This window comes from Brachionichthys hirsutus, chromosome 7, assembly GCF_040956055.1.
Source record: "Brachionichthys hirsutus isolate HB-005 chromosome 7, CSIRO-AGI_Bhir_v1, whole genome shotgun sequence".
NCBI lineage: Eukaryota > Metazoa > Chordata > Actinopteri > Lophiiformes > Brachionichthyidae > Brachionichthys > Brachionichthys hirsutus.
In genome coordinates this window covers 11,997,045-12,048,444 of record NC_090903.1, presented here as the reverse complement: position 1 = coordinate 12,048,444, position 51,400 = coordinate 11,997,045, and the positions used below count along the sequence as shown (strand labels likewise).

General features: G+C 42.5%; 5 protein-coding genes across 5 annotated transcripts; 3 read left to right on the top strand and 2 right to left on the bottom strand.

Moving 5' to 3' along the window:
• The first annotated feature begins 3,933 nt into the window (after nucleotides 1–3,933).
• Nucleotides 3,934–11,492, top strand: pnpt1 (polyribonucleotide nucleotidyltransferase 1, mitochondrial). The gene is made up of 28 exons (XM_068741138.1): nucleotides 3,934–4,052; nucleotides 4,180–4,240; nucleotides 4,342–4,416; nucleotides 4,579–4,684; nucleotides 4,775–4,824; nucleotides 4,958–5,021; nucleotides 5,105–5,152; nucleotides 5,269–5,382; nucleotides 5,953–6,139; nucleotides 6,561–6,612; nucleotides 6,772–6,829; nucleotides 6,985–7,081; nucleotides 7,178–7,280; nucleotides 7,503–7,573; nucleotides 7,688–7,724; nucleotides 7,806–7,872; nucleotides 7,984–8,073; nucleotides 8,154–8,207; nucleotides 8,737–8,846; nucleotides 9,382–9,453; nucleotides 9,536–9,599; nucleotides 9,715–9,798; nucleotides 9,923–10,006; nucleotides 10,113–10,219; nucleotides 10,336–10,391; nucleotides 10,521–10,599; nucleotides 10,688–10,735; nucleotides 10,812–11,492. The coding sequence occupies exons 1-28, from the start codon at nucleotides 3,934–3,936 to the stop codon at nucleotides 10,965–10,967; spliced, it is 2,313 nt and encodes a 770-aa protein (XP_068597239.1). The 3' UTR covers nucleotides 10,968–11,492.
• Nucleotides 11,493–12,262: 770 nt separating this feature from the next.
• ppp4r3b (protein phosphatase 4, regulatory subunit 3B) lies at nucleotides 12,263–20,703 on the top strand. Its single transcript, XM_068741755.1, has 15 exons — nucleotides 12,263–12,404; nucleotides 12,974–13,029; nucleotides 13,551–13,649; nucleotides 13,853–14,476; nucleotides 15,409–15,486; nucleotides 16,108–16,224; nucleotides 16,310–16,426; nucleotides 16,708–16,839; nucleotides 17,101–17,203; nucleotides 17,727–17,885; nucleotides 17,986–18,155; nucleotides 18,247–18,386; nucleotides 18,482–18,630; nucleotides 18,702–18,841; nucleotides 19,076–20,703. The coding sequence occupies exons 1-15, from the start codon at nucleotides 12,263–12,265 to the stop codon at nucleotides 19,175–19,177; spliced, it is 2,328 nt and encodes a 775-aa protein (XP_068597856.1). The 3' UTR covers nucleotides 19,178–20,703.
• Nucleotides 20,704–20,849: 146 nt separating this feature from the next.
• cfap36 (cilia and flagella associated protein 36) lies at nucleotides 20,850–27,095 on the bottom strand. Its single transcript, XM_068741756.1, has 12 exons — nucleotides 26,990–27,095; nucleotides 26,299–26,363; nucleotides 26,106–26,207; nucleotides 25,057–25,171; nucleotides 24,887–24,974; nucleotides 23,424–23,583; nucleotides 23,198–23,287; nucleotides 22,947–23,052; nucleotides 22,668–22,825; nucleotides 22,345–22,500; nucleotides 22,049–22,180; nucleotides 20,850–21,849 (listed from the first exon to the last, which is right to left on the bottom strand). The coding sequence occupies exons 1-12, from the start codon at nucleotides 27,093–27,095 to the stop codon at nucleotides 21,766–21,768; spliced, it is 1,362 nt and encodes a 453-aa protein (XP_068597857.1). The 3' UTR covers nucleotides 20,850–21,765.
• Nucleotides 27,096–29,691: 2,596 nt separating this feature from the next.
• Nucleotides 29,692–46,278, bottom strand: LOC137896114 (inactive phospholipase D5-like). Its single transcript, XM_068741642.1, has 10 exons — nucleotides 46,135–46,278; nucleotides 34,551–34,687; nucleotides 32,735–32,921; nucleotides 32,478–32,586; nucleotides 32,258–32,385; nucleotides 31,672–31,869; nucleotides 31,279–31,415; nucleotides 30,998–31,163; nucleotides 30,823–30,913; nucleotides 29,692–30,194 (listed from the first exon to the last, which is right to left on the bottom strand). Exons 1-10 carry the CDS (start codon nucleotides 46,276–46,278, stop codon nucleotides 29,692–29,694), a joined length of 1,800 nt encoding a protein of 599 aa, XP_068597743.1.
• A 2,399-nt stretch (nucleotides 46,279–48,677) lies between these two features.
• Nucleotides 48,678–49,730, top strand: LOC137896184 (SLC35A4 upstream open reading frame protein-like). Its single transcript, XM_068741714.1, has 3 exons — nucleotides 48,678–48,692; nucleotides 49,212–49,310; nucleotides 49,402–49,730. The coding sequence occupies exons 1-3, from the start codon at nucleotides 48,678–48,680 to the stop codon at nucleotides 49,597–49,599; spliced, it is 312 nt and encodes a 103-aa protein (XP_068597815.1). The 3' UTR covers nucleotides 49,600–49,730.
• Nucleotides 49,731–51,400: the final 1,670 nt, after the last annotated feature.

The following is a 51,400-nucleotide window of genomic DNA, read 5'->3' as shown; positions in this document are numbered from 1 at the left end:
ACCTGGTGGGAAATGTACAAAGACACTTCTGTGTGTCTGAATATAAACTAAAAGACATTGTTGTCATCAAACTCGCATTATTTATTTCCCTCATCACACATGTCATAGTATAGAGTAGCACCATGCGTGATCCATAGGAAATATGCCACCAGGATATTGATTTCCAATCATTTATAGGATATGTTGTGATACAAAATGTGGAGAGCAGCCAAATGAAACAGAACATTTCTGCACATTTTCTGCTGTTCTTGACCTTTAATTTGAAATAAATAGGTTTGGACATTTGGAGTCGACAAAAAAAGGCATTTAAACACCATGAAATTGCATTAGTACATTTTAATAAAAGTATTTTTCCATATTTGGCTTTAAAGAAAATATTATAGACTCCAAACCACCCTTCTATCTGACAATCTGTAAATCTGTTAACACACAGCAAATATTTGGTTTCTTGGTGTATTTGTAGACTTCAGCACAAGTAACAAAAAAAAATCACATTTTCATATCTTGGTTGTTTTTGGCGGGCTGTTTTGTGTCACACATTGTAATGTCCTCATTGAGCACACATCCCTGCAGACAGGTCTAGTGAAGAACTCATTCTGTACTGCCTGAAGCTGAAGTATCAACCAGAGCAGCTATTACTCTAAATGCAAAGGAGAACCGTCGCTTATCCAACAAAGCTCCTGCTGAAATGGGAAAAACAATCTCGTACTTTAATCCATTCATTTGGGGCCGGTCTTTCTTTACAAATCAGGGATTGTGTTTAATTTGCTGCTTGTCGACGCTTTCACACACACTGAGCCGTTCATCATCACTGATTAGGCGTCTCCCACTTTGAAGTAATGATTGCAGGTTTTGACTTGCCTTTCAGTCCTTATCATGCTGCTGATAATGATTGAAAGGGGCTGCATGTTTGAATTCACCAGTATAAAGATTTCTCCTTCTATTTTTCATCTGGAACTTGTGGCCAATACACATTAATCAGTGTAATCAGTCTGCAGCAGACATTTTAAATTCTGTAAATCTGAACTAAGCTTTTATTATATCCCATGTCTTTTAGATCGTGGTATAGTTGTGGATTAATGGGTCAGATAGTGAAAGCAAGGTTAGTTGGTAGTTGTATTTAACTATCTTTAAGTAGTTCGTCAAGCAAACATGTCAGACATTTGCTGCCTCCAGCTTCCGAAACATAAATATTTGATGCTTCTCCTTTTCTTCTCCCTGAATTTATGATTGTAATTAAAGGGTTTGGGGCTTTTGGTCTGTTGGCGGGACAAAAGGAGCAAAATGAACATCTTCCTTCGGCCTTTTGGAAATCGTGATGATCAATGCTGATGTTATGGTTGTGACGTTTTAAAACAACTACATGAAAAAGCAATACATTCTGAAAACGATACTTAGATTAACTAACTGTTAAATTCATCATTGCCAAATGTATTTTTAGGGCTTTTAATATCTTTTGCACTTTTAACCCCTCTGGTCAATACTCCCACAGCAATTTATTTTAATCCTGAAATCAATGAAGTTGATCAAACCTTAATGGGAGAATTTGCTTAAGAATGTCCTGAAGTCAAATTCATTCTTTTTTTGGGCAGCCCACGTGCATTTCTGCTCACCCTATCAACCCCAGCAGATGATTGAACACTGATACACATCATTAAAACATTTATTGACTTGTGTACTGCCTGCAGCCTGAACACAACCGTGTTTTACTCAATTTCTGTGAAGGCGTTAGACAGATATTTTGTATCGCTGGGTGGTTGTGTGTGTGTGTGTTTGTGTGTTGGCATTTGTTTGCGTTAGTATCGGACTCGTTAACCTCGGATTGAACGGGGAGCTCGTGTCTGTCTCATCAACATCTATTATTCATGATGCTTTTAACTAGTTTTGCATGAAAGCAGAATCCACCCCTACCTAATGATGACTCACTGTAAGACTCGAGAATCATTCCTGTAACACACAATCACACACACACACACACACACACGCACGCACGCACACAATTTCTACACAGCAGTATTTTCTATCTGGCTTTAGTCCAGCCCTGGGATATAAAAATAATCCACAGACTGTCTGTGCTGCTCCGAAATCCACAACAGAAAAAATAAATTCTCTCTCAAAAACACACACGGCCTTGGGGCACCTCACAGACATTCTCTGGCTGTCTTCTTGAGGTGGCTCCAGGTTCCTGTTAGCTATTCCGCAGGAATTTACAAGTTTGCTGTCTCATGCTGGCTTGGATGCAAGGTGGGCTGACTAATCCTGGAAAGAATCATTTGAGTGTTTATTATTTCCACTTTGTTCACCATACTAAGCCAAGATGACTGACATGTAAAAGGAACAATGCATTTCTTTAACGAGGTGAGTTCAGAATTAAAAGTGAGCAACAAGGTGTGTCTGAATAACTGTCTGTGTGGCCCTGCGATGAACTGGCGGCTTGTTCAGGGTGTACCCGGCCTCTCGCCCGTTGACTGCTGGGATAGACTCCAGAGCGTGTCTTTGTGTCTCTTTATTAATTATTAAATCTTACTTAGCTTTTTTTTTTTTAATCCAAAATGCTAACCTCCTTTAAACTATATGTGTATGGAATGCAAATAATATCAGACATGGTACCTGATGTACCAGAACGGACATGCATTACCTTTGCCATCTGCCTTTACAGAAATATTTTAGTGGCATTTTCACCATAAGGGAAAAGGGTTAATTCTGTTTAAAGACCATTACAGTAAAAATAACTGAAATTATAAAAACTGTCATGCAAAAGTTGCTGTACTTTAAAGTAGCATTGACCTGAGCAGCAGACGAAATGTTCCATGAGCTACAATTCTACTTCACTTTATGGAATATGGAACCATATTCTGTCCTTCTTCTGACATGTGCTGTAATCTAATTACCACACATGACAGAGGAGATTGTGCCTTGCCAACTCAAGTCACTATGAGCTGTCTGAACAACTTATTCATGCCAATTCTAGTCTGAGGAAAGCGAAGCCAATTTCTGGAATTCATCGGTGACCATAATCAGAATCCCATTAACACCAATCTATTTCATTAACACCCCTCTATTTGTAGCATTTGATTTGATAATACAGTCCAATCAGATCTACATCTTCTTAAGATTGTGTGATTTCTATCAAATTTGGTGAAATGGTGGAGGTGGATGGTCAATTTACTGCAGATTATTCTCGTCATTTCTTAAGAAATCCTCACACCTAGTGGTGAGAATTAAAAATGACATGTACGAGACATAACCGAACAAGCTACTTTCAAAACAGACATATTATTTTAATTAGTGATTAAGTTATATTACCTATACTATAATTACCGCATGAACAAAACCTCGATGCTTAAGAAATTACAAAAATCTAATTTAATTTTAATATTACTTCCATAGTTAAAAGGAGCATTCGATTAGAGAAGGACGACTATTAGCAGGTGCGATAACGTGGACGTTAATATAAAGAATTACATTCTTATATTATTTTAACGCTTATTAATAAGGAACACGGACACCCAACGTGGATATTACCCCGGCGCGTTTATTACAACGTAATATCCGTAAACAACGTGCATAAGGTGCGTAACATGCGCACTTACGTCAACACGCAACGCACATAACATTACTCCTTACAGTATAATGAACGGCAGAATACACAGAACAGAGTATATATATATATATATACATATATTACACTTTATTTAGCTTTAATGTTTCCTCTCGGCACGCTATTCTTTTCACAGCGGAACCATTGCGTTTCTCATGGTACGGGCCCGGGCACTTGATGGTGTTACGCACGCCCTTCTGGCGGTCCAATCAGAAGACGCCGCTCACCAACGCGCTTCCCTACATGTGACTATCAGACATGGAGCCTCCAAGTACATCTCCATTGTAAAGGCGCTGATGATAATGTCTTCTGGGTCTTTTAGGGCGGGTATTATGAGGTATTTGCTTCGCCGCGGGGTTTCTTTTGCCCGTCTTCGAGTCCGTTCACATCACAGCAGCGTCTACAGTCAACATGCTAAATCCAGCAGGGCGGCAGTGGACCTTGGGGAGAAGTAAGCTGGCGTTGTCGTTTTCTGGTCACTGTCGAGGCTATGTGAAACACACAAGTAGCTCAGTGCTTGTAAATGTCGTCACAATTCATATCGCCCGACATTTTAAAGTGTTGTGTCGCTCTTGCAGGAGACTTGAGATCTCCTCGGGGAAGTTTGCTAAATTTGCTGACGGATCTGCTGTAGTGCAGGTACAGATAAATGGCAACACATCCTCTGTTATCCATATCAGTGGGACAGACCATCTTCATGATATATCTCACCCACCAGTAACCTGATTCCTTGTTTTAAGATGGGAGAAACCTCTGTGATGGTGACTGCTGTGAGCAAAACCAGGCCTACTTCCTCTCAGTTCATGCCTCTTGTGGTATGTCCTTTTTTTTTACATTACTGTACACCAAAATGACTGGCCTGCCTTTGTTGCGTTAATCAATGCGAATTCATATAGATTTTTTCCTCCGTAGCCTTGCTACATCTGGGTATGATGTCACTAGCATTTGTTTTGTGAGTGAACATTTTTCATTAACAGGTGGACTACAGACAGAAAGCAGCGGCCGCTGGTCGCATCCCCACCAACCACTTGAGGCGAGAGCTGGGCACCACCGACAATGAGATCCTTACAAGCAGGCTCATCGGTGATAAGAATGCTTCCTGTTATGCGTGGATTGGTTGCAGCAGGTATGTGTGCTAATTTTGACCTGAGTTTCTTTGTTTCTGCCTCCCAGACAGATCGATTAGACCGCTGTTCCCTCCAGGATACTTTTATGATACGCAGGTCGGTTCAGTTTGAAATAGTTTTCACCATTATTTGCCATTGGTTAAACCCTCTTTTGCTTTTTGAACACAGATTAAAGATATGAAATGTATTTCTCTCTCGCGTGTCCCGTGTGTGTTCCTGTCTGCTGAAGATCCTTTGTAACCTGCTGGCAGTTGATGGCGTCAACAATCCGGATGTGCTGGCTATTAATGCAGGTGCATTAAATCTCATGAATCCATGTTTCCATAGAGCGTATGTCTTTGGATCATAGATGAAACAATATTTTCTTTCACGAAAGCGTCTGCTGCGCTGGCCCTGTCTGACATCCCCTGGCATGGACCCATCGGTGAGAAATACTACAGACAGAACTATTATACGTAGCTCATAGGTAGATTTCTGGCCTTGAATCCTGGATTATTTTCCGTGAAGCCGGGGATTGCTGATGTGTATGTGTTCTTGCAGGTGCTGTGCGCGTGGGCATTGTAGACGGAGTGTTTCTGATCAACCCCACCAGGGCAGAGATGCTTTCCAGCAGTCTTAACTTGATTGTGGCTGGAGCTCCTAGCAGTCAAGTGGGTGAGTTGTGAACATTATGAAATTCTAAAGGGGCTCTCGAGTACCGGTTGGGTAGAAACAGACTCGGCATGAGCATCTGTGCATGAAAATGTCAAAAATAATTTACGGTATGTAGAAGTAGCCAGATCTTTGAATGATTGTGAATTAGTTGGGGAAACAAGGTGATATGAAGTAGATATAAATGGATTGGGGTCATAGAAAGTACTTGAATTTTGTGTGAAATCAAAGGTATTTTACATACTAATCATGAATAAATTAGATGTTTTATTGTTGTTTACCTACTTATCTATGTCATATGTGGTACACCTGGAAAATATTTTATGTTTGAGAAAGTGAAAGAACCCTCTAATTAATGTGATGATACTAATTATCCATACTTTGCTACATATTTTTAACTTATCGTGACATGTTATTACTGGGCTCAGGTACAGCTCTCATCCCCACAAACATAGTCATCTGCAATTTTGCCATTATGTCACGGGGTATAAATTAGGATCTTGGCCCCCTGTTTGATGATGAAGGCATCATATAATCACTGAAGTCTATTTTCCGTCACTCTCTGTCTGCCAGTGATGATCGAAGCTTCAGCTGAGAACGTACTGCAGCAGGATTTCTGCCATGCAGTGAAGGTGGGAATCAAACACACCCAGCAGATCATACATACCATCCAGCAGATGGAGCGTGAGCAGAAGGTCACCAAACGCACCCCAGTCAAGATCTTCTCGCCTCCCACCAACCTGGTGGAACATATTAGGCAGTAAGACCACTGAGATAATTCTGTTTAGAATGATGATGGTGACAGATGCACATGCATCACTAGCACTATTCTTTTTAATCTATTTTCTTCCAACAGCGAATGCGATATAAAAGTATATGGCAAGGAATGTGTTCAGATGTCATTTCCAAAATGTGTTTTGCAGAATCAGTTACCTGTAATATTCAATAATGGGTTTAGCTATAGTACCGTACTTGGAACTATGATGAAACAAGTCTCTGAATTTAATCTCTTATAATTGAGTGGGAAAAAACAACACTGGCATTGCTGTAGGTTTTAATCCTGGCATTAATATGCGCTATATATTCCTTGATATACACATTTAATTACAGAAAACTTTGCTTCACAGTGAGGAAGAAAGCATGCTTGTATTTTTTATATTAAAATGTATTTATTTTTGCAGCTCAACTTCTGAGATGATCTCTGCGGTCTTCAACGATCCCACTCATGATAAGGTGAATTTAACCTCCTATTCCCGCCACATTCTGGAAACTATTTTATTATTCCCTTTTCTGTTCCGATATTTTAATCCAAAATTTTGGTTTGCTTTTCAGAAGATTCCAATTATTAAAAAATAAATACATAATCTTTTTTGTTTTGCAATCAATTTCTAGATTTCAAGAGATGAGGCGATCAACAAAGTTCGACTAGAAACTGAAGAGAGTATAAAAGGTAGCTCATCCGATGTTTGAGGAAAAATATTAGTTCAACCTTCACACAAGCATGTTTTTTTTTGCATTTGATACTTTTCAAATCAACTGGGTCTGAGGTTTTTGTTTTTGTCTCTTCCCATCAGCTGGGTATAAACTGATATCTCCTGTGTGCAGGAAAATTCCCTGAGGCCGAGCCTTTTGAAGTCATTGAATCCTTCAACACTGTGTGCAAAGACATCTTTCGCAATTTGGTGCTTAATGAATATAAGCGGTAAACCTGGGCTACAATGAATATATATTTCCAGAAAGCGTGGTGTTTTCTTCCAAATCCTTTGTAAACTGGACTCTTCTCTCTCCCCCCCCCCAGATGTGATGGGAGGGAATTGACTGCCTTAAGAGACATCTCGTGTGAAATCGATCTCTTTAAACCGCTTCATGGCTCAGCTCTGTTCCAGAGAGGACAAACACAGGTGGGTTCAGAGCAGGAAGGCCGTAGGACTGTAATAGGAAATGCGCATTGTGGGCCTAAATATGATGAAAGCAACAGAAGGCGGATGTTTTAAATGTATGCAATTATGCAATTTGACAAGTGAATACACAAGCAGGAGGAGGATTAGCGTTGAGGTTTTTGTTCTGAAACGCCTGAGCATTTAGCATTTAGTCTTGCTCACTCCTCATCCTCTGTCTTTCAGGTGTTGAGCAGTGTCACGTTTGATTCCCTGGAATCCAGTGTCAAAGCAGATGTCATCACTACAGCTTTAAGGTAGCACGCTTGGCACATGACTCTTCACAATTCATATTTGTGGCCGCCGACGCAAGTCAACACAAACCATTAAAACCTTTCAGAACACGTTTTAACAAAGGCTTCTTTCTGCAGTGGCATTAAAGACAAGAACTTCATGCTTCACTATGAAGTGAGTCAAATCCTGATAACGTCACCTCCTAGATTATTAGATGGAATATGCTATATACTAATTGATTTCTTTCATTTTCAGTTCCCTCCATATGCGACCAATGAGACTGGGAAGGTGGGCGGAAGCAAAAGAAGAGAGCTTGGACATGGTTTGTGTTAAACTTTACATCTGCTTGTATTTGGTTTGTTCCCATCAGTAATGTTATGGGGGGCAAAGACGGTGCGTATTTGTAGTAGTGGGTGATTTTGTGTATCTGAAGGGGCCCTGGCTGAGAAAGCGCTGAGACCAGTCATTCCCAAAGACTTCCCCTTCACCATCAGAGTCACTGCTGAGGTCCTTGAGTCAAATGGTGAGGGTTCTGACACAGTATTTAAAGTTCTGTTACAATCACATTGGCTCAATTGTTTTTCTTAATTTGTCTCCTGTCAGGATCCTCCTCAATGGCTTCAGCTTGTGGAGGCAGCCTTGCTCTAATGGATGCAGGTACAGTACTGTAGTTAGAATGCTTGACTAATTTATTATAAAGTATCTATTTTACTGTTAATGATTTACCTAGTAAATTTGGTATCTGTGTAATATTGATATTTATTATCTTAGTAGCTACAGTTTGTTTTCAGATAACATCAATTTTTATTTATTTAAAAAAGGAGACTATAATTTATGTGAATAAAAAGTAAATGGCTGTATGATGTATTATTCGTATGACCCATTAGAACATTAGAATGTTTTATTGAATGTGATTGTGTGTAGCTGCCTAAACCAAATATATTATAGACTCTTAAAACCTTTATCGTTGCATCTAAATCATTTACTATAAAAATTAAGCTCACAATGCATTTATACCCAGCTGTGCAAACAATATTTACGTGATCTGATTTATTGCTTATGCTACTAAAAACATTATTTTAAATATGGATGAACAGGATAGGGTCACTAGATTTGCCCTCAGTGAATGTATTTGCATTTACAAATGTGTAATGATGCTATAATAATAGCTTCTGTTACCTTGCAGGTGTGCCCATCTCTTCTCCTGTGGCAGGTGTAGCGATTGGCCTCATCTCCAAAGCCAACCCAGAGAATCCTGCTGACATCCAAGACTACAGATTACTGACAGATATTCTGGTACAGTAGCAATAAATATGAATGCAAATCTAAAATCAACGATGGAAAAGCACTCAGAGAGTACAGACCTCCGCCGAGCAGCTCATTCCCCTCCAAATTGGATTTACACCGTCCACATGGTGATCTGGATCATCATCAAGAGGTTCTAAACTGTTCTTGGTATCTTTATACACCAACCATGAAAAGCAACAGAGGTAACAGATTTTTGAATCCATAAATGGGGGTTTCAATGTTAAAATGTAATCGTTTTTTACTGAATCCATTCTGGATCCGATCCAAATTCCATAAATATCGGTCAATAATCAACCGAGATATTGAGAAACAACTTTTGAAGCTCAATTGACTGCAATGTTAACGACAATATCACGACATTTCCTGAAAATTTCATCAAGATCTGTCCAGAACCTTTTGAGTTATCTTGCTGACAGACGGACGGACGGACGTCGGCGATTACGTAACCGCCGCCTCGCCTCAGCGGAGGTAATAATTAATGTCTAGAGATGTTCAATGTGGGCTTATTGTGTTTTGCAAACAGGGAATAGAGGATTACCTGGGAGACATGGACTTTAAATTAGCAGGAACAAGCAAAGGCATCACTGCTTTGCAGGTACTGACATCATTAATAAAATGTATAAAACAAACATCTGGCTTATTTGGTAGCTGAAACTTTTGTTTGCTTTCACCTCCAGGCCGATGTGAAGATCCCAGGTTTGCCTCTGAGGGTGGTCATGGAGGCTATTCAGCAAGGAACCGGTACATTTAAATCAAACTTATTATTTCGTTATTTATTATCATAAGTGTTTTTTACACTGACGGAAAATGGTCCACGCCATTTAAGGATCTTTGTTTCACTGTTATTGTATTCCAGTGGCAAAGAGGGAAATCCTGGCCATCATGAATAAATGCATAGCAAAGCCCCGAGCCAGCAGGAAGGAGAACGGGCCTGTCGTTGGTGCGTTTTTAGTTTATCATGTAATAGTTTTGTTTTTAAAAGTTCAGATGATATTCTGTTAAAAACGAATACTGTGTTCTCTTTAATCATTACTTTACGTGCGTGAGTTTCATTCTGTCCTCAGAAAGCATCAAGGTGCCCGTTTCCAAGCGGGCTCGCTTCGTAGGCCCGGGGGGCTACAACCTTCGCAGACTGCAAGTGGAGACAGGTAATGTGGAGGCTAGAAGGCACGGCCTGACGGAATAAAATACAGGCTTGCTGCTTTGTAGTCTACAACACTGTATAATCTTTATTATTTCTTTATTTTTTTTAAGGCGTTACAATAAATCAGATGGACGAGGAGACGTTCTCTGTGTTTGCTCCAACACCAGGAGCCATGAATGAAGCCCGAGACTTCATCCGCGAAATCTGCAAAGATGATGTGAGGTTTTTTTTTTTGTTTGTTTTTTGAAACTGTTTATTTGTGATGTTTCCCACAAAAAAATGCATTGAAGAGGTTGTTTCCATACATGTACATGATTCTGTTTTCTGCTGCAGCAAGAATACAAGCTAGAATTTGGTGCCATCTACACTGCAACCATCACTGAGATGAAGTAAGCAGTTACACTGCGATGTTTACTGCAGCACAGCATTTGAAGGAAATCATTAGCGATTGTAAATCAGGACAAAAGGTTACCGTACTGTTCGAACAACTTCTGGAGGGCTTCTCTGCTCTTCCTCAGGGACGCTGGTGTGATGGTGAAGCTTTACCCCAACATGACCGCTGTTCTGCTGCATAATTCACAACTGGACCACAGACGGGTCAGAAAGTTTACCTCTGCACTCGGTTTGCTGTGAGAGATTGAAATGACTATTAAAGGCAATTTCTTTTCCGTCTTCCTTTTATTAGATCCAACATCCAAGTGCCTTGGGCTTAGATGTGGGACAGCAAATACAGGTGAGGGGTCAACAACAACACTGTTTTGTGAGAAGTAGCTTCGTGTGTTCATTATCGCTCACTGGACTTCCAACAGGTGAAGTATTTTGGACGTGACCCGACAGATGGCAGAATGAGACTTTCAAGGAAGGTCCTCCAGTCTCCCACGGCAACCCTTGTAAAGACGCTCAGTGACAAACAGAGCATCTCTGTGGGTTCCAACGACGTCGAAATGAACAGCACCAATTTGTGATGGAAGCAACAGAGGCTTCTGGCTTTTTTCACCATAGTGGGTTTTAACAGTAGATTTTTCAATGAGGGGAAGTAAAAGCTTCAGATCCTGTCACAGACAATACTTGTATTGTTGTGGGTATTAACATGCTGTAACTGCACTGGGGTGAACTGTTGCTCATCAGATAGTGTCCTGTTCTTGTTTTGTTTCATTGGATGCCAAAAAAACTGTGGATGTTAAAAAAGACAGTTTTCCCCCCATAAATTATGTATTTGTCTTGTTTTTAGTTTGTTTTTTTCCAATTTACCCCCCCCCCCCCCCCAATACTGTAATCTAGCAGTTTTTCCCAAACATGCATAGAGCAGTCTAAAGCTGCTTCTCCTCTTCATATGTCCATTGCAGCAGCTCGTACTTCTCCAAGTCAAGACTACAAAGACTATGTGGGTTCATATGTTGTTGTTTTTTGTTATGTGATATTTTCCTTTAAGTTGTATTGCGTTTAGAATTCATACGAGACATCTGTAAATAAAAGTCACTATTTCCTCTTAGAGCAATAAAATTCTCCATCGTTTCTATGAAAAAAAACAAAGTGGACATGAGGAGTCAATTTTAACCCAACTTCCAGATGAAATATATGCTACAGAAAACAGAATTAACAGAAGTGCTACAAATTGTACTTGTAAGGGAAAAAGGCAATTTATTTTACATGATTAAATGTGTGTGTGTGTATATATATATACACACACAAGTACTGGTACTCAAATTGAATAATACTTTAAAAACTTGTCATGTGTTGCAAACGCCTAGGGGGTCTAGAGGCTCTTCCACCAGGCAGTAATTATTACTGCCGTATTTGTTACAGCGCTTTAAAAAACAATTGCATATTGTTCGGCTTGATCAGTCCGTCTACGTTTAGTGCTGTTGCTATTTCTTTTCTGGCCTGTACGTGGCGCAATGAGCTTCTCCATTGGAGGTTGTCGCTCGGAGGAGGAGACCCCGCGGCGGTTGGCATTTGATTGACGTCGAAGAAGAAAAAGAACACAAGATCGAATTACAAGATGGCGGTCTATGGACGCTAGCAAAGAGGCTATTGGAGTTGTTTTGTGCTCTGTGAATTTTACCGATTGATATAGATCTCTTTTTTGAGTTGTTTAACATCGTAAACGTAATATGTTTATGAAATAATTTCTTATAAATTTTACTTGATAATCGCGAACTTTGTTTACACGCGCATGTTTAAGAACATGCCGTGGAAACAAAGTTAACAGTGAGGTGGTAGCTTGTTAGCAACCAACTAGCTCCGACTCTTGTTAACCATGTCGGATACTCGGCGACGAGTGAAAGTGTATATGCTGAATGAAGATAGGCAGTGGGACGATCGGGGCACCGGACACGTTTCGTCAACCTTCGTCGAACGACTGAAAGGAATATCATTATTAGTTCGGGCCGAATCAGACGGTAAGTTCCCAGTTAGCATAGTCGCATTGACGTTTCCCATGCTACCAGTAGCATGCTAACGCTTGCTTGCTTGCTTGTTTGTTAAGAATGGTTCTGTTTGACACGTTCCGTTTGATACTTGGTTAACATATTACTGGGTCTTTGAATTTGCGGTTGCAACTGGAGCCAGAGTTTCACATTGTTTGATCAACCAATATCAGCAATGTTGTAAGAAAAGATAATTTATTGAATGCTAGGTACTAGCAGGCTACTTGGTTTAGAGCCAACGACGTGATCCGAGTCGCGTGAGGGCCTTTAAAGTTACTCTTAAAAACGTAGAAACTTTTTATTCCGATGGTTATTAAACCTTTATATATTAATACACAATCTGTGTAAACGTAAATGACACTGAAAAAAGGCTATTTGTGATAAATGAGCGTTTTGTGAGTTTTAACTTTATCTATTGCGTTTTTTTTACGTTTCACGTTGTCTACGCAGCGTAAATGCTCATTGCCAGTATCTTGGTAGTTTTTCACCTTGAAGAACGAGTCAACATTTAATTTTGCTGTGATCATTCCCGTTTGTTTTAGGATCACTCCTATTGGAGTCGAAGATAAGTCCAAATACTGCATATCAGAAACAACAGGTAAGAATTGGTCCTCCGTCTCTTGACCTGCTTCGATATCTGATTATACCCGTTATATTGAGATACCTCTATAATAAAACTGATACAGTTCAATTATTTCAACATTGAAACTTTTTCTCGGACAACTGCGGCTACGACGATCTAGGGCTACAGTGGATATTTACTCTCTGATCTGATTGTGAACTTTGTGACACTTTATAATTAAGAAGATGACATCATTAGTAATACAATATCAGAAAAAAAATCTGACAATTAAAATAAACTTCAAGTACTTTGTCAGAAAATTTAGGACAGAAATTGCCGGCATGGGTTTGAAATAATTCCCTTGTATATTTTATATAAATAAAAAAAGGGCTAATTTGGTCTTTTATGCTATTACAGTAACGTCTATGTATGTGTTTAACTGATGGTGTGCTCTGTCCACATTTTCATGTGAGCATGAAAACCCATGTTGGAGCAGGTGTATTGAGTAGGATGAAGCTTTTTGTGTACAGCCTGGTGCTTCTTTCTCCCCTTCACAGGACACACTGATTGTCTGGTCTGAAGCAGATAATTATGACCTTGCCCTCAGTTTCCAGGAGAAGGCTGGCTGCGATGAGATTTGGGAGAAGATTTGTCAGGTAACGACAAGCCTTTTCGGGTCCAGGTTTTGTGGATTTCTGAAAGCATTTGTTTTCGGGCGATTACACAAGCTGGAGTGGTGAAGGTTTGACGTTTTTGTTGTTGTTGTTTTTTTTACATCAGGAAATGTGGCAAGATGCGTTACATTGACACTGTTGACGATCATTTATTATTTCATATCTACCGATGATTTCTTGCTCAGGTTCAAGGCAAAGACCCTGCCCTGGACATCACCCAGGACCCCATAGATGAGTCGGAAGAGGAGCGCTTTGAAGAAATCCCAGAGACAAGCCACCTGGTGGAGCTTCCTCCTTGCGAGCTAAGCCGGCTGGAGGAGATTGCTGACCTGGTCACCTCCGTCCTGTCTTCGCCCATCCGGAGGGAAAAACTTGCTATTGCTCTTGTGAGTGAGGGCTACATCAAGAAACTCCTGGGTCTCTTCAGAGTATGCGAGGACCTTGACAACAGGGAAGGTCTGCATCATCTCTATGAAATTGTCCGAGGCGTCTTGTTCCTTAACAAAGCGGCCCTCTTCGAAGTGATGTTCTCCGACGACTGTATGATGGATGTTGTCGGCTGCCTCGAGTACGACCCTGCGCTCGTCCAGCCGAAACGTCACCGGGAATTCTTGACCAAGACGGCAAAGTTTAAAGAGGTCATACCCATCACAGACTCGGAGCTACGGCAGAAGATCCACCAAACGTACCGCGTGCAGTACATCCAGGACATCATCCTTCCCACGCCCTCCGTCTTTGAGGAGAACTTCCTGTCCACGCTCACCTCCTTCATCTTCTTCAACAAGGTGGAGATTGTCAGTATGTTGCAGGTAAGTGTCCAAACATGGACAGTTGATATTTTCCTTAAGCCGCAGGTTGTCCGTCGCTTTCTAATCTGATGGGGATTGCAGCATTAAATTCCAATTCCGTGTCAAACAGGTAACCGTATGATTTTGTACAGCAATATAACAGAGTAGTAGTAATACATCAGTTGTACAGCGTGTACAGCCGTTTCCTGAATCTACAGAGTAGCTTGACCAGTGCCTCGTTTCGCACTTCATTGCTACTTCCTGAATTTTTCGTTGACAAATGATGAAGAGCCTGTCCTCCCTGTTATTCCAGATAATAGACTGATCCTACGTATCTGATAAGTGAATCACTGGATTTCTGTTATGAAATGTATCGACTTCTAATAGGAACTGTGAAATCACATGGGAATAAAGCTGAGGTTTCATCTCTGTCTTATTTGCAATAATTTAAGTCTTCATGGATGGATAATGGATCAGGGTTATGATATTATACCTGTATGTATAATAAGGACAATTAACAATTTTGTTAATTCTTTTCCACTTTTGGAGGATGTGTCAATATATATAAAATTCTGTAATGTGGCATTCAAAGATATAAAATAAAATTGTTTTTTTGGAAGGTCATTTGTTTACCAAATGAATGCGTATGATAACGCTTGTATTTTCATTACAGTGTTATGTTTATATTGGGTAAGTGTTCGTCAAAATACGTTGTTCCATCCTCTGGTTTTCACGATGCAACAATCCACAGACGGTCCACTCATTTCATGTTCAGTGCTCATTACAGAGTGTACTTCAGATATGATCAAAAGTGAAGTAATAAACGGCGTTCACTCTTGATTCTTGATTATTTTTACTTCAAAATTGGAATGCACGCTGCCTGTTATTCTGACTAGGATTTCCATTGTATTTTAATCCTTTTTTTTTCCAACCCTGTTTTTCATTTGTTTTAGGAGGATGAGAAGTTCCTAACGGAGGTCTTTGCACAGCTCACGGATGAAGGCACAGACGACGGTAAAAGGAGAGAGCTTGTGAGTCAAACATTCATCAGATATTTGTGGTACAATGTCGATTCAATATGATTCCTTTCAACCTTTCCTCAGTCACAACACCCTTTGAAACGATGGAAAATTCCAGCTTGCTCCGATCTTAATGAATTCAATCTGGTTCCCGGCAATAGCAAACGCACACACACACACACACACACACACACTCTTAAGTGGTGTGAAGATGGATAAAAGTGACTTGCTATCGGTGGGAAACCGAAGCCTCCTGGCTTGAACACAAGCACCTTATTCTGTCGGGTGGGTAACAGGCAGACATTTGCTCCTGGTTTAAAACCCTCTGCCCCCCCCCCCCCCCGTACTTGTTCTTAACCCAGGTTAGAATAGAAATCTCAGGTTGCATGTTTGTCACAGAGCACAGAATGAGCGGCTGTGGTGCTATTTGAAGGTAATGATGTAGACACGGACACAGGGAGAACAAACTCCCCACAGATAGTACTCGAACCCGGTACCTTCTTCCTGTGAGGCGACAGCGCTAACTAACGAACATCACTTATTACTAGCTGTATTGCTAATGGCCGGTAATGGTTTGCTTTAATGTGTGACGGCTGCCGGTTCACCGTTTCGTTTCTTTCCTCTGCTTCTCAGGTGAACTTTGTCAAGGAATTCTGTGCGTTTTCACAAACGTTGCAGCCACAAAACAGGGACGCGTTCTTCAAAACGCTGGCGAATCTCGGCATTTTACCTGCTTTGGAAATAGTAATGGTATGTTCCGTGCAGAAATACGAATACGGGTCAGCTGGTGAAACTTGTTTTTTTGAGCGTCTCTTTGCTGTGTTTCCCATTTTAGGGAATGGATGACCTGCAGGTCAGGGCAGCAGCTACAGACATCTTCTCTTACCTGGTGGAATTCAGCCCCTCCATGGTCAGGGAGTTTGTCATGCAGGAACCACAGCAAACCGATGATGTAAGTGTCTAAACGTCACCATCAACGGGCGTGCCTGCACTTTGTAGATACCAGGGAGGCTTTGGGCTTAGCCCAGGTTTGCATTTCTAAAAATCCTTGTGTTTAAAATGGTTCCGTGTGGAGGGAGGGAAGGGTTATTCCTGGGTTTCCCTTTTCTTTCTAAGCTCAAAAGAATAAATGCAAAAAAACCCTCAAAACGTAAAATTAGCACTCAGACTTTGCACTTTGTTTCTTGTTTTCATTTATATACACGAGTTAATCTTGCTGTGTTTTCATTTCAGGATGTTCTGCTGATAAATGTTGTGATCAAGCAGATGATTTGCGACTCTGACCCAGAGTTGGGCGGGGCGGTGCAGCTCATGGGTCTGCTCAGGACCCTCATTGACCCAGAGAACATGCTGGCTTCCACCAATGTAAGCAAAACTGACAAACAAGAGTTGGAAAAGCAACCACTTCTGATCCTATTTGGGCACAGCCAGTGTTTCTTGTCCGACTCCTCCTTTAAAGATGAGTGCGGTACCTGTTTTTATTTTATCTTATCCAGCCTAAATCTGGATGAGCTCCAGATGCACGGTGGCCAGCCAGCCAAACTTCTATTCGCTTCAAGCAAATCTACAAGATCAGAAAGTCTTATCAGAGCTGCTTTTCGTTTTTGTTTCTGTTTTTCCTTTTAGAAAACCGAGAAGACAGAGTTCCTGAGTTTCTTCTACAAGTACTGCATGCCGGTCCTAACTGCTCCTCTGCTGGCCAACACTGCACATGACAAAAACTCGAAAGGTGAGCCGAGGATGGAAGTTTCCCCCCATAAGCTGGAACATGTCTAATTATTCTGTTGTGGCTTTTCAGATCTGCAGGAGAGTTCAGCTAAGATCAACCCAGTCTGTCCAGGTGGGTTTAACCTCCAGCAGATTTACAGTCATGGAGCAGATGGTGATAAAACAGTGCTGTTGGTTTATTCAGTGAATTTGGCTTTCAATGGTTGGATTAAATATTTACAATACTAAAAACATTTGAGTATTTCATGCTAGAATTTCAGGTTCACTGACAATGGAGTAGATTTCGTTATTAATGATATTTAACTCTGGATAGTATTGCTAAACTCGAGTAAATATCTAACCTCCCTTCACCCAGTCGTAGTGGGAGGAGCTACATTTCCGTCTGGCAGCAGGAGCCATCCTTGTACCCTTTCCTTGGTAGAAAGGATAGCGCGGCGTATTCCCCGGCTTGTCGCCTCTGAGTGTTTACACGCGTATCTCGTGACGTCCCGGTGTGAAGTCGCTTTGTTCCTCATTTGGCGCAGACAACTTCCAGACCGCTCAGCTGCTGGCGCTGATCCTGGAGCTCCTCACCTTCTGCGTGGAACACCACACCTACCACATCAAGACGTACATCATGAACAAAGACCTGCTGAGACGAGTGCTGGTGCTCATGAATTCAAAACACACCTTTCTTGCTCTTTGTAAGTGCCGCCGCCGCCGCCGCTCTGTCAATGGCCAGTGATCCTTCCGACGAGCTTTTAGGTGGCTGTTCTTGATTGCGTTGGCCATTTTCTTTTGAAGGTGCCCTGCGTTTCATGCGCAGAATCATCGGCCTGAAGGATGAGTATTACAACCGCTACATCATCAAAGGGAATCTCTTCGAGCCCGTCATCAATGCCCTGCTGGACAACGGCACCCGATACAACCTCCTCAACTCGGCCGTCATAGAGCTCTTTGAGTTCATCAGAGTGGTGAGTAAACACAAATGCGCCGTAGTGAGGACTAGACCGTGTGAAGCAGAAACGGATTGACTCCAGTTCCCGACATTCCCGCTCTTTCCAGGAGGACATCAAGTCTCTCATAGCTCACATCGTGGACAACTTCTACAACGCGCTGGAATCCATCGAGTACGTCCAGACGTTCAAGGGCTTGAAGGGCCGATACGAGCAGGAGAAGGACAGGCAGAGCCAGAGACTCAGCAGGTCAGCAGGCTGCCGGACACAAAGGAGCTATGGTCGCGCTAGTGGAAGTTTCCCGTGCTCCCAGGATTCACCTGACGCGTTGTTTCCCCCTTCAGATACCGCAGAGACGCGAGGTCGCTGGACGAGGACGAGGATCTGTGGTTCAACGACGACGACGACGAAGACGATGGGGAGACCGTGGAGAAGAGTCGGATAGAGGACGACTTCTCCGACAGCTACGGCAAGTACATGGAAGCCAAAAAAGGTGAGCTGCTTTACAAGACCGTACCCTCCTCCCCCCGAACAACAAGTTTGACATTTCCTGTGTTACTGCAGGAGCTGCTAATGGAGCTAATGGTGCTAACAGCAATGGGAAAGCTGCCGTGATCCCGCCTGCCTCGCCGGTCATCGCCCCAAACAGCAGCGCGGCATCCTCGGTCAAAACGGTCCCGCTTCCTGCCACGCCGGTCCTTAAGGTAACGCATTTATGCAGATGGTAACTCTCCTGCTGCCATTTCAGGGAAACTTTGAGCGGGAGGCTTCTTCCTGATGTAGAATGACTCTTCGTACGATGCTTTTTGTGTTTAACCCTTTAATGTGTGTAATAATGTAATAACCCGCAGACAGACGGCACCGACAGAAATCAGCGCTTTGCTTTTGCTACGTGGGCATTTCAACATTTGCTCAAACTATTTTCCTCTCTTTCGTAGACGGCTCTGGTTGGTTTGGTCGACTACCCCGATGACGAGGATGAGGACGAAGATGACGAAGAAGACCAGTCTCCAAGGAAACGGCCCCGTCTGGGCTCTTAAGGCTTGACTGTCCCGTTTGGCTACAGTGGGGCGGGCACAGTCCCCTCCCATCCTCCCTGCTCTGGCCGTCTCATTGGTCCGTGGACTGCCTGTGCCATCAGTGATAGTCCTTCTCTCCCTGTTCTGACCTCCTCCTGGACAACTTCCCCCTCCTCCACCGTAACGCCCAGAGTCTGCAGCGGACGCGACTGTTGCACGGTGGTTCTCAAGTGGTGTGCCCTGTTGCTATAGCAACAGTAGCAAGGACGCTACGGTGCCACAGTAAACCTTGCGTTCCAGTTCTCACTTGCAGCCTTGTCGAAGCTGAGCCAATGAGCTGCAGAGAGAGAGAGAGAGCGAGAGAGGCAGCCGGTGTATGAATCCTGCAGCGGGCCGGCGAGGCTCGCAGGACTAGCCTTCGTAGTTATAGAAAGCCTGACTGGCTGTAGAATGTCGCTCTGCCATAGAACTCTACCGTCAGACGTAGCGGGATCGAGCAACACGAAGGAAATGCACCAAATGCTGAGAGACGATGGAGGCGACGAATGACGCCAGCAGTTGTGAGGGATTAGACCCAGAGGAGCAGGACTTAAACCTTCAAAAGCCATGGCTACACGAAAAACACACACGTCTCACACACAGGACTGTGTTCACCAGAAAAATCCTGTATTTCATGACTTTAAGAACTGTACAGATTGTTGTTTGTTTTTCCTTTATTATAATAATAATTTGTCCCAGTATGATTTTTCAGAGGGCAGACCGATACCTGCCTTCCTGTGTATTTTTGTTGTTGCACAGAAGGCGGGGTCACCGTTCATCCCTTTAGTCCAGTTCGTTTGACTCGATGTAATGTGCAGAGAAGTTGAAAATGCTGGTTTTAAAAAAAATAACATTAAAACGACAGGAATTTTTGCAGCCAAACTTTTGAGGATGTCTGGAGTTGTGTGTTTCCTCGCCGGCCTCCATTGATTCACATGCAGCCGCGTTTTGCTTTCTGGGTGGCCGAGCTGATGTGAGTGGATTTGACTTTTCAGGAGGTTCAACTCTTCTCCCAGACAAATCTCAGGTACAGAATTGTATTTTGCATCAGAAACAAAAAGCTTGCCCATCTTGTCTTTGCACTGCTGTCTGTTGAAACATCTCGTATTTAATAGAGGGGACAATAATGCTAATGAGCTGCCTGCGTTTTGCCCCATTCTGAAGGTAGCTAATCGATCCCCACTCTTTGCAGTGCAAGTTTCCACTTCTTCAGAATGCAGACACATTTCAGGGTCGGGGGGGGGGGGGGGGCAGTCTTTCTTTCCATCTCACCATAAGCACACTGAGAGGCGGATGAAGGGAATTAAAGGTCACACAGTGGGAGCACAAATACGCTTTTTAGAACTTCAGCAGAACACGAGCACCAAATTGTCGTGTCTGTTAGCGTCGCCAAGCAAATGACTGTTTTTGCTCCCCCTTAATGACTTTGTACCAAGTGCGTTTACTACCACGATCCATTCTTAACATTTGTATAAAGTTTTGAAAATTAAATGTGACCCTGGAATGAATCTGGCTTTGTTTTGAATTTACTAACTTTGGGAGCTGCTAGATTCTTGAGCAGATTCTCAACTGCTTCTCAAAAAAATGACTTCTTGATAGTCGGTAACTGTAATTGAATTCTCCCTTCTGTTCCTCATGCACAAAAGACTTGTGTTATGGCGACAATATTGATTCGTGCAAAACGTTTCCAACACGTTTAGTACCACAGAATAAGATGAGAAGGCTGTTTGTGTAAAATGTGATTCATTAAACAGCGTACATGAAATACTGAAATCCTTGTAGAAAGTGACGCTCTGCTCTCTCGGCCCTTTTACAAACACATGGTGTCATATTCATAAATAGTGCTGACATCTCACAAAAGTACAATTACACAGTATACAGTTGTGCTAGGGAATGTAACCCCCATCTCATAGTACGTCTCTGTCACGTTCAATCCGGTCGTCTACAGAGAAAAGCAGAAAGATATTTATCCCCTTTTGAGTGTTGCATAATTAACATTTTTGCTTTGGATGGTCTACAGCAGGTTAATGTCTTCCACCCAGTGGCAAATAAGGACTTCTCTGGACATAGCCTGTGTGCCCCCCCCCCCCTACGATTTCTTTAGAAAACCCCTAATCTGTTACATGAAGTGAGTAACCTGAAGGAGGTAGTGTAGAGGAAGCCATGAATACAGGAAAGAACAAATATACCGTACAGCTGATCCTCGCTTGACGACGGCGTTCCGTTCTGAAGACCCCATCGTTAAACGAAACCCCCTTTGACTGGCGACACTTCTGGGGTGTACCCTTCCTCTCGCCCGGAGAGAAGCTGGGATAGGCTCCAGCGTCACCCGTGACCAGCAAGGCGGATAAAGCGGACATGAAAATGAATGAAAACATGTTTTTGTCTTCATACTGTACCGATGTACGTACTCATAACTCCGCCCCCAGTGCATTCCGTTCGCATCAGCGATTTCTTGTTGCTAAACTCCTACTTTTAACTGTCAGAAATCCCGTTGTAACTCAGAGTGGCCTTTCATACGAGCGCGTCGCTATGTGAGGACCGGCTGTAGAAGACGTGCAGGACGGATGTTATTTCTTTATCACTTCTTCTTTCAGCTTGTCAGCCAGATGTTTTCTCTTCTGGAGCTTCTTCCTCTCTTCGGCAGATGCCTCCTGCATAAAGAGACCAGAACAGGTGGTAGGGTGAGCAACTGGGGGAGGGGGGAGATGCTGATCATTACCGGTGGCTTGAGATAAAATGTCTTAAGGAAGCGGTGGGAAAGACGACAACAAATAAAACCGATGACTCGAGTAAAGAGCTGCTCGGGTTGAGACTAAAGCTGTGCTACTGCAAACACGCACAGGGGTTCACATCAGGCGAAGGCAACTGATGGATCACCTTCTGTTTGGAGGAGTTAGCGGCATGCGCTGGAGGAGGAGGAGGAGGAAGAGGAGAAGGAGGTAGGGTACAGGCCCCATTGCTCTGGGGCTGCACAACTGTCTTCTGACAGGTCAGCCAGAAGGAAACCGAGACAAACCAATCAGGTCAAAGATGATGCAGAGGAAAAGGAAGCAAAAATAATAATAATGTAGGTTCAATAAAGATTTAGAATGAAGAGGTTCACGCCGCTTGAGCCTGACCTCTTTGGGAATGGCAGCGTAACAGGCTTTACTTGCCGGAGGGGTGATGGGGGGGGCGGTGGGGGTCTCTGCTGTCTGCTTGGTTTGCTGCTGGTCTTTTTTCAGCGCGTGCAGTTTGTCTCGCTGCTGGCGTAGATACGCCGCCCGCTGCTGGAGCTCTTTCTGCTGAGATGCTGACAGATCCTGGAGAGGAAGTGGGGGTGGGAACAGGAAGAGATCGTCCCGTGTCACGGCGCAGCAAACACGAAGCTTTAGCAAGGCAAATGTTCGGAATGCCCAAACTAAGAAATATCTGTCTGTGTTTTCAAAGGAAAACAAATTCCATCCCGCCGGATCCAACAAACACTCACCGTGTACGGCTTAGAGAAGCCGGCCTCCCGGTGAGCTTCCTCCAGCCACGTCTGATGGCTGCTATTCTGCTCCGTGGCGTCCGTGGGGCGCTCGCCAGACTTCACCGGAGCTCTCACTGCAGGAAGAACCCTGGGCTGCACGCCGTTCACGCCACAACCTGCACACACACAAATCTGGCCGCTAACTTTTGCACGCTGGAAAGCGAGGAAGACGAGTTTCTCGCTGATGGGACGCTATTTATCGACGCGTACGAGGAGTTTGAAGCTCCTCGGATGTACCTGCTGTGGGTTTCGACTCGGAGCCGCTCTTGGCGACGCTCTTTTCATCTCCTCCCCCCGGGGCAGCCATCTTTACCTCTTGTATCCTCATAGATTGGTCATTCATCTAGACATTAGACGCATTGACCCACAGCCATCAGTGCATGCTACAGGTGACCCAAACGCTGCATTAGGTTGATTTCTGCGCTCTACTTGTGGAGAAAGCAGCACCTACACCCAACTTTTTTTTTTTTTTAATAACTAAGAAATACCAGATCAATCTCAGAGGCGGCGTTTCCATTCACTATGAGGGCGTGGCGACCATTACTGCTGCTGTTGGCACCATTCCCCTCAGCTTTGCTCTTAACATGGAATTAAAAGCACATTGGAGGTGGTGTCACATTATAAAGGAGCGGTGAGACTGAGGGGGGGGGGGTGACGGTAGCGTCGCTCAGTCCACAGGTTTGGATGCTCCGCAGCTCACGATGCCGTCCTTACCTTGGATGTGCTGTTTTGTCGGCTGGGAGCAGAGGTGGAATTCTGGGCTTCCCCGCTTTCTGCCCCCGGCTTATCAGAGCTGCTGCTGCAGGGCGAAGCGCTCTCCTCCTCTAACAGCAGCCTCCTGGATATTTCCTCATCATACTCCTCTTTTGACTTTCTGTGGACAAAGCAGAAGGAAATGAAAAGAAAGTCAACGGTTTTTATTTGGAGATTTAATCCAAATCTCAAAATTAGCCTGAGCAACAGAACCTGCTACAGAATAATCAAGAGCCCGCATGGACCTTTTCCTTGTGCTTGCTTCACGATGCCATGGTTTTGCTTACAGGGATTTTCAGGCCACCACACAGATCCCTTAATTTGATTTAATTGAATTTGCCTTAGAGGAGACTTCCACAAGGCGGGTAACTGTGTATGTTTAGTATATATATTTGTTGGTGCTTTGCAGAGATTTAGTTTAGACACAACTCCATTTCCTAAAGAGTCGGGGCGCGGTGTGAAATGTAAACGGGAAAGGGAATGTGATGAAGTGCAAAACTTTGAAACTCCATATTTAATTGGAAAATAGCAAAAGTCACATTTTTGAAAATGAAATGAAAATGTATTATTTTTTTGTTTTTGGAAAATATAATCACATTTTGAAAATGTAAAACCTTTCAAAGACACCAGGACAGTGGCAACAAAAGAGCAGAGCAGTTAAGCAGTCCGTAAATGATCTCAAAGTTGAAGTGGAGCGGCACCATCCGACTTGTTGTCAGTTCAAACAGTAGGCTTATTAGTGGAGAATGTTATACGTGTAAGTTTTATAGTTTCACAAAGACGTTTGCATTCATAATTAATTAAAGAAAAGGCTATAAACATGCATATCGAACTCCAAAGGATTGACAGAATTCATGAGTGTTCAACAAGTCAACCTCTGTGCTTAAGCAGCATCAGCCTGTATCACAGCCCAGCACTGGTGCACCATGGTCTAGAACTGAACCAGAGTGCCGTCTCTGGTTCAGTTCTAGTTAATGACCCGTTCTCTACTAACCACCGGTCGTCTCCAACACTGCCTGAGGTTAAAAGCTCATATTCACTGTGTAGTGGGGGGGTCATTAACGTCTGTGTAAGACTATTTTTCTCAGTAGCTTGCTCAGTGACAATCCCTCTATCCTAAATTAGCTGGAGCCTAAGGAGCTTAGCTGCGCTCCCATTAGACTCGGTGTTTTCTACTTGGACAGGCTGCAGCTGGTAAAATCCCATTAGAGAGCAGCACCGGGAGGCTGCAGAAGGCCGGGCACATACAGCCAACCTGCCAATGACATCAATGACTTGTATATATATATATGAAAGGTCGAGTGCAACCTTGCACTGCCCGCTGATGCTTACAGACAGAATAAAAAAACACAGGAAGCCAAATCTAATCCCAAAAGGTGAGCTGTTGATCTGTGTTTGAAAGAGAGAACAATAGAGTGTCTTACTTGAGGACCTGCTGCAAGATTTTCATCTCTTGCTGTTGCAACTCCGTCATCACGTCCACGCCGTCGGTCAGACACTCTGGGAGGGCCCCTGACACACAAGCAGATTGCCGTGACGTTGCAGCCGTATCAGCGGATTCTACCCGTTCGTCTGCGACGTTAACCCATCCCACCGTTCCTCTCTTTGATGACTCTGAGCGCTTGAAGCTGCAGCTCCATGTTCTTCTGGACCATCATAGAACGGAACATCTGGAAGTCATCTGTAGCCAAAACTGGCTGAAACACTGACTGAACAAAGAGACGCGGGTTATATGAAACGATATAAAACCACCATGCAAGATAATGATGATGAATAGCATTATCAGTCCAGGCCCTCGTACAGAAATGACTGTATGGTTATAAACAGAATGCTACTTAGGCCTAATCTATCACATAGGCTCCCTGTCTGTTGTCAATGATCTGTCCAGCATGTAGGCTAATGCCAGGCAAATCTTTCTGAGCAACCTTAAACACACAGTCGTTGATCACCGGGCCAGCAGCTTCCCTCTCGATCCTCCTCACTATTTCCCTTTGTCAGACTCTCCTTACAGTTTCTGATTAAGTTAAATATGTTTCAATAATCTTTCTGCAGAGCTTGATAGCGCCTCAGTTTTCTAGGAGCCCTGCTATCAAGGATGCATGCAAACAAATAATGCACCTAAAAACCTACACTAAAATACTTTGTAAAATGAATTTTATGAAACATTTCTCAGCATAGCTACACTGCAATAGAAGAGAAAACCTTGTGTTTTTTTTTTTGTTTTGTTTTAGGAGAAACTGACTTGGCTCACATTTGTGATTTATCTCTGGAGTAATTAATGAGATTGTAAAGAAATCCAGATCACGTCCACATCTACCTACCGGTAGTTAATCTGTCACAACTTGGAATACAAATACACAAAACATACATGCGCAAAATATAACTTCAGCCCATAGCAGTTCATTTAATACATTTTGGTATATGGAGCAAGCAGAAATCCTCACAATGGGACCTCCCTCCTTCGTACACTTGGTTCAAAGTTATTGATGGAAGGAACGTACCTGTTTTCTGACGACCCTCTAAAAACACGGAGTTTACGCTCATTACTTTCTACCACGTTTTTTAGAGTACTAACAGAACCGATATTCCGTTCTTCAGCGCTGACGGGGGGACGGTGGTGAGCAAATGCAGAGCTCAGCGTACCTGCAGTGTTTTGGACTTGGCAAAAGGAGAATTACACGCATCCAGAAACTGCTGCTCGTTGAGGCCAACCTCCTGCATGTAATTATCTAACAGCTTCTCCACCTTCACAACAAACACAGATCGTTTGGTGAGTCTACAACATAAGGCCACTAAGGTGCAATGCTGGGGCAGCAATATACTTTCATGTACTCACCAATTTCTTATACTGCAGATGGATGTCTGTGTATGATAACTTATTTTCATCTTCGTCATCAAAAACTGAAAAGATAACAATGTTAGTAATTCGACATTTACACTGAGGCCATAGCATATTTTGCTAGCTATTTACAAGAACATCATCAAATCCATTTTACGGGGGCTACACCCCAGTACCGACCTCGAACCCCCCCCCCCAAGTCAAATAAAGTCAAGTTTTAACAGTCTCATATTTATCACTTTCTATTAATCCAAGATTTAGATGAATGATAAAGGGAAATAATGGCTTCTTTTGTAACACAGATTGTCAAAACAATGCAAAGTGCAAGCTCGGAGGTTAGCACCTTGAGGTACGGATGCAAACACTTTGTAGTAGCCAGTGCACTGCCGCAACATTTATCAATGAATGTAGGCCACCGCACAGCTTTGTGCGTGGTAACGCCCCTGGAGGAAGCTAACTTGCTAGCACTGCCTTTGCTGTAGTATGAGTTGCTACTTTTACTGTTAGCTGTGTAGCAGGTTTGGAAAATCTGACTAACGCTGCAAAAGATGTAGAATTCTGAGTTATAAGGCAGTTAAAAATATAAATACAGTATAGGAAATATAATATCATAGCTTCCAAATATGTCAACAAAACATCGTCACAAATTAGCGTTAGCTTAGCCACCTAGCATCGGAGATGCTTTTACCTGTGCATTTGTTTTCCATAAAGTCCGTGACAGGAATCGTCCATTCGGGGCTTCCCAGGTACCCAACGATGCTCTCTAACACCCACTCGCAGTCGTCTTCTGCCATGTTGGACGCAGCTGGATAACAACAACAACAACAACAACAACAACAGCAGCAGCAGCAGCAGCAGCAGCAGCAGCAGCAGCAAAGCGATGTCCTTCAGCTCGTTGTGTTCTCAGCTCCACTGACGTCACGCAAGCCGAAACAGACGGAAAGAAACGGCCGCTTTGCTGTTCTTCACAACCCGGTTCCCAAAGCGCTTCATGGTGGACGGGACGATCTCCGAGGAGAACAGGGCGCTCGGTAATGTGCATGCGGGAGCGGTGACGCCTAATCGGTTGCCATAGTAACCGTGACGTCATTCCGTTTCTGCTTGAGCCGCGGACAAGTATCGGAGAGGTGGGAGCAGAAACAGTCTTGACTTATTTGCATAATGTGAGGACATTTTGGGGAAAACAGGCATTGATTTCTCGATTATAACCTTCATATATGGCAATAGTTGCTACTGATTTAAGGTGAACGTTCAACAGGTGTTTAATATTACGGGAGCCGAAGAGGGACAAAGCCAGCGAGCCGTAGAGGAGGTTATGTCTTCGCTCGTGTTTCTACCTTTGTCTGTTTGATCCAAAAATATCTTGAAAAGATGCCAAGAGGTTCTGGACCATTAAAATATATTATATATAATAACATAATTTGTGATTAAACAAAGAAACAAAACGCGAAGCTTTTTTTTAAATTTGTTTTTAATATTTTGTAGCTGTAGGATATTCAATAAATACATTCCTTTAATAGTTTTCAAAGGCATTACGTTTTCAATATTATCATAATCTCCACACATGTTGATAGGTACAGTTCATAAAGGCAGAACATGCAAGCACGGTCATGCCAAAAACATTCAACAGAAAAAGTAGGCGTTACAGTATAAAGCTTTGTGTGTGCTTTTTAAGTTTGCCAGTATAAGTTATAGTCCTTTATCCTGTTTAACCCTGCAGTTACCTTAAACATATCTACAACAGATCAATTCTCTCATCTCCCTGTTGGGGTGGACGGATGATCAGAGGACAATAGGTGACGGAAACAGTTCATTGAATTTCTTCATTTACATATAGCAGTTTGTAAACCTTTACTGATTTCAAGAACTGGCACTTCAGGAGTAGATTAACCCTCTGATCACCTCATTTGGGTCTTTTATACTATTTTTACAAATTGCCAAAATATAGCAAAATATAGCAACAGCTGAACATAAGACATTTTCTTCCTCATTACTTCCTCTAGATGGCAGAAGTTACCCATTTGAAAAATGTACAACTGTCAAACAGCGTGATTTTGATTCGCCAATGTTTCCACTGCTATCAGAGGACATCTTGAGATAGACCTGAGTTTTTGTTAAATGCACTAACAGAGCAGGCACAAATATTATATAAAGAAATTGGATGATATCCATCAAAAATATAGGGACTGTTTCATTTGAATAATTTCTAACACAGCTGAACCCTCTTTGTTGGGTGACTGGATATATCTAGCCGTGCTTCATGCCGAACAATGATTGCACCTGTGATCACCCTGCGTTTTTGTTCATGTTGATATCACTATGAAGATTTTCTCTGCTCATGGTTTCCTGTTTCCTTGATTAAAGGAGTAAAAAAAAAAAAAAGGTTTCTAAATTACAATCACAAGCGTCGCTATAGAGAAACCAGCAAAGAGTGTGCAAAGGTCAAAAAGCGCCATGCAATCTGCCTAAACATAAATAAAGGTTGCTGCAAGCTTTCAGTTAAAGGTAGATGCATTTATATTTCGCCAAGAACATGTATTTTCCTCTGCCTCTACGTGGTAGCGGTGAGATTTAGACACAGCCATATCATTACACACCATTCTGCCCTTGAGGATAAATTGTGGGGACTGCAACTGTCAATCGCTGTTAAAAAATTCATTGTATTGATCTGGTTGACAGCAGAAACCCTCTGGCTCTGTCTCCTAACAGCTCCTTTAGAACGGTGCATAAGAAATAATACTATAGATACCCTTTCAGTTCCTCTGGCTGTTATGTCAAGGAGCCGATCACATTAATATATTTCTCAGAATAATTATTAACAATGATTTAACGAGGTAGGAAACGGATAAATATCAATAGAGCAGGCCTGCGGGCACCTATGTGGTCCTTGTTAGTGACCCCTGATCTATAAGGACCCTTTCAGATCAATATTTCTGTTCCTTCAGGTAGGAATGTCATCCTTTAAAGAGAGGCTGCACTTTATCAGTAGTGGGAATTGATTTAAAAGTTATAGGTGTAGTACAGTGTCATATAAATGATATAGTAGAATAGGCACATCAGCTAATTCAATTATGACCCCCCCGCCCAATTGAAAAATAATGAAATAGAGAATTAATTATTAAATTAATTCAATTAAAGAAGGCCACAGCGCCTACACATGCTACGATGAATCCTATTCCTGCATAAGCATGCAGGCATCGGGTCTTCTTTGTCCTTGCTTGAGTAACAAGTAAGACATTATTCATCTGTGTTTCCTGTTTTGGTTTCAGTCTTTCAAACAAAAGGTGCCAGACTTGAGCATTCTCTTTCTTTCCTGAGTCCTTTCATAAACAAGACCCGGTGATTTAAGTCTGTCATCACTGGAAGACAACAGATCTCCAAACAGCCGCCTCACAAGGACCTGTTGGAGAGCTCTCTGCTGCCGCTGCTTTCAGCTGATTGGCTCGCAGAAACGTGGTAATTATCATTGAGTTGTGCCTGTTTGTTGTCAAGGAAACTCATTTTGACTTGTCCCCTCTCCTGGTGGCTGTCTACGACTGGCACCAACCCACTAGCCATGTCTTGGGGGCTGACTTTGCTTGGTCTGTCTTCATGCTGTCTTGCTTTGAGTCCCACCTGACCGCCGTCTTTGTGGTTGCTTCTCATTGGTGCAGGGCCATCACCTATGTGGCTGGCTTTCGTGGACACCAGCCTGGTGTTTTGCTGCTTGTTGCAGAGAGGGATCTTATTGAGCTGCAGCGAGCGGGTGTAACGTGAAAACCAGTCCCTCTCAAACGTAGCTCGTAGCTGCTCCACCACCGTGGCGTTCCTCTCCTCGGTACCCCCTGGATGACTCATCACCAGGCCCGCCCCTGCGTTGAAGGTGAACTCATTCCCCAGCCAATCAAGATTACCTGTCAAGACACAGAAGGAGAAGCACATTCAGAAGCACAGTTCTTAAACAACATGCCAAAATAAATGTGCTGACTCAAGCAACAATCGGCTGTGTATAGGCACACCTTTGAGAATACTTAGCTTTCCTTTTGAGACTTAGATGATTTAAAAAAGAATGATGACAGGATCAATAACACTTTCATGTTTGTATTAAGTGCAGAACCATGAAGCAGTTATCATAGCTCAGCGTGATGAGTGGAAGCAAAAGGAAATAGCCAGCCTGGTCCTTTTCTAACTACACAAATATGAATAACGGCACCTTTAAAAGTCACCGATTAATATGTTGTTTCTTGCTTGAGAAATCGGCAGATAAACACCATGCTAAGAGCAGCAATCTGTTCTTGTGTATGATTGTTTTCAGGTGAGCTGAATCCCTCTGCTTCCAGCCCAGAGACGTAATGGAATATTTTCCTGCCTGTAAAGCACAAGAGGGTGGTATCGATCTACTCGTGTCAACTTGGTAGAGAGGAAACAGTGCTACCAAAAACACACCTGGTCGCTTCAAACCATCCCCCCCAAAAATACGATCTATACGGAGTGAGCAGAAGCACACAGGACAGAGTTATGAAGAGTCATTGTTGACCTCACCGAGATAAATGGCTCTCTCTGTAACGATAAACCTGTTGTGGTTTATACCCTGGACACTGCCATCTCTCTGCACTCTGGGGTTGAAGAACTTCTGCACGCCCACACACACACACACGAGGTAGTGAGAATAGATTACATTTGCCCATAGAGTTCAGATAGTGTCATTGCGCCTTACAGCTTCCAGGGAGCAGTTGGCCTGCTCCATGCACAGACTCCTCAGGGACCAGACAAAGTTGAAAGTAAGTGGCTGAGTCTTTTCCCAGCAGCTTATCAGAAGACGAACCCGGACCTTCCTCAGGATCAGAGCCTCCCGGATAAGACTGTCGATACGAGACCAGTACCTTGGGCGTGAAACCAGATGGACAGACAGGCATACACAGACTTTAAGCTCTTGATTCAATGTCAGACATCCAAGCTTTAGATGATATCAAGTCATCCCAACAGTTTTATGCCAACCTTTGAGCTCTTCTGCTCAGCAGGGGCAGGTAGTCGATGACGGAGATGTAGATGAAATGGCGAGCCTCCTGAATAACTCTGGAAATGGCTTCGAGATCATTGCTACGATCTTTGGGGATGAAAACATCTGGGGAGCTCTGAAACAACCAGCTTCATGATCAATAGCACTGTTATCACAAAAACAGCCCAGTTCATCATATTTATTGCTCGCCGTTTCATTATCGTCCTTTGTTTTGTATTTGCGTATGTATGCTTTGCTTTTGTGTCTTGTACATTATTCTTTTAAAAACTGCAGCTCTCTGCAGATTCTTTTTTTTTTGGAATAATTATTATTGTTGTTTTTTTTAGGGTGCTCCTGAGCTAATATCAACCCATGCTAAAGCTGTAACTTACCGAGATATAGGCTTGAACCTTTGTATCGTTTAGAGTGAGCTCCAGAGGTTTGTCCCTGTTGTAAAGAGCAAAGAGGCGCTTGGACCAGAAGGAGGGGATGAATTCTTTGTACTGGAGACCCCAGTAGAGGTTGAATACTCTGTGGAGGTCCAGAGCCAGACAGCTGCAGTTATACACTATCACACCCAGCTCCTTTCTCTGTCGAACAAATGAAATCTGTTAGGGCTGCATCAGCCACAAGACGGTCAACATTTTCATCATCATCTCTGAGATTAAAACTGATATCCTCATCACTTTTGACATCATTAGTAAAAACGCTGCCTGTTGTTCTTAAGTCCATCTGTTTTTCCTGCTATGACCAGTCAAGATGTGTGCAATTTAAAAATTTTAAGTATTTAGGGGAGGATGCACTAAAAATACTGTACATTTAAACAAAGTGGATCAGTAAGATCCCTCTCTGCACCCTCCAGGCCAACTGTAGACATTTATTTTTAGTGAATATTCTAAATAAAGGACTAATTTATTAGTCCTCATACATGTTTGTAGAGTAACATGTGTGTTTCTCGGTGTGGTGGATCTTGCATACAGTGGCCAGGGATCTCCAGTCCATGCTGGCACTGCCGAAGTAGAAATGCCTTCTGTCAACCACCCAGAAGGAGGACAGGAGATGGCCTCTGGTCAGCGCCGTCATATTCACATAGTGAACCTCAGCATCTCGAAATGGGACAGAAACAGTGATCAATCAACAGAATGAATAATAAAGATCTAAGCTACAGCTACAGTATAATGCAGCAAGGAGAACTGACTGCGTTTGGCCAGTGTGTTGAGCTCCCTGGAGTCGCTCTCCCCAGTGGAGATCTTCAGGTGGATTTTTTTAGCTTTCAGACCGTGAAGCCTGGACAGCAGAACCCTGCCCTGATGGAAACACGTAACGAAACCTCTGCTATCACATGGAATTCATACATTTTGCACTGGATAACCTTTTTTTCTTGCACAGTACAAACAAGCAAATTAAATGAATCACTCAACTTTCTTTTTTTGAGTTGGATTCCTGTGGATTTACCTGTGTGGCAGCAGGCTGGAAGCTGGATTCATACTCAGAGGAGTTGAGCAGCCACAGTGGGGAAACGATCTCTACCACCCGGGTAGCTCGGTCCAGCAAGCTCGACAGTCCCACTGAGAGGGGGACGTGGAATGTAGCGTTATCCAAGAAGGAGACATCTTCTGGGATGTTCTCCACGAGCATTGCTCTGTGTGAGTCAATGAGAGAATATGGAGCAAAGAAATCACATGAAGACATGAAAATGGAAAAGGCAGAAGACACAGCATCCTTCGTCCTCGTTCTCTAGCTCCTTAGTTTAATGAGCATTATTAAGATTTATCATCCAGGAGCTTCCACCAAGCATCATTAGAGCATACACAGGCTGCCTCTGGCAGGGACCTGAAATAATCGAAAGATGATGTATTGAGATGTCAGCAAAGCAGATTCAATTACGCTTAGTCAGCATGGAAGCATTCTTGTTTTCTCCTACATCACTCTCTGCGCTATCACATGGTGCGTTTTAATGTGGTCATCAGCAGGATTGAAGTTAGATACACCAGCATGTAATAGAATCATGTATTGAGGCGATAGTTTATCGGTGTCACTTTCAGTAAATTGCATTGCTTTCAGTGCAGTCAGTTATTTCTTTCTGCCATAAAATATCTAATCAAACTGAAATCCAGTTACAGAATGATTGTAAATGCTTCAATACTTTCTGACAGGGTGGGTTTTCAAGCCATCAGGCAACCCATGAGTCTGAGCGCTCCCTAATGCAGCGCCATTTCCCATTTTACCCCAACAAGATCTGCAAATACGACGGGCGGGGTTAAATTATTAGTGGCAGCTCTGGATCTGCCGTTGCACGGGGTCGAGTGGGTGCTCCACTCAAGGGCACGTTACTGGCATCACAATGAGGCGCCACTTGCCAGCTCTCAGCTTGAAAATGTCTTCCCAGCTAAAAACGACATCTGGTTTTGGAAAGTAACCAAAGGTCAAGCAGCAGGACGTCCACCTCTTCAGATCAAACACATTCTGATTCCAAAGTGACATTTAGAGAAGTGCCGTCTGGTTGGATCACATTCTAAATTGGCTGATAATGTTGCTGAGGGCTCTTGATTTTGAGAGAGTGAGATCAGAAGAGCAATGCAAAAAAAAAAGACACAATAAAACCAAACTAGTTAGCTGTGATGAAACGACAAAGGAGATTTACATTTACATCACATAGCAGCATCTGCTTTGGACTGAAAACTAGGACAGCTACAGTAAACACCCCACAATGAGGACAAACGAGGATGGATGGAAAACAAGATGAGGAGAAGTAATCTTATTCTAAAATGCTCTTGGTCCACTCTAATGGCTGCGAGTCATGATGACTGGGGAGTCTGAATAGCTTGAACAGCTATTGCAGCGTGAGCATCGGATCAATTGATTGCAGTGTTAGTTCCTGACATCTGACATTAATCATCCATCCCCTCCTGATCTCTGGTTGTGTCGGAGTCAGGGGAATTAATGTGGGCCACACCGGAGCTGCTCCCTTCATTGTTGTGCTTGACTTTAAACGAGAGCTGCCATGTAGACCGCATTTACTCTCAGATTCACAAGGGAGACAATAAAGGCTTGCTTAATGATTGATATATTGATCGATTAATGTTTGCAAATATCAATCCATTGCCTGAACTGCTTGTTTCTTAGACCTGACTGAATGCAGCATTGCACAAGCTGGGTTTGCTTTATATCCCAACACTGAGCCGCAGTTTCATTGACATCTGGTGGCATGAGATAAATGCCAAAAGGTCAAAATACAAAGGCACACAAATCAAGGCATGGCGGTTCTTACCTGCAGTTCTTGCTGCAGTTCTCCTCCGTGATCCCGTCTTCATCTTCACCCCAGATGTCAACGGCTGAGAAGATCAGTGCCACCAGGACAGCAAAGCAGCACACCAAGGCAAAGATCACAACGCACTTCTGCTGAGACTGCAAGAGAGTGAGAGAGAGAGAACTCAATTGATTTCCAAGGTCTCTTTTCTACCACATTTGTAAAAACAAGTGTCCCAACCTTGGCTCCCATTAGCTTGCTGCTCGGGCTGATTAATTTAATGCGCTGCTCAGCAGGACATAATATGAAATATAGGGTTAATAACAAAAACATGTAAAAGTTTAATGACTTTGGAAGTTTTTCAATGAAAAGAATTGTCGCAGGTACCTGAGTTAGAATCGCGGATAACCGGGTATTTACTGTACATATTTTAATATACATAAGTTGTAGGACCAGCCAGACTAAGTAAAAAAAGTGTGACTTATAGCCCGGATACGTATACGATATATATATATATAGAGAGAGAGTAATTTCCTAAATAATTTGATTGTTAGAAAAATTTCTTGTCTTCTGAATTCTGAAAAAAACGTATTTTTGGATGTTATTGTAAAAAAGGGGTCGGTTTCTAAATAAGCGTTTCCTTCAGCCTGCCCCCTTTCAGTTCATCTGGGTTAAAAAGCCTTTGAACCGAAATAAAATTCATTCATTAATTCATTCACGTGATGTAGGGATGGTGAGAGGAAAGAAAGGAGGGAAGGAGGAGAATAAAGAGAAAACACAATAACCAATGCAGATCATGTTTGCCTTATTTCCAAGCATTTAACAATGGGTGTCTGGATAGACTCCGAATGATGCCACACTGTTCAGCTGAGTGAGAGTGTCTGAGCGCAGTGGGGCGGTGAATGAGACCAATGTCACAGATGTTGGTCGTTTGTCAACTCATCTGCTGTAGGTTTCACCGGCAAAATACAAAACCATCACGTCTTTGTTTGGAAGAAACCGCTGAACATTAAGCTCAAGTAGCTCTTTATTTACAAAACAAAACATGCTTTATGATAGCTATACACAGCATTCCACTAGTAATCTACTGTACTGTAGGGGAAAGGAACTTGGTGGTGGGTCAGAGGCCGGGCAAGAATGCTGATAAAGAGACAGAAATCATCCATACATCAAATATTTATGGTTTTACATAAACACATCCATTCTCATAGTCTCTCCTGTGGGAATGAACTGAATCTAGCAGCCAGTCAATGGCGAGTCCCCTGCGGATGATGGAAGAGATATTTAGCTTCATAGCGTTCACACAGCCATCTGCCTGGACTGATGGCCGGCTTGAGAATAGGCTTTGCTTTTTCCTGGTAGTGCTGATGGGTGGAACATTCTACTTATTTTTTTCATTGCGCAGATGCTGTTTGCCCAAACCGACCTGTTCACGCTGATGTGAGGCTGGAGGAAAGACCTGCAGACCGCAGGGCAACCGGCTCATTTCCGTTCTGAAATGTGCAAGTAATGAAAAATAAATAAATAAACACATTCAACTCTACCTCTGCAAATATGACGCCGAACGACCCCAGGCACCAAACAAAAGCTAGCTCAGCAAGCATTCACAAGATAAATGGAGGTGAAATTCAACCTGTCACTCATCGGCCGAACAAGAACAACAACAAAAAGCAAGTATGGAGGAAAGTCTTTCTTTAGAATTCTCATATTCCCTGATGCTGCGTTCACATGTGGTCCGATGCATGAACGTTCTATGGCGGTGTTCTTCACATATGAAGAGGCATGCTGATACCCGACACTGGAGCACAGCTTGGGATCAATAAACCATTCATTGGGTTAAACCCATTCAAACATAATTCCCACGTGGCACAGACACGTCGTTGATCACGTGTTCACGCTTCCATGAATCTCCATTTCATGTTGCAGCGCGGGTCCCGCCGATGTTGTTCGTCACTGTAACTCCAAATCAAAGGATCCATTCTCAGCAGGAAACACGATCCAGAGATCTCCTCTACATGCCGGCCCTCTGATAACTTGCACCGTATTTACATTTGCAAGCGCATTTTTGGCCACGATTCTAAACAGCTTTTTGAAAGGTTCGTGTCATTCTAGGCAGCGGTCTTTTGCATTTGCCTCTAAAAAAACACATCTGATAAATACTGCAGAAAAGACTGAGATGAAAAATTAGCGAGCGGATTCTCTTTAAGGACTGACAGCCTGCTGCTCCTCCATTTCTCCTGTCGCAGTCTCTCCGTTCTGAGCCGAGTCTCTCCGGAGTGAGCTCTTCCTTCATCTCACTGTCTGTTTGGGTCTCCTGAGTGAAGCCAGGGCTCCAGCCGCTGAGGCAGCCGGACGAGCAGCCAAACAGGCCTGCGCTTACTCAAGCACGTCCACGAGGATGGCGCTTCATAACAACAGGGAGCGTCTTCACTGACAGCAGTGAGCTTCATTTTCATGAAGATTCTCCCTTTGGGCAGGTCGGGAGGCACGAAAAAATGTGATCAGAGGTTTGGTGAAGTATGGCGGATTGGTAAACGCCTTCAAGGCTACAAAGCAAATCGATTTGAATGGGAATCAGTAGCCGGTTGGCCAATGGCCTTCTTTCCATTTCTGCTTTACTTGGCAAAAGAGACGATCGTCTCCTCTTGACGCCACCGGTCAAATAAAACAAATGAACGGACGGCCGGATTCTTGGCGCCCGGTCTGCAGTGGCTGGAAGCCCAGATGTGTGTCTTTGAAGATTTTCCACTATCAGTCTGTCTGACAGCTCGGTCAAATCTTGCACGCTTGTGGATGACTTTTGAGTTGATGACTGTGGAGCAGGCGCTGTTCCTTAAACCCCATCAAGCCTTAAAAGCAACACAATCTAAGCCATATATATCTCAGCTGTATACATAACAATGTCTGCAGTGAGAAGAAGAGTGGCAGGAAGGCGCTGCGAGACCTTCTCATCCCAAAATAGGGTCTTATTTTCACTCTTATTGGCTGGATTTAGGATTCTGCTACAATTACAACATTGAAATATAAGATTTAATTTATTACATTTAGTGTTCTGAGCAACTTGGGAGAAATATTTTGTTGCTAGGTTTATCAGAAACGTAAGATTTTTTTTTTTTTTCTCTCTCCAAGGAGAAGCAGCATGCTTGAGTGATATATGGAATGAACACATTTTTCAGCCGGAGTGTCACGATTGCCTCAGGTAATTTCTGAGGCAGCATGCCAGTTGAAGTTGTTATGTTGTCAGTTCAGGCTTTACTTTTTTGTCTACCTCTTTATTCATTCAAGGCAGCAAACAGCTCTCTTTTTCTAATGTTTCAAGGTGAACTCCAGAAAATGTCCATCACTTCATATTCTCTTCCCCCCGCCCGAGGCCATTTGCTATGGGTGGGGCTTTTGCTTTTCCGAGACATCTTGAGGCATCAAGTAAATGCAATGACAAAATGGAATAAGCAAAAGCAAAATGGAAAAAGAATATGACTGCATTTTTATATTTCTCTTTTATTGATTTACTTTTGATCTTCATATTTGTATATTTTATTGCTTCTTTTATTGATTGTCTTTAGAGTTTAATTTTGGCACTCCAAAAAGATGCTTGCATGCTAAATGAGTTTGAACCAGAATAAAAAGGAGTTACCATTATTGATGAGGCAGGGAACTTGCAGAAAAGGAGGAGCCGGCTGCAACTGAAGCAGATAGGCCAAGAGTAAACTGAAACACTTGACGTTATTCCAAGGGACCAAACATGACCCGCAAGAAGTGGGCAAAAATCCAGGAAGTTACAATCCAGGCAGAATAAGGTTACAGGCGTGATGCACAGGGAGAGAAGGCGGGGAAAGGAAAGAGGGGAAGAGACACAAACGCTACAATAAGAAAAGAGGCGACATATGATTTACAGTAGGATCGAACTCATCAATCCAGTGACTCGCTCCTGTCCCATGTGCATCTGATGTGCTATGTAGGTTCTTTCATTCATTATTTCATTAGAGGTCATTAGAATTGTTCAGCCTGGATGGAGATACAGTATGTGCTGTACTGAGTGCCATTCTGGTTAATTAAAGTTTTTCCTGTCGCAATTTCCATCGTGCTGCTTTTATTATTGCTCTGCTTGCTTTCTTCTGAAGTCTGAAAAGAAATACACCTGTTTGGTTTTTACTACCGATAAAGATTATGAAAGGATTCCTGTTTGACAGACTTTGGGGCTCTATAACCATTTGCTTTGGTAAATATGGAAAATGTTTTTCCATATTTCCTGTTTATGTCTCTCACACACATCCTGCCTGACCTAAGACAAAGCTCAGTGTTTCTGCATTTAGTCTGAATCCATACTTCCTCTTTAGACTGAATCTATTGAGCAGCAACATCATCCATCCAGATGACACGCGGTACACGGGAATGAGAAAACAATCTAGAGAGACAAATGTGAAGCATTCGACTTTAATATCCTCCAGCTATAAGAGCAGCATCACAATAATCAATATGTTTTAGTTTGTGTCTGATAATTCAAGATGATTGCGTTTTATGTTTATATAAATAAATAAAACGTCAACAAAGCATTGTCTTTTTCCAACTATGCATGGATTAACTGTAGATGAAGTTCCAAATGGAATCTCCCTGGTCTAAATTCACATTTTCAATTTAACATTTTCAGCTCTGTGGAGGATGAAGGCAAGGCCATCCATCATTTCTCTTCTTCATTAAAGTGTGATTGAACTACAGGGTCCCCACCGGGCAGGCCTCATCCCTCCAAGATTTTCTCTGACAGTCATTCACCTACAAAGCCACATAAAGAAAAAAACAAACCAATCAATTTGTTCCAGCTCTCTACCTACATCTTTGGAGCTCAGTGGCACTAAAGGCTGCTGGCCCAGTGGATCATTAATAGATCTGATGAAATTATCCATTATCCACTATGTCATGTTTTCAAGAGCGGCTGCGGTGCAGATTCTGTGAACCTTATGTGCGTTGCTTTTGCATAAAACTCTGAGTTGCAATGACTTTATTATATAATGGCAATGGCACTGAAGTAGCTGCAGAATGTGCCTTTTCTGACAGATAACTTGTCCCACAGGGTAATATTTGAAGTGCTTGCGGTGTTGACGGATGCACGTTTCTAACCAGACAACAGAATTGTTCGTGATCTCATGAGGATGGATCGGCTGCCTCTGATTGGATGCTTGTTGTTTCACATTTATGGTTTGTGGTTGCACAAAGGCTGAATGATTTAGCATCTCAGTGATGGCCTATTTACAGCTTTATCATCTTGTCTGCCTCACAAGTCTCCTAATATGGATGATTATGAGACAAATGGCATTACCTAATCCAGATGAGCTCTCATTTGGATGTTTGTTTAGTCAGTAGAGAGGAAAGTATCAATTTCTCTGTGTAAAGCACAATGTCGGCGTTCCAAACATGACAGCCACCTGTTTGTCATCTATTAAAGGCCTTTCAGGGGAGGCAGTGCTTTCTGTTTCTGCCTTCAGGCAACAGAAGAAGGGCGGTGCCTGTCTCTGAAGGCCGACGCCAGCCTGCAAAAGTGATACAGTGCAGGAGGTGTGTGTGTGTGTGTGTGTGTGTGTGTGTGTGTGTGTTGGATAGGAGAGAAATTACAAATACAGAAAAATGAGACGATTGACTTTCAATCCATGAATTGAAAATAAATCACTGCGACCCCTTCAGTTTAAATTGATGGGTTATCAACATTTTTTTAAGAGGCAGTGGAAATAATGCAGCATTTATATACGTCTTTGTAGCCGAATTGACAGGGATGTAGCTAGAAGAAGCCTGGATAAAAAGAATACAGATTTATAGAAGCTTGAAAGGAAAAGAGTCCCTGATCTGGCCCCTAACATTTGACCTGTTTGTGTTCAAGGTGGCTGAGCGAGTGGAGAGAAATGAAAGAGAGCATCCCAGTTGGCAGTTCCATTCTCAGCGTCCTTCTACCGATATAGTCCCTGTCTCTCCTCTGGACATGTCCAAACCATCGAAGTCTGTCCTCTCTGACAGTATAAAGCAGACCGCTGCACAACCTTACATTTCATTATATTACCTTAAATAGGTAAAATTAGTAATGTAGAGTACTCTGAGTTGCAGCTCTAAGTAGTCTCACTTCACATATGTCACATAAATATTCTACCTGAATTCAATTAGATAGATAATTGAAAACAAGTCAACAATAATTTATGATACTAAATGAGAACCACGGTTGCTTGGAAGAAACCTAGGCACAGAAATCCATGATATGGAAAGAGGCAATAAATTGTGTGAAAGCCCAGTTTGTCAGTTGAATGGAGTTTTCACCTTTGGGACGCAGAGATGTACCGCTCCCCTCAAAGGGCTCCGGAACAATGTCTGCACTGCAGCTTAAATAAAAGCTGAGCAAGAACTTTTCATCATAACTTTCCTCATGACTTTTTCCAAGACACTTGGCTCCGACCACCAACGCACATTTAACCCACACGGGCTAGAGTTCGGTTGACGGGGGCCATGTTGAGTTAACTGGTCCTGATGCGAGCATCTAATTGGGATCTCTCAGTGATTGTCGATCAATAGAGGGAACCAGAAACGACCCAAACCAGCTCGGGACTGTTCCGTGCAGGTGCAATGTTTACTATGACAGAAAAGTGAAGAGCCCATAGACATCACTGCAGTCTGATGCGTGTTTGGAAGAGCAACTCGCAACCAATCATACTGGCATGTTTGCTGAAATTGGATATTGGGCGGCCCCACCTAGAAATATCTCCACCAGGTGCAACGGCTGTGCTGCTGCCATTTTATAAGCCCTTTGCTGATAGAAATAGAATAGAAATAGAAATAGAAATCTTTTTTTGTCATTGTACGATTGTACGATTCAAATGGCATACGTGTGTTTGTGTGTGTGTGTGTGTGTGTCTGTTGTGTGTTTCTGCAATCCAACAGTGTATCAGCTTTCCATCCCTTCCTGCCCTCTTGCAAGCTGCCAGGATGCTGATGCTCAGAGTAATGATGAGCACACAGAGAAATGTAGCAGCAGCGTTAACAGCAGGATGGAGAGCTAACTTAGAAAACACTGAGTCAAGACTTTTCTTCACTGATCCTTACACCCTTCACTTTATCTGTCATCCCGCTTAGACCGTCTTGAATTTTCTGTTAAAAAAGCTAAATATATTCTGCCCCTGGGAGAGGAAAACAAGGCCAGCATTTATTTTTATTTTTATTTAGCTCTCCAAGGACAAACCTTGAAACCATTTTGAGTGGTGAGCAAACCCTGGAATAACAAACTTTGATGAAACCCTACTTGTGTCGAAAGGAACTAATTTATGAAGCTGAAATCTTTATTTTATGCCGCTGATGTCTTTATAGACTGGTACAAACATTCATACTGTGTGATCTGATCATTCGCACACAGCTGGAACATATAGGACCCAGTGTTTTACACAAATAAATCATCTAAAGTGCAGTATGTGCTAGAATTACACAGAGGGCCAAATAATTAAGACATTAAAAAGGTGTATAAGGATTCTACAAACTCAGTGACTTCCCCCACAACTAATACAGAAGTCCTTTATTACACTTTGTTCATAGATTTTCTTTTGTTTTCCATCAATACAATGTTGAAATCATGAGGCAGAGTTTCAGACAGGCTGCATTATTTAATTGAAACCTATTTGTCCTTGGAAAAATCACCTTTTTGTGATGCATTCAGCGTCGATTGGACTAGAATCTCCAGATCCTAACATGTCCTTGGTAACAGGTGATGTGTGCAGCAGTGCGATGAAATCTGATGCAGAGAGAAGCTTGCTGCAGTCACGGAAGCTGAGCTCTACCTATTTTGCTGTTGAACCTTCAGAGTCACAATTACCAAAGCACAAGGACAAGCACACAGATCACACACTGTGAAAAGGTGCTGGCTTTACAGCTGAGAGTCACAGCAACGTCATCCGTCACGCAAACAACAGCCATAAAACTGTACAATTACGCTGATGTATTATTAGTGCTGGGAAATGTAATTTGCACCATCCCTGTCTAAAAGACATGAAATGAATGGGTAGCAACACAAATGTTCTAAAATGTGCATGAAGTAATCAGTAAAATGCGATTAATTAAGTTGTTTAATGAGAGAAAGCATGAAGGATAAATCCCTGATGAGACATGATTAAAAAGTAAAAAGCTTCCTCTCCTCTCCGCCAAGGTAATTATAGTCCATCCATATATAATACTTTGTTCATTCAAACTGTGCGTCCTCTGCTAAATTCTCGTAATCCTGTATCTACTGATGTCATTCATCAAGAACCTCAATAGTTCTCATTTAATAAATTATCCAGCAACTCACCTGCTTTCATACTAAAATAAATGATGTCATATAACATGTAGATGAATAGTAAAGACTGGATGTTAGTGCTGCTTTGAATTAAAATGTCTGTGCTGCAGCCCCACCTGAATTTTAATTGCTTTACAGTAATAGACACACAATTTGCTCCAAGCTCCGGAACATTGTGTCCGCTGGGTCTTCTGCCTGTTGTTACTCATTTAAATGTAATACACCAGTCTAAGCAGTCGGCGTGATTTCATTTGAACCTCGGCTAATATAAACTCTATCCTCTAAAGTAAACACGCCACTTGAAGAAGTGAAGTCGGGCCAGAACATCCCGTCCTTGAAGAACTGTCTCACACAGCAAAAGCACTGACTGGATGAGTCCCGCTGGTGTTGATCATCCTGGAACAGACTGCAGTTCGGTTGCCATGGATACCAGGTGTTTTGGGCTGTGTGTGTGTGTGCTTGTGCACTGATGTGGGAGTATCTGAGTACCCAGCATATTGCTGTCTGCTGTCAGAATGACCAAAGTCTGGTTTCTTTCCACAGCGCCACCTTTTCCCTTTTTAATTGTATTTCCGTCCCATCTCTCTCCACAGCACTACTCCTCCCATTCTCTCCATCACCATCACTCTAATCCTCCCCCCCCTGCCCAGATAGACAGTTTGTGATTTTGTGATGAGGTCAAACATGGCCAGCCCTTTTGGCCCAGCAGCTCACTTTCCAGGCATTGCTCTGTCTATCCATTGAGAAAGAGTGATTGTACAGGACAGGGAGACGGATAGAGACTGAAACTGAGACAAAGAATCAGCGAGGGAGACAAAGGAGAGGACTGATAGTAAGGGAAAACATTGAAATAGATGCTGATTGACACGTGCACTGGATTGCATTGCTGTAAAACAGCTCAATGTATGTGATCAGATCATATACCTGCCAAATAACGCAGTAAACAAAACGCAGAGGCATCAAAAGCATCAAAGCAGGTGTGAAGCCACATCCAGACCGGATCTCTGGCTTCATCACGTACAAGCTCAGCCCCTCCGGGAGTGTTCGTCAGTTGTACAACGGAGAATATCAGCCTCTTCCTCTAGATTTACTCAAGTGTGCATTACTGCATTCATTCATGGGCTCTCACACACATCATTACCAGTTGATTGATGTTTTGATCTGAGCAAATTAGAGACACCAACACACACACACACACACACACACACACACAAAATTACAGTTCACTTGGGAGTGAAGTACTTGCAGACAAGAACAGTCAGAACACATTTCCACAAAGAATATCACTGTGTCATCTGCAGATAGATAGATAGATAGATAGATAGATAGATAGATACATACATAGATACATAGATAGACTCATTCATTAACATTCCACATACATTCATACAGATAAAAACTAAATGAATAGACGTCTCACCTTCATGCTGCGTCCCTCTGTCTCCAGTCCACTCTGAAACACATGCTTCTTGTCTTGACGTGTGTGAGGACAGACATCCAAAGTGTGTGTGTGTGTTCATGTGTGTGTTATAAAATCTGTCGCTTCCTCTCTTACCCTGGAAGGCACAGGGGAGAGGACCCGGTCCCTCTTCGCAACAGAGATGTGTGGGTTGATGTTTGTGGATACATGTGTGTGTGTGCGTGTGTGTGTGTGCCGGAAAGTGCTGCTCCTCTTAGCTTCTCCTGACGCCCGTGATGTGACTGGAAACTAACACAAGCGGACACACCTCTATCCTGTCATGATGCTTTCTGTCTCGATCCACCCAGCCTCTGCCCATCTGTCTCCTGTCTTCCCTTTCGCTCTCCTCTCATCGCTTTATATCGTGCGCTCGTCCACCTCTTTCTAAGCCTCTCTCTCTACCTCTGATTCCCCACCCTCTCCCTCTAATAGGAAGCTCACATTTCTCTCTCATTCCATATAGACACAGAAAGGGAGGAAGGAGGAGAGAACAAATCCACGGTCAGCGTTCCTCTTTTTTTTCACCGCCGATGCTCCTGTCCTGCCTGTCATCGCTCACACTTCTGTGTGTGATAGTTTAGCTGTCCTGTAAAACATATGTCTGTTTCCATACCAGCTAACCTGCAGTTTCGCTCAGGGATTGAATCAGAGCAAAAATAAATACACAGAACAATGTCATCATCATGCAGAAGCACAGAATGAACTCATACGCAGGCATATATATAAACTAATACACTGTGTTATATGTTGGTTTATTCTCCTTTGATATAACGACACAATAGACAACGCACACACACACACACACACACACACCAACACTACTGCAACGTATTTCCTGGTTGTGTTTGTGAAAGGGTGAATGAATCTCAGTTTGATTTCATAGACTCCAAACAAAGATAATTATAAACTAATTATTGCAGGACAACTCAGCAGAGTGTTGTGTGGTGAAAGACGATGCAGCTCCTATCCTCAACCCTGCGGCTCTGCACTGACACAGAATGGCCAGAGGAGGGCGCTATTACATCACAGTTCCCATCGCTTGAACCCAACACTGAGTTAGTGAGTCTGTACTAAACTATGACAAAGATAAGTATGCTTCATAAATCTAAAGACTACAGCCACAGCTGGAATGAGAGTTAAACAAAACAGACGCTTTTATTCATTGTGAATCGATACATTGTCTTTATGCATTACTGCCTCCCAAAAGGTGTAACAGAATATTACCCACTACTCTGGCACCATTATACTGCAGTGGTAATAAAACACCATCATCAAACACCATTAGCATTTCGCTTGCCAACTATATCTCAAATAATTTACAGCAACGACTTTTCACTCGAGATTGTTGTGCTTACAAAGAAGTGGAGCTTCTCGTCTGTTTATTTCAGCACTAACAAACAGGATCAAGTAGTGAAAAGCATCCACTCGGATAAAGCCAATGTCTTGTTGTATCCTCTGGCTCTTGCTTTAACTATAGTGTGTTTTTATACAGTCATAGTTGGACCAGAGAACTTTGCTCAATATGGGTTTGGTGTAGCACGGTGGCGCAGTGGTTAGCGCTGTTGGCTCACAGCAAGAAGGTTTGATTCCTATCTGTGTGGAGTTTGTATGTGGTACGCGTGTCTGCGTGGGTTCTCTCCGAGTTCTCTGGTTTCCTCCCAGCACCAAAGACAGTCTGATTCATCATCCTAGTTGCTTATGCAGAAGCTTATTAGAAAGCAGCGCTCTGAACGTGGAACTGTTCCCTCCAGCATCAAATATTCAGCACACACCTTAGTGAGGCTGTTTACCTGCAAGCATTAAGCCTCTTAAGAACCGCCCATCCCCTCAGAAACAGAAAACAGACTTACGTGCTCCGGTTTTTCCCTCCTGTGTAGCCAGATGCTGGCTGAGTACTCCTTCTGCTGCACAGCAGCAATTATTGAATTGACTGGCGTCCCAGTGGCTTGGATGCTGACCACTGACCTCTGACCCCTCACTTCAGGGCCACCCATCATTCCACGAGTCCCTCTTGGCTCCTTACTTAAGCTATATAGCTTGGTGCATGGTTCAATCGTCTCCCAGTCTTGGTAAATGACTCGCTGAACTCCATGTTAACAGCTCATCCTTTTTTTTTGCAGCAGACAGCTTTCATCCTCATCACTGTTGGCAGAAAGTAGAAGCTTCATTGTCTTCGTCACTGCTGGCAAATGTCCACAGGACATAAAGAATCCTCTTCCAGTGTGCCTCCAGAAAAGCACTGATCACAACTTTAATGTCTGCTGAGCGAGGCTGAATCACGTTGAAGTTACGGACAGAACTGTTCACCCAGTCCGACAACTATGAGCGGGACTTCCACCGATACAGGCGTCCCCGGTGTTGGGAGTGTACGTATGAAGAGGAGGAGGAGGAGGAGGAGACCAGAGAGGGGAGGGGTTGAGAGATAAAGAGGAAGAAGTAGAAAGAGCGAGGGGATGGAGAACGTTGTAGTGAGGCTGATTTAGTGTCACAGAGAGAGGAAATAGCCCAGAGTAAGAGTCTCCAGAAAGCTAAATGGACAATCCCAAATCTGACAATCCCAAACCTGTACACGTCCCAAATATCTCCTTTTCACTCTCTCGTTTGTTCTTCCTCCCTGCAGCCCTTTGACAGAACTTCTTATCATTCTGGTCAAAACATCCACGTAAAAATCTCAAATCCTTTTTTTCTTCTTACACAGTTAGCTCCTATAACGCGTGTGATATCTGGTTGCACATATGCACCACACACACACACCTACACACCTACACACCTACACACACACACACACACACACAGTCAGACACCTTGGCGCATCACAGCAGAGTTGGGGCTGCAGTACCTCCTTCCACACAAACGACTTGCCAGACAGGCAACAGAGCTTCAAAACTTTAATTGGCTTATAACTGAAGGATACTGTAGGCAAACCTATCCATGCTACACGCACACACACACACACACACACACACACACACACACACATGTCTAATCATTAGTTGGAAAAAGCAAGTGCACTTATGAAATGGAAAACAATCCATTTACCTTTCAGCTCAGCTGCTGACATGCTTTCAGGCTAGAAAACCAAGAAGCTTACTGCATGTGAAAAATGTAATTGATGCTGGTGTTTAATCCTAGAGAGCCAGCTCATATAAAACTCATTTGCAAACAGTAAATAAATCATACTAAATCCAAAACTGCATTATAAAATGAAACCAGGGCTCAGTTAAGGTTCTGATCGTGAGTTTCTGTTCTGCTGTTTCAGCAGCAAATGTCTGGGTAAGATTACGATGTGGTTTTCAGTTCATATTCCTAAAAACACTAAATATATCAGATACTATTTTAATGATTTACACCCATAAAATGCAGAACCCAAACATTCAGGTGAGAGATGGTTTAATATGGATTCATCAATACACAATTGAAGAATGTATTAACAAGAAAGGAGATTCAGAGATGAGTCAACAATAATCCTAAAAAGGTTTAAAATATTAAAACTGATCAGACTTTCTTACCACAAAGGTCCATTGAATGAGAAGTCATGGCTTTCATACAGGTGAGTTTACAGGTGAGCAGAACAGCAAGAGGCAGAATTATGAGGCCGTTACCCAATCAGCAACAGATCCGTTCTCCTATTTCGTTGTTTCACATACGTTTTATCAATGTATCATTGAATGGTGAAATTTGCAATTGATTGTTTATTTTATGGATCTATCATGAGATTTATGTTGACTCTGACTATGTATATTAAAACATTAAATATCATACCGCACCATAATGATGTGAGGATGACGATGCAACCAAAGTTTGTAGGGGTTGAATCAACAGCCATGAGTGGACACGCTGAATGAATACTGAGTACTGGGATTAATGAGGGAGATGGACACAGGCCAACACCGACCCGCATAAAAAGGCTCTCAGGTTTTAAATGGATGGAGAAACACATCCAATTTTCTCTCAGACTTGAAATGCTTTCATATAAACCGAACCGGAGCGATCGCCAAACCGAGTCCTCACATATTACATTTAGAAGGTTAAATCAATAAAAGGAGGAGCAATAAGGTGTCAAGCAAATAGATTTGTTTGGGTGGGTACTCTAGCCTATATGTGTGCTTTCACATATATATATATATATAAGTCAATCTGCATGCATATGCACACAGAAAATGTCACAGGACTTTTCCTGTGTTCTTGTGTCATTACATTTGTCATCAAAATGTGCCAATACACACAATATGGATTGCAGATTGACCTTTTTTTCCCCCCCAACTGCAGCATATGTACTATCTGTCGTCACCAAAGGGGGCGATAAAGTTCATTCTCAACAAAGACAAGCAGTAAAAGCAAAACGAATAAGAAGCTTCACCACCACCACGAATACAGTACTACAACAACAACAATGGCTAATGACAAGGTCAGTCCCTGCAGCTTCATACAGTAGCTGTGCATTCTGTTATTAATTCGTTAGCTCAGCCGGCTAGGCATAACGTGTTCTCGATTATAGCTAGCTGCTAACAGCTGGTGCGCACCGCCAGCAGGCTTCCGGGATGGCTAGATTGTTTTAGTTAGCGCCAACTTAGTGTCATGTAGTTTTTAGAGGTTATGTCAGCTAACAAGTCAAACAGAAGTTTGATTCGTGTCTGCTAATGAAAACACCGGCAGCATTTATTTATTCTCAACCAGGCAGCAAAATGACGTCACGCTGCTCTGCACGCAGCTGAGATGAAAAGAGTTGAGCTGGAGTCGCTGTTCATTTACATTATCTTGATTAGCTTTCTGTCTTATTCCCACCTTTTACAGTCCTACCAATTATTATTTTATTTTCCTCAGAGGTTGCCATGTTTTACCATTTGTAGATCGACTTCATGCTGGTCCGCTACAGAACCGCTGCAGTTGTGTCTGACTCTTTATAAATCCATATATTCACACACAGAGTTCCCTGGACCAGCTGAAGGACCTTGTGGAGCTGAAGGACCAGCTGGAGGATATTCAAAGACGTGTGGAGGATGAGATACAGGCCGGCGTTCCTCCAGTAAGGCTCCTACAGGCATCGATGTACCTGTCCAGGTTAGGGTCAAACGACCAAGCACCACATCTAATCTCTCCCCTCATCTCCCTCCTAGGGAGGCAGTCTGCTGGCTTCTCCTTTCCTGAAAGGCTTTCTTGCGGGGTACATTGTTGCAAGACTACGCTCTTCGGCTTTGATGGGTGTCGTGGTTGGAACGTGTACAGGAATTTATGCAGCACAAAATTATGCTGTTCCTGACATTGAAAACACCGTCAAGGGCTACATACGCAACCTGAAAGAAAGAAGTAAATGAGAAGAGGGGGGGTTATTAAGACCAGAACAGAGGGATAAGGAAGAGGAATGCCTCTGAGAGGAGGCCTGCGGTACAGCTGCATATGGAAACAAGCATGTTTTTGGTGTCAAAAGAAAAGAAACTGTTATTTTCGCTATTCCCAGGTGGGATAATGTTGGATTATTCTTAAATAGAAAGTCAAATTTGGAGGATGGGTTCAGATTACTTGTATTCATTGGAACTCTTGCTCCATGAATGATTATGAGTGACTGCATATGGAAAGATACATTTTGGTAAAATTCAGTTGAGGATAATCTTTTTTCCCCCAATCTGGCCAATTTTTGAATTTTAAACTGCTGCTAAAATAGAATCATTATGGCTGCTATAATTGATTTTTTTTTTATTCCAGACCTACTTAACTTAAACAATAATATTTGCATCCAAATTACTTGTTCCAAAAATACTTGTGTGGATACATCTGTGAATTGTATCCACATTGGTGCCACGCACACGTACCAAAACAGTACTCAATTATCTTCTGCCCTCTAGTGGTTAGAAATCATAATAGTAACATTTACTCAGTTGCACTTCCTCCCTCTGGGGGTGAAAGAGAATTAAAAAAAAATGTCTCTCCTCATTTCACAGTTTCAGTGTAAAAATTGTCAAAATTCTCTATGGTCTTTGCTGGATTTCACATAGTTACAGGTGTCGGATTACAGTCTGGTGAGACGTGTTTCCACCATCACAACAACCTCTCATGATATCGGTCAAACTTTCAGCTGTTAAATAGTCCTCATTGCTGTCGAACTTCATCCAAAGTAACTGGAATCTGTATACATTTGAACGTGTTATTTAAGTTACTATCGATTTAGTTTCTGTTACACTTTGGAGCTTTAAGTTGACATGTTAATGTGAGTTGTAAAATATATTCTCAGTGCCTGTTCTGATGTGGACTTGATGTTTTCATCTAGTGCCATGTGTGCATTAGACTTTCCTGATGGGATTTTTTGGTGCCTATTTATCATGCTGGAAACTAATTGATCTTTGCACTTGTTATATTTTGTCTTTTAATTATTTTGTTCAATGCCCCAGAAATATCAGGAACTGCTGTAGAATCTTTAGATGGAATATTGATAAATGTCATTATAAATTCAATCAATGCAGTCGAAGGACATTAATCTAAATGTTTTCGTTTAAAAAAATAATAATACACTGTTGTACATGTAAACACTACATACAGATTAGATGCTATAAAACCAACACCTTACTCTGCACATTTTATAGATCCAAAACCTGCCCCGAATAAGTGACATAACTGAGGTTATTTATCATTCTGGGTTAACTCGAGCTGCATTTTGATTAACTGGAGTGCAGACACATATTGTGTTTATCCATTGTGTTGCTATCTTTGTAGTGCAGGCTGTTGGTTTCTTTTCATTCCTTCCAACTTTAGTCTTTTTGCATGTCTGATTTTTAAAAGTAATAGTTTTCTTTAAAGGATTGAAGTTGTGTAATACTGAACACAACTGGCCAAACTGATTGTTATTTAAAATGTGTTTTGTTGTCATGGGTGTTCACACCAGAAATAATCAACAGTCTGTGCTTCCAGTGTCATATCATAAAGGAAAACAACCAAAATGTTCTTATTAGAAATTTATTTTTTGTTCAAATAAATGGGGAAAATACGGTTTACAATTTCCTCATCATTTTTGGTATTCTTGATTCCTTGCAAATGTGTCTTAAAATATTTTAATCTTTGCTGAGAATGTACGTGACTTCACCATTTTTATTGAAGCAAAGTTGCATTGATAAAACAAGAATA

Bases quoted from the DNA above. Each gene is read 5' to 3' on its own strand.
- LOC137896114 (XM_068741642.1), bottom strand. From the start codon at position 46,278: ATGGGTGGCCCTGAAGTGAGGGGTCAGAGGTCAGTGGTCAGCATCCAA. The intron at 32,587-32,734 runs GTAAATCCACAG...TGTTTCCATCAG, and splicing joins TCCAGCCTGCTGCCACACAG to GGCAGGGTTCTGCTGTCCAG. The intron at 31,164-31,278 runs GTTGGCATAAAA...TTCACGCCCAAG, and splicing joins CTGAGCAGAAGAGCTCAAAG to GTACTGGTCTCGTATCGACA.
- pnpt1 (XM_068741138.1), top strand. From the start codon at position 3,934: ATGAGGTATTTGCTTCGCCGCGGGGTTTCTTTTGCCCGTCTTCGAGTC. The intron at 6,140-6,560 runs GTAAGACCACTG...TTATTTTTGCAG, and splicing joins CTGGTGGAACATATTAGGCA to CTCAACTTCTGAGATGATCT. The intron at 9,454-9,535 runs GTACTGACATCA...TTTCACCTCCAG, and splicing joins AAGGCATCACTGCTTTGCAG to GCCGATGTGAAGATCCCAGG.
- ppp4r3b (XM_068741755.1), top strand. From the start codon at position 12,263: ATGTCGGATACTCGGCGACGAGTGAAAGTGTATATGCTGAATGAAGAT. The intron at 15,487-16,107 runs GTGAGTCAAACA...TCTGCTTCTCAG, and splicing joins ACGGTAAAAGGAGAGAGCTT to GTGAACTTTGTCAAGGAATT. The intron at 16,225-16,309 runs GTATGTTCCGTG...TTCCCATTTTAG, and splicing joins CTGCTTTGGAAATAGTAATG to GGAATGGATGACCTGCAGGT.
- LOC137896184 (XM_068741714.1), top strand. The intron at 49,311-49,401 runs GTAAGGCTCCTA...TCTCCCTCCTAG, and splicing joins TACAGGCCGGCGTTCCTCCA to GGAGGCAGTCTGCTGGCTTC.
- cfap36 (XM_068741756.1), bottom strand. From the start codon at position 27,095: ATGGCAGAAGACGACTGCGAGTGGGTGTTAGAGAGCATCGTTGGGTAC. The intron at 25,172-26,105 runs GTACGCTGAGCT...CTCTTTGTTCAG, and splicing joins CCAAGTCCAAAACACTGCAG to TCAGTGTTTCAGCCAGTTTT. The intron at 22,181-22,344 runs GCCTGTTACGCT...CTGACCTGTCAG, and splicing joins TCACCCCTCCGGCAAGTAAA to AAGACAGTTGTGCAGCCCCA.